General features: G+C 36.8%; 4 protein-coding genes, 1 long non-coding RNA gene and 1 other non-coding gene across 9 annotated transcripts; 4 read left to right on the plus strand and 2 right to left on the minus strand.

Annotated features, from left to right (window-relative positions):
* The first annotated feature begins 10854 nt into the window (after nucleotides 1-10854).
* LOC145069766 (protein IQ-DOMAIN 3-like) lies at nucleotides 10855-12276 on the plus strand. The gene is made up of 3 exons (XM_079016712.1): nucleotides 10855-11102; nucleotides 11222-11503; nucleotides 11630-12276. Exons 1-3 carry the CDS (start codon nucleotides 11028-11030, stop codon nucleotides 12227-12229), a joined length of 957 nt encoding a protein of 318 aa, XP_078872838.1. The 5' UTR covers nucleotides 10855-11027; the 3' UTR covers nucleotides 12230-12276.
* A 13867-nt stretch (nucleotides 12277-26143) lies between these two features.
* On the minus strand, nucleotides 26144-26755 carry LOC145067378 (uncharacterized). Its single transcript, XM_079014531.1, has one exon. The coding sequence runs from the start codon at nucleotides 26753-26755 to the stop codon at nucleotides 26144-26146; it is 612 nt and encodes a 203-aa protein (XP_078870657.1).
* Nucleotides 26756-35658: 8903 nt separating this feature from the next.
* Nucleotides 35659-35765, plus strand: LOC145071589 (small nucleolar RNA R71). Its single transcript, XR_013690595.1, has one exon. It is a non-coding gene; the product is annotated as a small nucleolar RNA R71 (small nucleolar RNA).
* A 9065-nt stretch (nucleotides 35766-44830) lies between these two features.
* LOC145068853 (uncharacterized) lies at nucleotides 44831-47347 on the plus strand. Of its 2 annotated transcripts, XR_013689156.1 has the most exons (5): nucleotides 44831-45669; nucleotides 45766-45905; nucleotides 45978-46071; nucleotides 46490-46572; nucleotides 46656-47347. It is a non-coding gene; the product is annotated as an uncharacterized LOC145068853 (long non-coding RNA). The 2 variants fall into 2 exon arrangements; XR_013689155.1 differs by having other exon boundaries at nucleotides 44831-45905.
* Nucleotides 47348-48461: 1114 nt separating this feature from the next.
* LOC145067379 (uncharacterized) lies at nucleotides 48462-49159 on the minus strand. The gene is made up of 2 exons (XM_079014532.1): nucleotides 48715-49159; nucleotides 48462-48649 (listed from the first exon to the last, which is right to left on the minus strand). The coding sequence occupies exons 1-2, from the start codon at nucleotides 49157-49159 to the stop codon at nucleotides 48462-48464; spliced, it is 633 nt and encodes a 210-aa protein (XP_078870658.1).
* An 8550-nt stretch (nucleotides 49160-57709) lies between these two features.
* LOC145066020 (uncharacterized) lies at nucleotides 57710-62432 on the plus strand. Of its 3 annotated transcripts, none has more exons than XM_079013166.1 (10): nucleotides 57710-58267; nucleotides 58331-59822; nucleotides 59926-60165; nucleotides 60243-60372; nucleotides 60450-60602; nucleotides 60678-60935; nucleotides 61021-61227; nucleotides 61317-61546; nucleotides 61644-61827; nucleotides 61916-62432. In XM_079013166.1, exons 1-10 carry the CDS (start codon nucleotides 57880-57882, stop codon nucleotides 62111-62113), a joined length of 3480 nt encoding a protein of 1159 aa, XP_078869292.1. In that variant the 5' UTR covers nucleotides 57710-57879; the 3' UTR covers nucleotides 62114-62432. The 3 variants fall into 3 exon arrangements, with proteins under 3 accessions (XP_078869292.1, XP_078869291.1, XP_078869293.1); XM_079013167.1 differs by having other exon boundaries at nucleotides 57711-57985; nucleotides 58061-59822; XM_079013165.1 differs by having other exon boundaries at nucleotides 57710-59822.
* The last annotated feature ends 9657 nt before the right edge of the window (nucleotides 62433-72089 follow it).

Raw genomic sequence — 72089 nt, forward strand, 5'->3', positions numbered from 1 at the left:
TTATGAGTGTTTAGTTACTTGGTATTTTCATTATACTTTTAATGAGAATTAATGTCCTATCCTACCCATTCAGCTAACGACCCTCCACCAGTCAAGGAAGCGGTGGGTGAGAGTGGACAGCCATCAAACCACCATTTTATAGGCAGTAACCTTATACCCCCCTTGTAGACCGGCTTCGTGAATGAGGCCTACTATTCAAGGTGTAATTGAACTATTCAAGGCAAAGGTTATTAAAAAATTCAAAATTAAAACTATTTAATTAATTTTTAAGTTATGAACCCAAGAGATGCATCTTTTGAAACCTTTCAATTATTTGAGTTAATGTTTTCATAATTTGAGACTTTTCAAATACCAAAACTCGAGGGCTAATTTTGTAACTCTTGAAAACCTTTTCATTTCCATAACTTATGAGTTTAACGTCATTTTAATGGATGAAACTTTTCATGTTCCATAACTTGAGGACAAGTTATGGAAGTCATTAAAAAACATTTAGATCAATTTTAACAAATAGAATTATCATATAATATAGGATTGATCTAATCTAACTCATAAGGCAAGATAATTCATACCAACAATTTACAAGTAACTTTGTTTATCATATAATCAACACTTATCTTAAAATTTTGACAATTATCTTTTCATTGGATGAGTGTAATCATTTCCATACCAACAGAATCAAATTTTATGAACTAAAACATTTTGTGGTAATGATCCTAATCCAAAACTGGCCAAAAATCCTGAAAATCTGCCATCATAAGCATTTACTCAACGAGTACTTGTCGAGTTGCCCTTTTACTGAGTGGACTCGTCGAGTCAGGCATTGGACTTAGTGAGTTCATCACTCAGAGGCCATAAAATCGATTTTTTCAGCTTTGAAAATTAACAAGCCTCAAATATAACAGAAAAAATCCTAGGCTCTGATACCACTGTTGGGTTTTGTGTACTATAACACTTCTATGGTGCACATACAACCCTAATAGCTTTGGATATAAGTTTTCTCTAGTTATACATGCAATAAAATTTCCTAAGCATGAGGCCTACAACTAGCATACAATTTTGGTACATGAATCCTAAAACTAGTTAGAATAATACCTCTTTATTGTAGCTTGCAGTTTTGGCCTTTCAAGAGCTTTGCACCTCAAGTGTGATGCCTCAAATGGTTCACAAATACCATGACCAAAGGAGGAATTTGAGAGAGAGGATAGACACACACAAATCGGTTGTGAATCTCTTAGAATGCATAGGTGTATCGATTTTGGCTAAGGGGTAACATTTATATAGTGTAGGATTCCAAGAGTCATGGGTAAACCCTAATCCATACACTTGAGTTATTATCCATATCTCATGTGGGCTAACTCTTCAGGGATACTTACATAAACTTAACCCATCATGTATCAATAGCCTAAACAATATATATCACTGATTTACATAATCAGTCCCCGTTAATTTAATTAGTCTCTTTTGATTACTAAATTAATTCCAAATTAATTTTTGCTCAATACTAATTAAATAATATGATTTCACAATTAATATATTATACTTTTAATATATTAATAAATCATAAATAACCTCTTTCTCAAATATCCATCATATCATATTGTTCCGGTGAAGGCAACCTAAATGGACCATGCTACTCTCGGGTCAAGTACATACCAATTATAGTTATGGGCTTAGACACCTAATCTAACATAAGTACGCAGCGCGTATTCAGTCAGTTTGACTTTTTGACTTGACTTTGACAAAGTTTGACTTAGGGGTATTTTGGGTATTTTTAGCAGAAGTTTGAGACTAGGTTATTGTTTGTTGTATATGTGACCTGTAGACTCAGCAGTTGAAGCTGTGATTTGATCATTTATCTTTTTTTAGACTGTGAGATGAGTTTCCTCACTATACTTGTGGGTCGAAGACACCAATATCGACCTATTCGGTTATGTATCCCGGTATATAGGATGTTGATCATTCTCTGATTTAGGGTTGTGGGCTGGAAGTCGATTGTGTAAAGGCTTTGGGTCTAAGGAGGCAATGTTTAGACCTTTTGGAAGGAGGGAATGATGGTTATTAGATCTAAACTCTTGAATTGTGTTTTGGAGTCAAAGGGTAAAACGGGAAAATTCATAGATCGGGTTCTTACATGAAATATGAATTTTTGTTTGAGAAGTTTTTAGTACAAGATATTTAGATTGTATTTTAGAGCTCTTCAATACCTTTCCGTGGATACAACAATCGTCGAAAACGGAGTTGGAACGAAGAAGTTATGACCGTTGGGATTTAGGGCAGTTTTGGGGTTGAGCCGCATACACTGGGCGTACTAGGGCATCCCTAGTACGCTAGGTGTAATTTAAGTACGTTGGGCGTTCACGATTAGTGCCCAAACCCTATTTTTGTGGTTTGATCTCTATTTAAGTTCCTTAACTCCCCCAAACCCATTCCATTCTCATCCTCCATCTCTCCAACATCCTCTTTTGCAACCCTAACCCTAGATTGAGCCTTGTGAGCAAAAAGAATGTGTTTTAAGTGCTTTGGAATGTTCTTGGTGTACCTTGGAGAAGAAGGAACTCATTGAAGAAGTGTTGGTTGCATTGGAGCTTATAGATACATACTTTGTTCACCTTGATCTTTCTTTTAGAGGGATAAAGTTTGAATCTTGATGATGAAATTGTTAAATCTAGCTAGTTTGGGTGTTATGAGCTTTTGGTCACTTTAAGTGCATAAAGTTTAGATCTTGAAAGTTTGTGAACTTATTATGGATAAAGTTGGAAACTTTATCCATCTAAACATCATTTTGATTCAAATCTGAAGGTTGGAGACTTGTACTTAATGGATTAAGTTGAAAAAGATGCACTTTTGGGTCCTTTTGAGACTTAAAGATTAGATATTGTTTGTTGGGACCATTCTAATGGATAAAGTTGGAAACTTTATCCATTATGAAGCTAGTATGAACCATAAAAATGTGATCTTGGACCTTCTATCCCTTTTATACAGGAGTTGTGGTGTCTTATTGAGTTAAGAACTTAGGGTTTTGAACATTAAGCACTTTATAGCCATGCAAAGTCATAAAGTTGGAAACTTTATGGCATAGGACATCATTTTGGGATTGGATCTGAGTTTTGGACATAAGAGCTTGATGGAATAAGCTCTTAATGGAGTTTTGTGACTGGGTTGCATACGCCAGGCGTACCTGGTGGTACGTTGTGTGTACACGGGTAGCGCCATACTTTTGGTCAAAATCAGAGTACATTGGGCGTACTCTCTTGGTACGCATGCCGTACTCCGTTAGGAATAAATATTGACTTTTGGAACTAGACCATTGACTTTGACTTTGACCAAGTTTGGCCTAAGGGAATTTTGGGTAATTTGATTTATATTTTGAGATTTGGGTTCCTATTAATTGTATAGGTGACCCGTAGAGATGGCTTTTAGAGCAATGATCGGTGTAGTTATTATTTCAGACTATGAGGTAAGTCTCCTCCCTGTATCCATGGGTCAAAGGCACCAATTGTGACATCCCCAATTTCACGGCCAGAAAAGACCGATTTGTTTATGCTTTGTTTTTAAAATCAGAGTAATCGTTTAAAGAAAACAGTTGCGGAATTTGTCCCAAAAACAAAATATGATAACCATTTATCAAAACATTTCTCAAAGAGAATATATTTTCATTTAATAATAAGATCTCGGGATGTCATGTTCCGATACAGACCAAAAGCATAAACAATATAAAAATAGATCCTACAACAGTCATCTATAATCCAAGATCTATCGTCAAGTCCACCATCTTATACTCTTGTGCCACAGTAATATAATTATTATATTCAATCATCAAACAATCAACCTATTTACCCATTCCCATTATCTTCTTTTAGTCTTCCCTAAAGATATTATCTCAAGGGTCATCTCCTATATCATATTTACTTCTCATCTCCTTACATCTTATTTCCTTATATGTTTGTTCCTAAGAACTTTTCCTAATGATCATCGCCTACATCGCATCGACAACACTAACTTGGGGATTACTCCCTCAATATGTGTCTAGCAGGGGTTAGGGTATCATCACATGATTATGCAGCCACAACATCGCCTGGACTTGTAAATCATAATAAGGGTTAGTCTATCATCGCATGAATACGTAGCCACAACATCGCCTGGACTCGTAATTCATAATAAGGGTTAGACTATCATCGCATGAATACGTAGCAACATCGCCTGGACTCGTAATTCATCACCTATCTATCATCGCCATTATATCCTCACCTATCTCTTATCACATTATTTCAACACACATCAACTATTTCATCTACCCATGTTCTACCCAACATATTTGTAGATATAAATTACATATACGGTTTAAATCATTTAACACCCGTATAAAAACATCAGTTCCAAGCCCATCTCAAATAGACAAATAATATATAACACATAGCACGTATTTCATAGCTAATACTCTATATTTGTGTGTTAGAAGAAAGTAACCACACACTCACACATATAAACAACAATATATATATACACATAGCACGTATTTTATAAAATACTTCATATATATATATATATATATATATATATATATATATATATATATATATATATATATATATATATATATATGTGAGATGAAAGTGACTATACACTCACTTGATTAGAAGTTGATCGGACAGCACTACGACTTGTAGAAGTAGTATTCTTCGGTAGATTTGGAAGTTATTCACAAAAACCGGGCTCCTCGCGGGCAGGGCTTCGGCTCGGGAATAACACTCCTCGGGATCCTCGGGACTTCAGAACTTTCTTCGGGGCTCTGGAATGATATCGGGGCTTCGGGATAGAATTGGCACGCAAAACGATGCAAAACTTAGAGAGAAAGGAAGAAAATTAGCAAGGGACATGGCTGATCTCGGGTTCTATTTATAGGTTGTTGGCTCTGGGATTACGCTGGGCGTAATTTCCAAGTACGCTGGGCGTACTTCGACGTCACTGCATGCATCATTTGGTGGCACTCGAGTATTGGTCAGACAACTTGCACTCCTCTGAGTACGCTGTGCGTACTCAAATTACGCCGAGCGTAATTTGACTCGTCAAACTTCTAAATTGCGTAACTTTCGCATACGAGCTCCGTTTTCGACATTCTTTATATCCACGCGTAGGTCAGCCCATACTCTACAACTTTCATTTAGACTCTGTCGGCTAGTTTTGACTTTATTTTTATTATTTATTTTTAGTAGGCCGGGACAGAAAAACTTTGTTAGAAATTCATAATTTCTTCATCTGACGTCCGTTTTCGCCTATCTTTTTATCGTTTCACTAAAATTGAAGAGATCTTCGATTCTCGTTTAGATTGTTTCGGCTAAAAACCGCTCGATCTCAAATCGAGTATTCGGGCTGCATACTGCTAAGCTGAAACTTAGAAAAATCATAACTTCCTCATACGAAGTCAGATTTGGACGTTCTTTTTATGCACGCTCATGGTTTAACGAACTCTAAAACTTTCGTTTAGATCACTAAGGCTAAATATCAATCTAACGTAAATTCACTTTTTACGTCATTCAGCATCATGCCGGTTCTCTCGCGAAACTTCGACAGGTCATAACTTCTTCGTTATAACTCGGATTTCGGCGTTGTTTATATGAACGGAATCCTTGTAACATATACTATAACTTAGTTAAGATTATTCATTCTAAATAATCTTCCATTAGAAACTCATTTTTGATGCTTATCGTCATTAAATTGACTAGCCCTGATCTACGGGCGTTACACCAATGTTGGCCCATTATTCGGTTATATAGAATGCTAGTTGTTGTGTTACATACATACATACATACATACATATATATATATATGTGTGTGTGTGTGTGTGTGTTTGTGCTTGTATGATCGGGTTGGAGTATACCATAGGGATAGGCCCACTTGTATGTTTAGTATGTGGTACTTTGGGGAACGCACTAAGCTTTGTGCTTACGGTTTCATATTTATGGTTTTAGGTACTTTCAGTTCGAAAGGGAAGGGCCCGACGTGACTACACAACATCCCCCCCAGAGTTTTTTGCATTTGCAGTTAATGATATTACTTTGATGCTTAAATGATATATTCAGTTGATCTGTTTTTGAACAATTCGTTTGTATGATTTATTGATTTAAAATGGAAAAAAAATACCTTGGATTTTCGGGACGTTACAAGTTGGTATTAGAGCCTTGGTTTGAGGGATTCTGATACACTCTTGGGTATGTCTGAACTCAAACCGAGGAATTGGTAATCTTTTGAAAGAAAATAAGTTTCTAAAAAGATTTTTGTAAAAAAAGTAATAATTTTATGACAGATTCTTTTAAAAGAAAAGGGGGTGTGATGCGTGCAATCAACCGAGCTCAAGTAAGTGATTCCCAGAATACCTATACATGTTGATATGATCTATGATATAAATGTTCACATGCTAGGATAAGGCTAGGGATACTTTCAGGAATTGCATGATAGATCGGCCTGATATGTAATGCCTTGTAGCCTAAGAAGCATGGGATGCTATGATTGGGAATATGTATTGGTAACAGTAATTGCTAAGTGTATGCTTTAAAAATTGTATACGGTTAGGATCATATAGCCCTAGAATGATTGATTTGGCTTTGTTTCCTGTTCCTTGTCTGGTTGTGGTCCTAGGGTAGAATCTTTTGTTCGATAGTCTATTTGATCATGGATTGTGTATAATTTGCATGCATAAGGCAACCGTAAGTAAGAGTAGAAGTTCCTAGTATGGTAGTAGCAAGTGAGTGTGGGATGCCTTTGTTTGTTTTATGGCTTGGAGTGTTATTGCACGAATGTTGCTTGCTTTGTGCTTTGTGGAACTCTTAGAGATGTGGGTTAAATATTAAGTGAATATGTTAAGCCACATGTTTCAAAGGTTAAATAATCTAAGAGTGATGTATTTGAATCTATTGTGCAACTCTTGTTTGAGTCCAACCGTTGTAGGGTTGGGTCTTTTACTCAAAGGGTTATCTAAGCTTTGTTGCATGATATTGTATTCATAAAGTGGTTAGCTGAAATTATTGGGAGTTTTTCAACAGCTAGTGGCAGAGTGAGGTAGGGAACCTAGGAGAGCCTAGGAAGTGCTTTAGCGGGTTAGGTTGTGTTGTTTAGCAGGTACTTGGAGTACCGATTTGAGGAGGTGACTTGGAGGATTCGAGATAACTCTTAAGGAAAGTATGGGTAGGTGTGGAAGGTAGTATTATGCCCGTACTACTGAAAGCACTAGATCCATACTCGAATCAAGGGGGGTCACGGAGAATCTAGGAAGCCTGTGGGAAGAAGATTCTTTGAGTATGTTCCGATTATTGTATGGTTGCTTTTTATTATGGTGATGAGCACTCGTGAAGGAGGTTTAGGCTCAGGTGTTGGCATTGAACCGATGGATGAGCAGTTGCGAGACTCATCTCATCGAAGATCACCCACAACATTTTGGAGTAGACTCGTGTGATCTTTGGTTCGATCAAGGAAGGGATTATGGAGATTTTGGATGAGTGTCTGGGCACGTTACACACATAAATTTTGGTTATTATGGGGGCTCACACTCTTTCCTTCCGTAAGTTTCGTGCTTGTGGAGCTCCCGAGTTCCTTGGGGAGAAGGACCTCATTGTTAGTAGGAGGTGGTTAAAAGACATGGTAAATGCTTTTCGGTCGAGCTTCTACCCCAGGGGGGTCAAAGGTCATATTACTTTTTGTCTTCTGATAGACGGAGCCCGATATTAGTGAGAGGATGTGAACTTCACTTTGGGAGGTGGTGTCATTGAGACGATGACTCAGGAGGAGCTTGTGAGTCACTTTAGGGTAGAGTTAGCATCTGTTATCGAGGTGCAGTAGTTGGTGATGGAGTTTCAAGACCTTCTCCAAACAATTGAGACTGTGATAGAGATCACTGCCAACTGTATATTAACCGTATATAGATACCAAAAAATGAGGTTAATTACTCTTTTATAATATTTTCATAGCAAAAAGTATATATATATATATATATATATATATATATATATATATATATATATATAGGCTTAGGTTATTCTATTCAAAGTAATTATTGTGTTATTGTATGCATAAATGTGAGACAATCAAATTTACTAATTTTAAGAAAGTGATTAATATATATTATTGAATTAAATATAATTGAAAAATATCATCTAAATTAATTACAAGGGTATTTTAGTCAATTAATACAAATTTAATAAAGGAAAATTGCATTTTTTTAAGGGATCATAGATTCTATTAATTTTACAAATCCGATTTTACGAATTATAATTCTTTTAATTTGGAAATTCTGACAGAATATGTTTATGATTATATTCAAAAATTAAAATATTCTTAAACCATAATTAATAAAAATATTCTTGAACCTATTTTTTGATCATGACTTTAAAAATTTCTTGTAGAATAACAAATTCTTGAACAATCAATTGAAAAATAAAAACAAAAAATACATTATTTCTTATAGAATACGATTAACAATTGTTAAGAATTACATTTATTGTTAAAGAATAAAACTAAAAAAAATTCAAAACGGGAAAGAAAACATCAAAATCTAACAACGACACTAATACATTCTAAAAAAATAATGTTGCTTAGAATCACTTTCAACTTTGTGGTTCATTCTTCAAGCATCAACTTTTGTGAAAACAAAACCAAATTGTAGTTTAGATTCCAATAATGCATTAATGAAAAATAAAAAACTAAATTCGTTTGGAAAAATATGTGGACTTTTGAATTGCACCAAAACCAATAACCAATAATTGTAGAACATGCATAAATTAGTGAGAAAATATCCATACTCCATTCCAACAGAATTAGTATTCATGATTCCATTCCAACAGAATTGGAATTCGTGATTCCATTCCAATAGAATGGAATCTCACCAATATCATCCATTGAATCACCTACACAAACAAAATGATTTTTATCATATAAAAAGAAGTAAATTTGATATGAAATGATACCATTTTTTTACCCCTCTTGCTCATTGGTAATTACTCTTTCCCCTTTTTACCCTTCCTTTTGTATGTGTAATGTAAATTTGATATATTGTTTGTATTTGTGTTTATATAGACAATACTGTCTTTCTTTTGATCTTGCCATACAATAGACTAAGGGATACTATTGTGGATTTTCTGCTCCACAATTTTTGAAAAGATAAGGGCTTATGTAAGTGGCTAGGTGTGGTAATGCACCGTTTAAGTTACTACACACATTTAAAAAAAAATCATGAGATGATCTTAAGGGTTGTCATCCCATTTGAGTTATTACACACTACAATTTGTTTTCGAATTGCACATACCTGCTTCTCCACATTACATCTAGATTTTTTAAGGTAATTGATGCTTGAAATTTCGATTAGAGATTTCAATTTGCACTGGATCGATGTCAAATAGAACAAGAATCAAGAGGGAAAAATCAGAAAGACCGCCATTTCCCTCTCTAGTGGTCAGCGCTGCCGCCATCGACAACTACCCCTCGCTCTCTCTTCTGTTCCTATCGAGCTAATATACCAGATCAGTGATTGAATAGAATCCAGAAGTAAAATAGGAAGTTTGATATGAAAATAACTCACCTGCACATCTTGAGCATTAAGATCTGAATCGGGAATGAGGAACCTGAATCAGGATGAATCGAGATTAGTACCAGATCCGATAACTCGATTTGACGGAGAACGTGGAGACTCATCGTTGGCGTTATGGTCAAGCATAAGCGTAGGAGGGGTGCCCATACTTAGCTTTTTAGAGAGGCAACAAATCGCATATGAGAAGCATACACTTGAGAAGATTCGTAGAGAAGTTTTAGTTTTATAAGGGGATAAATTTAGGGTTAGAAAAAGTCAATTAGATATAAACCTGTAGAAATTAAGTTAAAAGTCAATACCATGATTATAAGGATTTTATTTGGAAGTTATTAATCATATTACTAAATTACCCTTATTTATTTATTTAATTATTTAATCTTTTGTTTAATTTTGATTGGCCCATATTTATGCATACAATAACATAAGAATTAGTTTAAATAGATGAACCTATATATATATATATATATATATATATATATATATATATATATATATATATATATATATATACTAGTTTATAACCCGTGAGAACCACGGTTACAAAATTAATTAAACTTTTATAGTAAAAATTCAAAATTATTAATCAATTATTTTAAATAAATTACTAATTAAGAGATTTTTTAGTTATACAAAATTATAATCATTGATTTAAATAAATATGTGAAGTTATATCAATTTATATTTGTATTAATTTTATTTTAATTTTTATTAATGTTAAAAATTTAATGTAATTAAAGTGGGAAATTTAAAATTTGAAATGGAGAATCAATAAGTCGACAAGTGACATGCATTAATTACGAGGCATAATATGGTGACACATGACAAAAGAAGGATAAAATATGTATTAATTAGAAAGCCTAATAAGATAATACATGTCAAAAAGAGAACAAAATTATTTTTTTATTAGAATAGGGATATATATATATATATATATATATATATATATATATATATATATATATATATATATATATATATATATATATATATATATTCTTTTTATGTTATAAAACGTTGTTACTTGATTACACTCCAATTGCACATGATAATACATCAATGTGGTGGTCACACAAAGTGTATAAATAATTCTTTAAATAATTCTGTTTGACCAATTATGTAGTATAAAACTTAAAACTTAGAAGAGAAACTTATTTTTAAAAAAAAAAAAAAAAAGTATTTTTAAATTTACCTAAAATACAATAATAATTCCATATTCTCTCCTATAAAATCCCTTTACCTTTAAAACGATTAAACGAACCTGCGCACTGGCTCGAACCCTTCATTCCTAATTCAGAACAACCAGTTTCAGATAGTGAGTTACATCGTTCTAAATTATATGATCATGCCATTCACTTTGCTGTTTCATATGTTCAAATGAAACGCTTCAAAGGTATGTTCCATAGACATTAGTTAACCTTTCGGTTATATCATCAGTCATTTCCAGGTTCCGATGGGAAAGAAAAGGTCTTGGTTTGGTTTCTTGAAGAGATTATTGATTTGCAAGGCCCAATCGACCAAAGAGAAGGTGTGTTTATCGCTATACTACGTATCTGTTAAAAAACTAACATTGTACATATATGCTGTAAATAAGCCTGTAACAGTATCATAATCTTACGTTTTTTTGAGCTGGATTACAATTTACAGGGAGCAAAGAAAAGCAGATGGTGCTTTGGAATGTTAAAGACGAGTCGCCATTACCATGCACTCGAAACACCGGATCAGGCAAAAGTAAACGATCATAAGGAAGATCAGAAACAACACACATTGGCACTTACCGTTGCTATGACAGCTGCGGCGGAAGCAGCGGTGGCAGCTGCTAATGCAGCGGCGGAGCTTGCCAGGCTCGTCAGGTCTCCCCAAGACCTTGAATGGAGAACCCGCTATGAAGCAGCCATTAAAATTCAATCTTTTTATCGTTCACACCTGGTATATTATACATATACTAATTAAGTTACTTCAGATTCTATTGTCTTAAAAGTTATAATATCTTGTTAGTAGAAACGAATACGGATTTTGAAGTATAATATTTCGAATTCCATGGGGTTGACGCAGGCAAGGAAAGCTTTGATCGGATTAAGGGGAGTAGTGAAGCTTCAAGCTGTGATTCGCAGTCAAATCGTGAGACGAAAATTCTTAAACATTTTGAAAAACACGCAGCGATCTAAAGTTCATCAAATATGGGTTCCTACATTCGATAAAATCTGTAAGATCGGTATAGACAAACAAGATCTTTGTAGCCCACGAATGTCGATCAGGAGAAACGGTAATGAATATCCAATAAAGTCTAATCAAATGTATGAAACACAGAAGAAACTGAGATTTGGGGATAAAAATCATATAGAAGAACATCATTCATCACCATCTTTTAGATCCCGAATGTCGAATAATGGCAAGAGGCACTACCATTTATCGCCTGATCGGTCAGATGAGACGTCGTTGCCGAATTCACCTGTTTTTCCGGCTTACATGGCGACTACTGAGTCGTTCATGGCAAAGGCTCGATCACTGAGCACCCCAAGACGAAGGATATCGTTTCTTGATCATGGGTACTGCACTACTAATGGTTCCTCCTCCGGTATGCCCATGCTTTCTTCATCATCATCGTTTAATGGTGGCGTCAAAGGCAATTACAGGCACATGCATCTATTATGAGTTAAAAGGTCAATTGTTGGGGGTTTTCATTTGAGCTCCTTTTTGAAACGGATTATTTGATTGCTTGAATTCTATATTATAATATTAAAATTTGATATTTGGATAATTCTTTTAAGATAAAGTGTTATATATATATATATATATATATATATATATATATATATATATATATATATATATATATATATATATATATATATATATATATATATATATATATATATATATATTCATTACAATTATCAAATAAGTGTTTTAGGTCCATAAGGTTTTTATTTCTCGCATGATTAGTCCTTATGGTTTTATTTTACATTAAATTTATTCATAATCGATTTGAAATTATTATTTTACATTAGATTAGATTATTATTAATTTTTATTTCTTTTTAATTTTAATTTGATATTTAGAAATATAAAAATTTAAATTATAACCTATTACATCTAACTATCAACCCCATCATTTTTTTTCTCTTTCTTTTTCCATCGTCCATCACCACCACAAGTCACCGTACTCTACCATTATCACTGACCATCATCCACCATCATTAATTTAGTGCTAAAATTACTATCAAAACAAATCAATACGATTGCAAAATCACAAATTATGAAATTTCATTACATGATGCAAGAACTACAAATTAATTTTTGGTATCTATCGAGGAAGAGGAATATCATCAATTTTTGGATATGTTCTTTGTTTTTTTGTGAATCCAGATAAAATTAACTGACATTTGGGTCTGGTGGAGAAGATGAACACCAAGCATCAAAAAATAAAACATGCTTTTATTTATTTATGCGGTTACATGTTTGGATATGTGTTTTTTTAGATTTGATTGGATTTGAACATAGTCTAATAAAGTAAAAACATAAGAATCAAAAGAGAGAAGAAGAACCTTTACAACAACGATTTTCCCTCTTTTCAAGAATACCACCGCTGCCCATTCTCCAATGGAAGAGACACAAATATTAATAAACTATAGGAGAAGCCGACAGAATGAAGGGTGGGTTTGAAGGCTAATAAAGGTGGACGGGACGAGGTTTAACCTGCAACCTTTGTCTCAACCACTAGTTGTTGGTGAAGGTGATTTTGAAGCTTCATGACCACCATGAGCAACATAGTCGCCTACATAGGTAGTGGGAGGCATTTTAATTTGGCCTTCAAGGTTAAAGGATAAGGATAGGGAAGAGGGGCGGTGATGGTGTGGGGTTTCATCATGAACATCATGGAGTTTATTGTGGCTAGTTGTATATAGAGAAGTGAGTGTTAGGCTTCTCTAATGTGTTGCGAGAGTGAGAAAGAGGAGTAGGAAAAGAGTAGAGAGGGGAAGGGGAGATACAAAGTTTTTTTTTCTTATTTTTATCGAAAAATAAACAAAAGTGTAAAAATAATAAAAATGGACAGTAAAGTAATTTATATGCAATAAAGGACCAATCATGCAAAATAAAACCACAATGAACCAATGTATAGCGTGTTTGATATTGAATCGGTGTGTTTGGAAAACTAAAAAGACAAACCACGTAATATTTTGTAACGCCCAATTTTCACAACCAAAATTTTTCATTTTTATTAAGGTAAAACTTCCCAATTTATATATGTATTATTAAGAAAAGCGTTTATTCCAACTTACATTTATTAAAAATCGGAGTATCATAGAAAATGCGAAATCCTCAATGTTGCTGATGAGTGTGTACACTCCTGCCTTCGCCTTCCCATAGACACTGATGATACCTGAAACAATAAATATCTGGATAAGTATAAAACTTAGTGATTTTCCCCCAAAATACCACCACACAAATGGATAACATATACAATCAAACATGTCGGGTCCAATCAACCATCGGGTTGGAATACCCTAGACCCAGTCAACCTCCAAGTCCAATCATCCTCGGGATGGAATACCCCAGGTTGGAATGCCAATATACAACGGGTCCAATTAGTCATCGGCCTGGAATACCCCGGGTTTGTTGGCCTACCACCTTAACCCTACTGTTCTTCTCGAGCCTCCGTGCCTACGACTTACAATCGGCCCGCACCGGGTATCTTGGCCTACAGCACAAAGCAGGATTGCCTCAACCCAAACCAAACACAACATGTCACATGTGAACAATCAAGGATCAAGTAGGCACATAATATAGACAACATCAATCATACATGTCACTATTGTCTACTAGTACTCTCACAACATACAGTCCTGGTACTAACTAACCTCCATAAAATGTGTAACCATAAGTAACCAGAGGTGAGATAGTCATCCGTACAGATGATCCTACTCTAGAGTCACAACCAAACAAGGAACATGCAAGAGAGCCTAGACCAATATATCTTAGGCTATCCTACATGACCACAGACAGTCCCTAAAGGCACTCCATAGATGACAACCAACAAGCACATATAACATATAATTCTACAGATTATTACAACAACACAACATACTCAATATCAGGAGGCATATCTAACATATCACTACATCATAGCAACATACTCGATACCAGAACACAGATCTAACAGATCACTACAACATAGAAGTATACTAAACATCAACAATCTAAGGAATGCATGGTCGTATATACTCAGAGGTGGGATAGTCACCCGGACATGTGATCCTACTCTAGAACCACAACTAAACAATGAGTCGGTAAGAGAGTTTAGATAAAGTGTCCCCAGTCTTGTTGGATTAGTGTCTAAGTCCATAACTATTTTGGTATGTACTTGACCCGATGGTGCATGGTCCTTTTGGGTTGCCTTCACCAAAGCAACTTGATAGGATGAATTATGGAGAGAAAGTATTAAATATGATTTATTAATATATTATGGGAATAATATATTAAAGGAGAAATCATATTGTTTAATTAATATTAGTCAATAATTAATTGGTAATTAGTTTTGTGACTAAAAGAGATTAATTAAACTTAAGGGACTGGAATTGTAATTATAAGATAATTGCAATTTGGGCCATGGATTGCCTTTTATTATAAGGTGGACGAATTCTAATGGGGAAGCCCATATGAAGTCGTCCAAGGCTTTAAGAAAAAGGGCCCCATGGGTTGCTTAGGGCTTAAGCAACCAAATTAGGGTTTCCTTGTTAGATAACCCTAATAGCCTTACTATATAAAGACCCCTTATGCCTCAGAAACGTGGACAAGCAACCTTCTAGGGTTTCACACGTTTTTTGGCAGCCTCTAACCTCTCTCCTCTTCATCCTCTTGCTTATGGTGTTTGTGAGCCATTAGAGGAGTGACACTTGTGACTCTAAGCCTTCCAAAGTCAATTCAAAGGAGGAATTGGGATTGTTATTGCTACATAACAATCAAGGTAATATCTTAAACCTAATTATATGTTAATATTGATTTCCATATGCTAGAATTAGGGTTTATAGTCTTGGATTCAAAGCATGTACAATAGAGAAACCTAGATCCAAGCATTAGGGTTTGTATGAGCACATAGGATGTCTTATGACCAAAACCCATCAGTGGTATCAAAGCCTTGATTGGTTTCTATTGTATTAATGCTTGTTGTAACTGAAAAATTCGATTTTTTGCATTCTGGAGGCTGGACTCGCCGAGTCCATGGCTGAACTCGCCGAGTCCAAGGTGACTCGACGAGTCAACTCGTCAGAAGGAGGGTACTTCGGGATTTCTTGCTGTTTTTGCTTATGGATAGTTACCTTATCATGTTAGATCAATATTAATCTGATTATATGATATATTTGACTATAATTTTGATCTAATTGAAGATATTTATCAATTAATAAGATAATTGTTTCCTTATAAGATAATTGATTAATTATTTTGAGTAAATTGATAAATTGTTTTGCAAGAAATCATTAAATAATTCAAATATGGATAATTATGTGATTAAATGTTAATTTGAATTATTTGTTATTTGATCCTTGTTGTTATGAAAAGTTTCATATTTTGCCCTTTAGGTTTTATAGTTTAAATTTGAACCCAAAAGTTTTGTTGTTTTGAAATTTAAATAGTTAAAACCCTAATGTTTTGAAAAAGGTTTCAAAATTTGCCCTCAAGTTTTGGAATTTAAATTTTGATTAATTGTTTAATTTTGATGTATATTTAAATTCTACACCCTAATGTGTTGAAATGTTTCAAAACTTGCCCTCAAGTTTTGGAATTTAAAAGTTGATTAAAAGTTTAATTAGGAATGTTAAATTCTAAAACTAGTATAGTTTTGAAAAAGTTCAAATCACACCCTTATGGTTTATTAATTAATTAAGGTGTATAATTAATAGAGATTTAATAAATCCATAAAAGTTTAGGTTTACAATTTAATTGAATTAAAAGTATAATTGTTAAATTAGACCACCTAATATTTTAAAAGTATAAAATACACCCTATACTATATATATAACATTAAAAGTCTAACATTATATATATGTATGAGTAAAAGTCAGTCTTACCGTTAGTAGGCCTCATTCACGAAGCTAGTCTATAAGGGGTGTTTAAGGAAATTGCCTATAAAATGGCGATTGAATGGGTATCCACTCTTACCCACCGCACTCTTGACTAGTGGAGGGTCGTTAGCCGAACGGGTAGGATAGGACGAAACCTTCCATTATAAGTATAATGAATTACTAAAGTAACTAAATGTTTTTGAAATTCCCAATCTTAGTTACTTAGGCAAAAGTGAATTGATGCAATTCCATGAAATTACACTTTGTGCCCATGCGAAGACGTTAGTGGAGCATGTGTGGTTAACCGGCACACTAAATGGGTCTAAGCAAAGGTAGCAAAGGGTGACTCAATGTTTGTCATAGTTCGGTGGAGCGTGTGTGGTTTACCGGCACATCGAATAGGTGACTGTAACATGTGAGGGCACCATGTAGTTTGCATGGTTATTCACACCCGCTTTGTGATCCTCGGCATCCCAGTCACAAACAAGAGGGGCATATCAAGATATAAACATGCCATTGAAAGTTCAATGTATCTCAAAGGATCTAGGAGTTTTCATAGATTTAAAACTTAAATTTCTTTTTCGTTTTTCATGGTGGAAATTAGTGAATCGTCATTCACTTACCTTCAAATATTCTGCAACTAGATTACGACATCCCTTTTCTAGGTTGTAGCGTATTGTGTTGGGTCCTAGCCTTGGAATTTCATTTGGGTGATCTACCAAGGACTCAATCTATCAACTAACTTGAATTCATTTTTCTCCCGTTTTGTAGATGTCAAAGTTCGACAACTATGGTCTTCGCAAATCCCGTGGAACAAGCATTCCACATGAAGATGATATTCCACGATTCGATCGAGGAACAAGAGATCACGCTTCACTTCCTCCTCCTCCTCCAATTATTCTCCCTAACCCACAAGTTCAAAGGCTTGAAAAGTTCAAGATCACTCAAGCCCTTTTGGCAAGTAAACATAAAGAAGGAAAGTCCGTGTGTGCACACGTCCTAGGGATGAAGTCACACATTGATAAGTTAAGAATGTTGGGATCCGTTGTCTGTGAGGAAATGGCTGTTGATTGGGTTCTTCAGTCACTTCCCAACTCATATAGTGAGTTCGTAAGAGAGTATTATATGATGAACTACGACGTGACCCTTATAGATCTCACCTATATGCTCATTGCTGCCAAATCAGCAATGATTTGGCGCAATAGAAAAGCAAAGTTGATTGGTGAATCTGCCTTCAAGACCTCTATGGATATAGACAATGGCAATAAAAGACATGCAATGATCGAAAAGCTTGATCATAAGAGAAAGGCGATGTCTGAAGTAGTTCCATGTCCTGTTCCAAAAGAGTCGATTTGCTTTTATTGCCAAGAGAAGGGGCATTGGAGACGAAGCTGCCCCATTTACCTAAGATATCTAAGAGATGGGAGAGTCGAAACGTATGGCTCTAATATAGGTAAAATCCATTTACTAACTCTTTTAAGCTTCTATTCTAGATTCTTAATACATAATGTAATAAGATTACAATTGATGTTTTGTAGGATCGAAGAAAAGAAAGGGAGCTTAAGGGAAGAAGTGAGCAAAATCTAACCGTAAAGGAATGGATTTCGATTGCATTTCTCGAAGATTAGATTCTTGAGCTACTACTTAGAGTTAGAATTAGATTGCTAAGAAAGATGTATTAGCATAAGTTTTTCAATGAGTTGCATTGTGAGGACAAAATTTTTCCGCAATAAAATAAACTTTGATTTTAAATTTTATTTATTTATCCTTACAATGGCGTGTATGAAAAATTGATGTTAAAATGTTTCTATTATTAGCAATAATGGATTTGGTTCTTATTATGTTATTTATGGAAAGTCGAGAATTTACCAAATAGGGAGAGTTTCTCATCGCCCAAGTTTCAATTGGACAGAAACTTGGAATCATGCAACGTGGATGCACGATGTATGAGAAATTTCATATTTGGAAATTTAGGCTAATTCATTGACAAAGAGTCAAGTGAAGGACTAGGAGATCGAATACACAAAGTTGTGTGTTGATCAAAGTCCACCATAAGAGTAACGAGACATTCGTCATGATTTACTAAAGGTTTAGTAAATATGATTATACTTATAAGATTAAGTGTAATTCTGAATTGATTGAAAAAGTTTAAATCAATAGTAGAACAAATAACAAGAATCAAGTAGGCAGAGAGATAAAAGTTTCTCCATTCTAAGAAGAAGGGAGAGAGTACTTTTTATGCTTTATGATAGGTCTTAATGATTAAGAACCATATCTCAATTGATCCTCTAAGCGAGTCTTGGTACAATTGTATGTCCAAGAAGAGGAATCAAGAATTGAAGAAATGGTTAAATCAATAAGTCAATCATACTTCGTTCCAATAACAAGTCTTAGAGTTAAGATTGTGACAATGAGTGAAAAGTATTAAGAAGGTTTAAAACATTCATTAAATGTGGTAAGTTGTGATGTCTTAGATAAGACAAAGATCAACTAGGACCAATTTATGAGGAGTTTTGATAAAAACTACACTACCTCTTGAATATTTGTTTGTCAAGAAATGGTTATTGACAAAAGAATCTTATATGTCAAGGAGTCAGTGGGAGCCTTAATGGTCTTGAAAGGTTTCAAGAACAAATCAAATAAACCTTAACGATCATCACTAGCACACGAGTTGAGGTTTACAACCTATCGTGATGACATTATTTTGATTCTGTGCCAATCCAATCGAGTTAATTATGCATGAGAGTTCTATGAGTTCTCATTTTGAACGCATAAAAGGCAAAGCACCTTAATCAATGAAAGGTACATTGATAAGAAAAGGTGAGCTGCTTAACTACTTGGAAGACATGGTGGGCAGTTGTGCTACCATAAGGCAAGAAATCAAGATTAAGAAAGCTCGGTCCATATGAGTTTGAATTTGTCGTAAGCTTTAGTTTTAACAAATTCACATGGATAAGAACACATACACCGCTCAAATCTAAGTGTCATAAGATTTCCTCCTTCATGAAAATGATTGTGAAGAAATGCTTTCACTAAGAGAGATTTTAAGAAGATAGTGATTGTAAAATTGCATTCTCAAATTCAATCATGGTTACGGCATCCCTTTCCATAATTTGAATTGTGAGGTTTGGCAATTAGTCTTAATTGTTTAGACACACATATGAACTATCGAAGGCAAAGGTGTATAAGTTCAAGAAGCATTGATAAAGGATTATCAAAGCACTAAGTATTAGAAACATGAACTTAAGAAATTCAATAAGTATTGTTTTCTGAAAGTTAAGATGTTTATGAATACATGTCGAAGCTAGTGGGAGCATAAGTGTTATGTTTTATAATAATCATCATGATAGTGGGAGCATAAATGTTATGATTGTATGATTATTAAGGAAAGTATTGCAAGGTTAGCAATATTAATTATAGAAAACAAGAGTCATACTTTGCAAAGTTGTAAGAGTTGAAAGGTTGTTTTGCTATAATTAACGGAGAGAATATTATGCTTCATTTCAAATCTAAAGGATTAGGTTGAGAAATGTTAATAAACTTAGTCAAGGGTACATAATGTGTTCTTAAAATTTCGATTATGATTACGGCATTCCTCTTCACAATTCGAATTTTGAGAACATAGCAAATAAAACATTATGCGTCGTGTCCCATACGCTTCGGGTATAGGATCGATTGTGAATGCTTTAATGTTTGACCATTCTAAAATTTTCCAAATGTCTAGTGCATTGAGAGGGAAAAGGGACTAGAATTGGTTTTGACTAAAATAATTAAACAACTATCAAAGGACAATCCAAAGGTCGACGAGGATTGGTCGCTTGTGAGTAGTTGGAAGTATAGTATTGGAAGATATGAAAATGTTCTCATATTGGATGGACCATATCGACATCATTACGAATAGATAAGATTCTATTAAGAATGAGTTGTCATATGGAAAATATGGAAGCGTGTCCATATTGGGAATTGAATATTAAAAAAATCTATGACTAGATTAGAAACTTTTATGCAAAAGGATGTTCAAAGGAATGTACTTTGAGTGAGAGACATCATATCTAAGGAATTGTCTTGTAACAATCTCCGATAGAGGACTTTGTAATATCATTGGCAATAGTCTTTGTAACTTTGGTGCAGTGACATTACGAAAGGATCGTTGCATAAAGTGTTAGAATCTAGCATATTCTATAAGTAGCAAGAATTTGATATTCTTTGACTTATGAAAAATGGATTTGGAGTTGTGAAATGAGAAGGATTGGAAATGTATTCAATGAGATCTATTTCACAAAGTAAGAACCATAGGTAAACATTGTGTTCATGCTAGGAGCATGGGACAAGTGTTGGAATTCAAGTAAGAAGTTGATTACCCGAAACCACAAATAATGAGTAATCAATATGGTGATAAATAAAAGGCGTTTTATTTATACTCAAAGGTTTGAGGCCATATGGGATTAGTATTATTCTTGTGTTTCACTTTGCATGTTTTGACTTCCAGAATAATTGAGTTTATTAAGAATAATCGAATTATTCAAACGGGCCACAGTCGTTCATATGTTGGAAGTAGATATGAATGAAGACTGTCGTGAATTGGTGTGTGGATTGTCTAAAGAGCATTAGACATAAGCAAATGTTTGCTGCAACGTTCATGAGTGCTTATGAATATGATTTGAGCATTGGATTAAACTCACGCTCACTTGGATCACTCCATGAAATTGTATCACGAGTGATTGGTGAGACGATAACATCTTATATTCTTGAAACCGAGATGTGTAAGTTGTATCTTGCGAATCGGTTGCACATTGATAATATGTAAACGCACTAGTAACTTGGTGTTATAAAACATATTGTTGTGTGTGATTTGGTGCGTGAGTGCAAGCGAGCATTGTATCAAAGTTTATCCATTCCTTTTATTCAAAGTAGGATAAAAGCGATATCTTTGGGCCCCTCGATGGTTTAGTGATGACAAACGTAAATGCTCGGCCGGGCTAGGGCTAATTTGATTTGTTCAATTAGTCAGTCGTCATAAATCGGAAATCGAGATATAGTACAAAGAGAATGATTTGAAATCATATCTCATATGATATCTAGAATGGAGGAATATATGATCCCTTATCTAAGGACACGCGTATCTGATATGATCAGAGTTGACAGCGGCTTTGGAAAGCTACGATTGCAGATCAGGATCTGAAGTCATACGCTGAATAGTTATTAGACTTATCCAAGTGGGAGACTGTTGGATTAGTGTCTAAGTCCATTACTATTTTGGTATGTACTTGACCCGATGGTGCATGGTCCTTTTGGGTTGCCTTTACCAAAGCAACTTGATAGGATGAAATGTGGAGAGAAAGTATTAAATATGATTTATTAATATATTATGGGAATAATATATTAAAGGAGAAATCATATTGTTTAATTAATATTAGTCAATAATTAATTGGTAATTATTTTTGTGACTAAAAGAGATTAATTAAACTTAAGGGACTGGAATTGTAATTATAAGATAATTGCAATTTGGGCCATGGATTGCCTTTTATTATAAGGTGGACGAATTTTAATGGGGAAGCCCATATGAAGTCGTCCAAGGCTTTAAGAAAAAGGGCTCCATGGGTTGCTTAGGGCTTAAGCAACCAAATTAGGGTTTCCTTGTTAGATAACCCTAATAGCCTTACTATATAAAGACCCCTTATGCCTCAAAAACGTGGACAAGCAACCTTCTAGGGTTTCACACATTTTTTGGCAGCCTCTAACCTCTCTCCTCTTCATCCTCTTGCTTATGGTATTTGTGAGCCATTAGAGGAGTGACACTTGTGACTCTAAGCCTTCCAAAGTCAATTCAAATGAGGAATTGGGATTGTTATTGCTACATAACAATCAAGGTAATATCTTAAACCTAATTATATGTTAATATTGATTTCCATATGCTAGAATTAGGGTTTATAGTCTTGGATTCAAAGCATGTACAATAGAGAAACCTAGATCCAAGCATTAGGGTTTGTATGAGCACATAGGATGTCTTATGACCAAAACCCATCAAGTCTATCCTACATGACTATATACAACCCCCAAGGCACCTCTCTACTAACAGATAACCAAAAGTAGTGGGCCGACATTGGTGCCTTCGACCACAAGTATAGTAAGGTGAAACTCACATCGATATGCATGTAGGAAACCACCGTAGAAACGAAGAACTCTACCAGCTTCAACTCACTTCCAATCACCTACATGAAGATACTAGAGTCAATCTCCAATCACAAGTCATAGTCACTTGCAACAATGACTATTTCACATGAAATGGCAATTAAGGTTCCAAATAAAATGACGATTAAAGTTAAGTAAGGACACTTAACCCATTAAGGACTTAATCACCTAAGGGTAGGACTGATTAAGGATTGACTTAGTCATTCTCGGGTATAATAATAATCCAAGCAATACCCCAAATACGCGTCCGATCATTATCCAAAATAGAGCTCCCCGATTCTAGGGTTTTCCACATAAAATCATAACTAGGGTTAGTGTTATACACTTAACCCATTAAGGACTTAATTCATTAGGTCCAATGCTGCATTAAGTTAATTGTAGGGAATTACCGAGTATAATTTAATGTTCAATTGATAGTTTTAACGCGGCTCCCGACAAAACTCCAAAACTAGGGTTTTCTTGGCATTAGGGTTTTCTAAACCCTAATTAGGATTTCCAACCCAAACACGCGCCACTCGGACTAAAGTTAGATGTTTAGGTAATTTAATGTTTAATAAGTCGGGCATCACCCACTACCACCTTGGGCAGTGGTGATTGGCGGCGGTCCGTGGCGGCAACCACCCATACACACCGGCAGTGGCGGTTTCGAGTGATATATCCAACAACCAAGCACACATAAAAGTTCTTACATCATACATACACGCACTAGCACCAAAAAGAATACAAAAATGCCCAATACAACCATCGAGATAGTGGCAGACGGTGGCAACTACCACATCACGGTGGTGGTGGTGGGTTTTCTTTAGTTTTCCGGCCAAGCAATATTCATACGACATCATACCATTAAAACACACACATACATATGCAAAATTACACATAAACACAGCCACCCACGTGGTGGCAGGCGGTGGTTGAAGAGCGATAGGGCGAAAACTGCATGGCGACGATGATAGAGATCGGACGACTGCGACGTTTTAGAAGGAATGGAAAAGAGAGGGGGTTGCAACAGCTACACATACACACACACGTGAAACATAATGTAACATCCTATTCGTTAGATAAATAAATAGATAAAATTGATGAATGAATAGTAACCCTAAAATCCATAATATTCAGTGATGCGTTGGTTACGGGGGTTAAAATGTAATTTTCGGATTTAATTGTAAAGAATTTTGAAGGTTGAAGACTGTTTAGTAAATTGTGGGTTTAAATTGAAAGGATTTTTGAAGACAGGGGCTGCTTGGTAATTATTAGGACTTATTATGAAAGGAATTATGGAAGCAAGGGCTAAAGAGTAAATTCTGGACCTAAATTGAAAAGGTTTTGGTAGATGAGGGGCCATTTGGTAACATAAGGACTTCATCAAAAATAATTTGTAGAGTGGGGGTTGTTTGGTAATATATGGACTTAAGTTGAAAATATTTGGTATGGGAGGGGCTATTTGGTTAAATTTGGATTTAATTTGAAAGAAAAAGGAGAAGAAGAGGCTAGAAGTGTCAATATGGACTAATGTTTGGAATTGGACAGGACTTATAACTCGTCACCCATGTGTCCCCAAACCCTAACCCTACTCTTCATTCAGTCGCCACCTTCTTTCTCTACCCCCAACCGCCGCTATCAGCTCTAGCCACTTAGCACCATTAAACAACCACCGGTGCCTATTGTTGTCGACATTACCTAAGACCGATGGGAATCAGGAAGACGTTACATCAGTTGGAGATCGGAGGAGCGAACTCGATTCCCTGGTTTCTGCCACCGTTGTGGACCGTCGAGCCGATAGTGCCACTGTTTCCACTGCCACTGATGACGATGACAACCTGCAAGCTGATGCCAATGAGTTAAGGCGGCCAGAGAAACGAATCTGTGGTGGATCCGCCGTTTTTCTTGGTCGATTACACACCACTTTTCACCACCGAACAACCATCGTTGCACTGTCCCTGTTGAAGATGAAGGTCGTCGATGGAAGCGGTGACAACGAGCGATCGAAAGAAGCAAGCTATTGGCTGTCGTGTTGTGTTTCACATGAGTACGAGTGTTCCTGCTTGTGTTTGTGTGGGTGTGTGTCAAGTGTACAAACTGTATTTTGCATTCATGGGGTTGTATGCGCGACTTTTGGTCGGAAAACCCACCGCCATCACTGTTAGGTGGTGGCTGCCACCATGTACCACCGCCGACTACCATAAGGGTGGTTGTGTGTGTGTTTACCTTATTGTGTGTGTGTGTTTATTTTGGGTTTAAGCATTGTAAAATTGTAATTAGTGGCTAGTATAATAAAGAAAACTCATAACCACCACTGTGAGGTGGTGGTTGCTGCCTCTTGCCGCCATCAGCCGTCGTGTTAGGTGGCAGTGTGTTTTGTTTGTGTTTATAATTCATTTGGGATGCTTAGACAAAAATAAACTAGAACCATAACCACCACTGTGAGGTGGTGGCCGCTGCTGTGAGCTATCATTAACCACCACTACCCGAGGTGGTAGTGGGTGGTGCCCGACTTATGAAACCCTAGTGGGCCTTATGAAACCCTAGTGTGCCTAATGAAATCGTAACGGATCTAAAGACCTAGCTTTTGGGCCTAATGAGTTGTGATTGGGTTGGAAACCCTAATTTTGGATATATGGGTTATGGATTGTCGGGACCGCATTTTGGATGACCGGATTGGGATTAGGAACCAAGCGGACCACACTACATGATTGACCTAATAGATTGATGGACTTAATGGATTAAGTCCTTAATGGGTTAAGTAAGAAACACTTAACCCTAATTGTCATTTCATGTGAAAAACCTATTTGTGTTGGGTTTGAGTTGGGCCTAGATGTTTGGACTATTGATGGGCCATCCAAGAACAAGTATATGGACTGGAATATTTGGATTGGGCTTCAGGATAAGGCTCATTGGACAGGCTTGGGCCCAATTGGAAAAATTAGGCCATATATGAGCCATAACTGGGCCTTGATGATTATGAGATATTGGACCATTGGATTGCCAAGTCTTTGGATCAAAATAAATGGTTGGGCCTTAAGGTAAGACCATGTAGGGGTTTGGGCTCAATTTGGAAAATTGGGCCATATGTTGGGCTTTGGTTCATTATTAGACTTCTGGGCCTTTGTATTGGGCCTTAGGTTTATTAATTGGGTGTTATTTTCATGTTGACAGATTTGGGAATCTATCATCCAACAAGGGTTTTGTCCATGGGACTTCAGCAGTGCGAGGTGAGTTTCCTCCAGTAGGAACGGGTCTAAGGCACTAAGGTCAGCTCGTTTAGTTAGTAGTAGTTTTAGACTACGATCCGATGTTGGTCGGGGCCAAATGTAGGTTTATATACTTTTCTGGGTTTCTATTCCAAAATTAGCTTCTTTATCTCCAACTCTCAAAGTAAGTTTGGACTCACGAATGTCAACAAAGGCTCGAGCAGTATTGAGTAAAGGGTGACCAAGAATAATCGGGACATTGGCATCTTCTTTCATGTCCATAACCACAAAATCTATTGAAAAAACGAATTTCCTAAATTTTACCAAGATGTCTTCTACAATGCCTTTAGGATGTGTCACTGAACGGTTAGCCATGTGAATTGTCATTTTTGTAGCCTTCGACTTCGAAATATTAAGCTTTTGATAAAATGAGAAAGACATTAAATTTATGCTAGCTCCAGAATCAGCTAAAGCATAAGTCTTCAAATTATTCTCAAATTCACAAGGAAGAATGAGGCGTCCTGAATCTCCCATCTTTTTTGGTAACTCTCCCAATACCACCTTAGAACTCTGCTCACTAAGGATCAACTTAGAATTATTCTTTAACTGTTGGTGAGTATCTATCAGGTCTTGTAAGAACTTCGCATATTCAGGAACCTTAGATAACGACTCAATAAAAGGAGAATTTATTGAAATACCCTTTACTTGCTTCATAAATTCCAAATGCTCCTGTTCCATTGGATGAATATTAGCTCGGGACGGAAATGGTAAAGGAGGACGATAATCCGGAACATTTACTGAATTATTCTGTTCAGACTCAGCCCATGTCGTGGGCTTTGAAGGCTCACGTCGTGAGTTTGGTTGTTCAGCATAATTTTTTTCATGGATTTTTGACTTTATCGGCTTTGGTTCGGGCTAATCTGGCTCCACTTCTAGTGCTTCTAAGAACTCAGAAATAGCCTCTTCTTCAGTTTCAATTACCATTACATGTGATTGAGTCTTCTTTTCGGGAAATTGTGGAGATAGTTTTTCGTTTACCAAAGTTGTTAGTTGACCAAGTTGGGATTCAAGATTGTGGATCGATGCTTGATGATTTCATAATAAAGCTTGCTGGTAAATCATCATAGCTTGTTTATCTTTCATCATGGCTTATTGATCCTTCATCATCAATCTTTGATCTTTTATAGTTGCATCTATCTCATCATGTCTTTTTTCTGAAGCCTCCATGAAACGAGTAAGCATGGTCTCTAAGTCAACTTTCTTTTCATCTGGTGGTTGCTCTTTTTGGTAGAAGCCTCACCATTTTTCCTATATTTCTCTTCTTTTTGCTTCTTGTATTCTTCATATGGCAACCACTCCTTCTTTGATTTTCTCCAATCTTCATCATATTTATCCCCGCTCGAATAGCAAACTTGAGCATGCTTGTTTCCATTATCGTCCAAGTGACATTCCTTGGTCAAGTGTGGACCACTGCATCTTTCACATCCAACTCTAATAGCATGAATTTGATGGGTTTTAGCCATAAGAACTTTCCTATGTGCGCATGCAAAACCCTAATGCTTGGATCTAGGCTTTCTAATTAAACATGCTTTGAATCCAAGACTTCTAATGACTAATTAGGTATAAGAACAATACAAAATCAGATCTAGAAGTTTACCTTTGAATCTCTTGTTTGATCTTGTTGTCTTGGAGCTTTAGAGTCACAATTGTCACTCCTCTAATGGCTTACAAACACCAACTAGCAAGGAGGATGATTTGAGAGAGAGAGAGGAGAGGGAAGATTCGGCCAGGGTTTCTTTTCCTTTTGAAGAGATGCCGATTCCCCTTGCTCTAGGGGTCTATTTATACTTGTAGACTCCTTAGGGCTTCACCTTTAAACCCCAGTTGGATAATCTTTCCTTAAAGCAATCCATATCCTTACCATAAATAAGCCTTGGACGATTTGAGGCTATCCCAAGCCCTAGAATCCGTCCATCCTCTATCCAATAAGGATTTACAGTCTAAAGTGTAACTATCAAACAATTGACAATTTATACCCTCTTATTTAATTAATCTCTTTAAGTCACCAAATTAATTTTAATTAATTCTATGACTTATATTAATCAAATAACAATATTATTATTCCTTATATTATTCTCATAATATATTAATAATATTTATTCTCTCATAATAAATCATCCTATCAAGTTGCTATGGTGAAGGCAACCCAAAAGGACCATGCACAATCGGGTCAGATACTTGCCTAATATAGTTGCAGCCTTAGACACTATTCCAACAGTCTCCCACTTAGATAAGTCTAGTAACTATATGCACAAGTACAATTCGGTTTGCAATCGTAGCTCTCAAAGACGCTGTCAAACTCTGATCTAATCAATCTTGTCCTTTAGATAAGGGATCATACAGTCCTCTGTTAGATATCATGCTGACAATCCTATGGAATGGTTAGTCAAGCATTTAGGTTTCTCGATCTCTAATTTATTTGACATAGAACTTAATCGAACACATCAATTCAGTTCTGACCGGGCCCGGCACATAAGTCAAATCAAATCATCGAGCGGTCGAGATATCGCTTTTACCTTCTTAGATAAAAGTTACAGATAAACTTCGACTTATACGCATTTACTTATTCATTAATCAACTATACACAACAATGCGTTTTATAACACCGAGGTACTGATGTGTTTTCGCATTATCAATGTATAATCAATTAACAAATAACAAACCATATATCTAGGTTTTAAGACTATATGATATTATCGTCTTGCGATCACCCTTTTATATCATATTCCATAAGGTGATTCCAGCAAGCGCGGTTTTGTTCCAATGCTCAAAACCAGTTCATAAGCACTCATGAACGTCGCAACAATCTTTTGCTATGTCTAATACCATTTAAACAATCTTCGCACCAATTCATGTCAATCTTCATTCATATCTACTTCCAACATATGAACGATTGTGGATAATTTGAATAATTCGATTATTCTTAATAAACTCAATTATTCTGGAAGTCAAAACATGCAAAATGAAACAATAGTTAAACAATTAACATAAGATAGTAACATTACTCATAAATAATACTCCTTTATTTAATCATCAAATGTTAATTACATTTATCTATTACACGTTTCTAATACTATCTAATCTATACTAATATCATCCTTCAGCCCAATACTCCTAGCATACTGCAAGTGCTTAACCCGACTCAGTCCCTTCGTAAGCGGATCTGCTGGGTTATCTTCTGATGATATCCTCTTCACTACGAGTTGACCTTCTTCTACACGATGTCTTATAAAATGATATTTTCTGTCGATATGTCGTGATCTACCATGATCTCTCGGTTCCTTGGTCAAGGCAACCGCTCCTTCATTATCACAGAAAAATCTCCATGGGCTCCTTTATGGCAGGTACAACTCCAAGATCACCAATGAAGTTCTTCATCCATATTGCCTCCTTCGACGCTTCGCTCGCTGCAATGTACTTTGATTCACATGTTGAATCAGCTACGGTTTCCTGCTTGGAACTTTTCCAGGTCACTGCTCCTCCATTCAGGGTAAAGACCCAGCCCGACTGCGAACGGTAGTTGTCCCTGTCGGTCTGAAAGCTGGCGTCACTATACCCTTGCACCTTCAAGTCACCACTCCCTTCGAGGACTAAAAACCATTCCTTCGTCCTTCGAAGGTACTTAAGGATATTCTTCACCGCAATCCAATGGGCTCTGCCAGGATTCCCTTGATATCTGTTAACCATGCTCAAAGTAAAGGCTACATCAGGGCGAGTACAAGTCATAGCGTACATGATTGAGCCAACTGCGGAAGCGTATGGTACTCGACTCATTTATGCTATTTCAGCTTCTGTACTCGGACTTTGAGTCTTACTCAACTTGGCATTACTTTGTATCGGTAATTCTCCCTTCTTCGAGTTTTCCATACTAAAACGTTTTAGTACCTTCTCTAAGTAAGTGTTCTGACTAAGTCCTATTAGTCTCTTACTTCTTTCTCTCACTATCCTTATTCCCAAAATATAGGAAGCCTCTCCGAGGTCCTTCATAGCGAAGCACTTCCCGAGCCAGGACTTAACCTCCTGCAGAGTCGGGATGTCGTTTCCTATGAGTAATATGTCGTCGACATATAGAACGAGGAAGCTTACTATACTCCCACTGGCTTTGACATATACACATGATTCATATTCGCTTCGTACAAATCCAAACTCTTTGACTTTCTCATCGAAGCAAAGATTCCATCTGCGAGACGCTTGCTTAAGTCCATAAATGGACTTCTCAAGCTTACACACTCTATTCGGATGCTTTGGATTGACAAACCCCTCTGGCTGAGCCATGTAAACATCCTCAGCTAACTTCCCATTAAGGAAAGCGGTCTTGACATCCATTTGCCAAATCTCATAATCATGAAATGCGGCAATCGCTAGCATCACTCTAATAGATTGTATCTTCGCAACTGGCGAGAAGGTCTCATCATAGTCAACTCCCGGAGTTTGAGTAAAGCCCTTCGCGACCAATCGCACCTTATACGTGTGTATGTTTCCATCCACATCGGTCTTCTTCTTGAAGATCCATTTGCACCCAATGGTCTTACGTCCGGGCACATTATCAACCAAATTCCAGACTTGGTTATCATACATGGATTGGATCTCGCTATCCATTGCCTCTTTCCATTTCGCAGACTCTGGGCCTGCCACGACTTCCTTATAGCTATTAGGTTCATCAAGATTTATTAGTGTACCATCACTAATATACGTGTCCCCTTCGGTAGTAATATGAAAACCATAAAACTGGGGTTGAACTCTAACTCTTTCGGAACATCTAAGAGGTAAGGACTCGTCAATTGGTTCAACCGGAGTTTCCTCCTCGGGTTGAATGCCAGCGGTAGAGGTTCCTTCATCTATCGACTCTTGAATCTCTTCAAGCTCGATTTGCCTCCCACTGTCTCCTTGGCCTATGAGTTCTCGCTCTCGGAAAACTCCCCTTCTCGCAACGAAGACAACATTGTCCTTCGGTCTATAGAAGAGATATCCAAAGGATTTCTGCGGGTAGCCGATGAAAATACATCGCTCACTACAAGGTTCAAGCTTGTCGTGAGTATCTCGTCTTACGAAAGCCTCGCAACCCCAAACCTTGATATGTGCTAACGAGGGAGCTTTCCCTGTCCACATCTCGTGAGGTGTTTTGGCAACCTTCTTAGTAGGGACTCGGTTAAGGATATGGGCGGCAGTCTCTAAGGCATACCCCCAAAAAGAGATTGATAGTGAAGCACGACTCATCATAGAGCGAACCATATCCAATAAGGTTCGATTACGACTTTCTGCCACACCATTCAATTGTGGTGTCCTAGGTGGCGTCAATTGTGAAACTATTCCACACTCCTTGAGATAATCGTGGAATTCAAGACTTAGGTACTCTCCCCCTCGATCGGATCGAAGCATCTTGATTTTCCTGCCCAATTGATTCTCCACTTCATTCTTGAACTCTTTGAACTTTTCAAAAGTTTCTGACTTTTGCTTGATTAAGTAGATATACCCATATCTACTATAGTCATCGGTAAAAGTCACATAGAAGCGGTTCCCATCCTTCGTGGTTGATCTAAACGGTCCACATACATCGGTATGTATTAGGTCCAATAGACCCTCACCCCTTTCGCAAGAACCGGCGAAGGGTGACTTAGTCATCTTTCCAAGCAAACAAGACTCGCATGTGTCATCTTCCCTCAGGTCGAATGACTCCAACACTCCATCCTTTTGGAGTTGGGCTATGCGTTTCTTGTTGACATTTCCAAGACGACAATGACACAAGGATGCTTTATCCATACTATTGGAAGAGTCTATGTTCAAAACATCATTTCCTAAGTTATCTACAATCATAACAGTTTCATAAATTCCATTACACGGTATAGCTTCAAAATAAAAAATACCATTTAGATAAGCTAAAATAGAACCATTCTCATTATTAAAAGAAAATCTAAAACCTTGTCTAAACAAACCATGAAATGAAATGATGTTTCTAGCCATTTTTGGCGAATAGCAACAATTGTTCAAATCTAAACATAAACCATTCCTAAGCACTAAATAATACACTCCAATCTTGGTCACAGGCGACGATCTTCTGTTCCCCATGATTAGATTTATTCTTCCAGCCTCCACATCCCTATTTCTTCTTAGTCCCTACACATTAGAACAAATGTGGTAACCACAACCGGTATCAAGAACCCAAGAAATAGCATGAGATGAATCGTTAGATTTAATTGTGTATATACCTGCGAAAGACGGCTTGATCTTTCCTTCCTTGATGGCTTGCAGGTACTCTGGGCAGCTTCTCTTCCAATGTCCTATCTTGTGATAGTGGTGGCACTCTGCCTCCTTTGGGTTAGGGCAGGGCTTAGCAGGATCAACTTTGGTCCCACTAGAAGAGGCGCCATCTCGGGCTTTAACCTTACGATAGTTCTTAGATGAAGCCTTCCTCTTCTTTCCCTTTCCTTATCCAATAGCCAAGACAAGAGCAGCGGGTGGATTGGGAGTTGGTGCAGCAGACTTGTCCTTGAAGTTGCTCTCAGCGACCCTCAAGAGACCTTGGAGTTTGCTTAGGGTGACCTCTTCTTTGTTCATCTGGTAGGTCATCCTAAATTGATCATAGCTTGGAGGCAAAGAGTGAAGCACCATGTCGATCGCCAAGTCTTCCCCAAAGTCAACATTCAACTTGCGAAGGCGGTCGACATACCTTTGCATCTTTTGCAGGTGCATGGTAAGAGACTCTCCATGACCCATCTTAGCGGAAATCATGTTAGTGAAAATCTCATAACGCTCTTGTCTCGCGTTTTGGTGGTATCTCTCCAATAAGTCTTGATGCATCTCGTACGGGTACATGTCCTCATAGGACTTTTGGAATTCGGAGTTCATAGTGGCTATCATGATGCAATGTACCTTCGTTGCATCGCGCTCATGAGTTTCAAAAGCGGTCATTTCAGCCGAAGTAGCGATTTCAGGGTTAATCTTCTCGAGCTTCTCATCAAGGACATACTCCTTATCCTCATAGCAAGCAATGGTGCGAATGTATCTTATCCATTCACTAAAGTTCGTCCCATCGAAAGTGACCTTTTGACAAAGGCTCATCAATGTGAAAGAACTAGCAGCAGCGTTGTTTGCGTTCGACATCTACAAATAGAAAGGACAAAGATAGATTAGAATATGAATCCCTAATTATCACCTAATAAGAAAAATTAGGGCTAGGATCCAACAACAATATTTACATATTAGAAAAGGGATGCCGTAATCCAACATGCAAATAATATGAAGGTAAGTGAATGACGATTCACTAATTCTCCACCATAAAAACATAACTTTAAGTCCTAAATGTATTGAGAATTCCTAGGTTCGGATGAGATTCATTGAAACTATTCAATGACATGTTTAAATCTTGATATGCCCCTCTTGTTTGTGACTGGGATACCGAGGATCACAAAGCGGGTGTGAATTACAATGCAAATTCACATGGTGCCTTCATTGTAACGATCACCTATTCGATGCGCCGGTAAACCACACACGCTCCATCGAACTATGATAAACAATGAATCACCCTTTGCCACCTTTGCTTAGAACCAATTAGTGTGCCGGTAAACCACACACGCTCCACTAACTTCTTAGCAAGGGTGCAAAGTGTAATTTCATGGGATTGCATCAATTCACTTTTCCTAAACTAACTAAGATTGGGAAATTTTAAAAATATTTAGTTACTTTATATTTCTTATTATACTTTTAATGAGAGGATGAGGTTGCCCTATCCTACCCGTTCGGCTAACGACCCTCCACCGATCAAGCAAGCGGTGGGTGTGAGTGTACACCCATTAATAGCCATTTTATAGGCCGCAACCTTATACCCACCTTATAGATCGGCTTCGTGAATGAGGCCTACTAACGGTAAGACTAGCATTTTAGTTATACATACATATACATATATACATATATATATATATATATATATATATATATATATATATATATATATATATATATTAATCTTGTAATATTATATTAGTATAGGGTTGTATTTTAAACTTTTAAAAAATCTAGGGTTTGAAATTTAAATTGTCTAAATTAAAACTTTTAATCACAAAACATAAATTTCAAAACTTGAGGACAAGTTTTAAACATTTAAAACAGGGAGGATCAAATAACAAATAATTTTAATTAACAATTAATTCCATAATTATCCATATTTGATTTATTCAAGATTTCTTGCAAGATAATTACCAATTTAATCAAAATAATTAATTAATTATCATATAAGGAAATTAAATATTTTATTAGTTGATAAATATCTTTAATTAGATCAAGATTATAGTCATATATATCAAAAAATCGGATTAGGGTTGATCTAATATGATTAAGGCAAGTTTCCATAAGATAATCATCAAAAATCCCGAATCTGGCCTTTCCTGACACTTGGACTCGCCGAGTGCACCAAGGGACTCGCCGAGTCCACAATGGGACTCGCCAAGTCCATGACTCAGAAACATAAAAATCGAATTTTTCAAGCAAGATTCAAACAAACAAGCAACAATTTAATAGAAACCAATCTAGGCTCTGATACCACTAATGGGTTTTAGCCATAAGAACTTTCCTATGTACGCATGCAAAACCCTAATGCTTGGATCTAGGCTTTCTAATTAAACATGTTTTGAATCCAAGACTTCTAATGACTAATTAGGTATAAGAACAATACAAAATCAGATCTAGAAGTTTACCTTTGAATCTTTTGTTTGATCTTGTTGTCTTGGAGCTCTAGAGTCACAATTGTCACTCCTCTAATGGCTTACAAACACCAACTAGCAAGGAGGATGATTTGAGAGAGAGAGAGAGGAGAAGGAAGATTCAGCCAGGGTTTCTTTTCCTTTTGAAGAGATGTCGATTCCCCTTGCACTAGGGGTCTATTTATACTTGTAGACTCCTTAGGGCTTCACCTTTAAACCCCAGTTGGATAATCTTTCCTTAAAGCAAACCATATCCTTACCATAGATAAGCCTTGGACGATTTGACGCTATCCCAATCCCTAGAATCCGTCCATCCTCTATCCAATAAGGATTTACAGTCTAAAGTGTAACTATCAAACAATTGACAGTTTATACCCTCTTATTTAATTAATCTCTTTAAGTCACCAAATTAATTCTAATTAATTCTATGACTTATATTAATCAGATAACAATATTATTATTCCTTATATTGTTCTCATAATATATTAATAATATTTATTCTCTCATAATAAATCATCCTATCAAGTTTCTATGGTGAAGGCAACCCAAAAGGACCATGCACAATCGGGTCAAATACTTGCCTAATATAGTTGCAGCCTTAGACACTATTCCAACAGAATTGACTGGTCCAGTTTTGTGATTATTCTGTCCATAGTATTAAGCATGGCTAGCACAGCAGCCATGTCTTTAGAATTTCCTCCCCCAATGCCTTTAACTCCATAATTCCTTGGATTGTGGTACTCACGAGAATGCTTTGCAAACTATTAAATTAAGTATTTTATTTCACTCGGATTTTTCTTTGTAAGCGGTCCTTGAGAATCAAGGAGTTGCCTCTTCATGACATTTACCTCGTCATAGAATATAAACACTTCTTGTTGTATGTTAAGGTCATTTTGAGGGCAGTTTCTGAGTAACCCTTTATATCGTTCCCATGCCTCATAAATCGACTCTCCTGATTATTGCTTAAAGTTGGCTATTGCCTTCTTGAGTTTAACTATCTTGGATGGTGTGCAGAATTGTTCTAAAACTTTCTTGCGCATCTGTGCCCAAGTAGTGATTGCACCACGCGCTAGTGCCTTCAACCAATCATTTGCAGCTCCTTTAAAAGTGGTCGACAGCATCCTTAGTAAGACTGTCTCTCTAGGAACATTTGGGACATTGAAATACTCTGGAATGTCATTGACCTCATCTAAATGCTTATAAGCATCCTTATGATCCTTTCCATAAAATGGTACATCCTTAAGTGCAGTAAGGGTGTGTCCTTTCAGCTCAAATGTGGTAGTTGCAGGAACTGTAGGTTGTACTAAACCAGGACCATCATCGTCTCTTATCCGGTTTTTGTATGCTCCCATGGACATATTCGTAATGTTCGCCATCTCGTTTTCTGGTTCGTCTTCGGGTTCACTCTTTTCTAATTTGAATTCAATCTCATATTCGTATTTGGATTCTTGTAGGTTAGATATTTGATCACAGCTTTCAACCTTTCTTTTGTCCTTTGATGATGTACTTGACTCTCCCACTTTATTTCCTGTCTTCCTTCCAGAGACTGATTTGAGATCCTTGAAAGGTGACTTCTTTGGTGTTTCATTCACTCCTGCATTCTTATCCGTCTTTTTGTGAAGGGTCGACTCTGGATCTTCAAGTGGTGGCACCAAGGGCGTGTTAGAACCTCTGGTCATGAACTACTGCAATAAAACAAAAATAAAAACACAAAACTTAACAAAAACTAACTAGAAATAGTCTACTGACTGGTCACCACGACGTGGTAAAAGTCACCACCTCGTGTTGTCGCAGAAAGTTCAAACAGACAAGAAAAACGAAGAAAAATGAAAAACTATTGAACCTACGTCGTGAGTTGAGTAGCGAAAAAAACTAAGCTGAAAAATTAACTTTTTGCATGTTTTACTCCGCAAAAAGGATCGATTAACCTACAACAAATAAATTAACAACTAAAATAGTCGTTCCCCGACAACAGTGCCAAAAGCTTTGATGTGCACAAAAGTACCTACTAGGTTTAAATTTATATCCTAACTAACTTAACTTAACTTAACTAACTAATATGCACCTAGGCAGTGTACCTAGTTGGATTGTAGTTTAGTTTAAGTAAGTTGGAGTCGAACATAGGGAACAAATTTAATTAGCTAAAATAATTACTCTAAATTAATCTAAAATCAAACAATAATTAAAAAGGTTTTTATCTAATTTGGCAAGTCTAGATAAACTTAATTACTAAACAAAGGTTCAATCAATTACTAAAAAGACTCTCGTTTAGTTCGAATCCACTTCTTCTTTATGGTTAGCTAACAATTATGGACTATCAAAGTTGGTAATCTAATATTATATTATTAGTAATTTAAGTCCAAATTTACTAATATTTAACTAATTCATGTAAAACTATGCATTGTCAGACACAATCAAACACATAATGAGTTATGTATTATGAATAAGCTATGTAAGATTTATTATGCAAGCATAATTATGGTCATAATTTATGTTCTCCAGCACAACTAAATTCAGTTACTTCAGTCACTTATCTAAGATTGGGTCGATCCTAACTCTAGCAATTCAATATTCACTAAATCACTAGGTCAAGTTCATGTAATTTAATAATCACTAAGCTACAAAGAACATGAATTCAAGCAACTAAACAACCAAATGTTAGCATGCCAGGTATTAACAATCAAGCACAAGCACAATACCAACAAGTCAAATCCACAATTAATTAAACTAATCCATAAGTTGAAGCTTCATCTAGCTAAATAGGAGTAGCTAAATTCAGCTACTCATGGTAGAAATCAAACACGAAAACTCAATAGAGATAAATCTAAACATGATCAAACCTAATAAATTGATGTTTTCATCTAGATCTCTTCAAATCTTGAGCTCTAATCGTTTCCTCTTCTTCTAAGGGTTTTCTAGAGGTTATTTTTCGTAATGCTTCTCCAGAAAGTCACCTCCAAGTCTCTCAATTCGTCATAATGTTCGGATATATATATTTGCCTAAAATCTGGCCACCACGACATGGTAATGGCACCACATTTTGGTCCTCGTGTTTATCCCGTACTCTCCAAGACAGTGTCAAAAATCGTGAAGATTTCATTCACCACGTCATGGTGGTTGGAAATCCGACTTTTCTCAAAACACGAAAGTCGTCTGAAATTGTGTCTAGTTTTCAGATCATTTTGAATCACCTTAATCGGAGTTACGAGTCATGAGATATGATTAAAATATTGAAGAGGGGTCAAGCTGTCCAACAACATATTTATTGTGTCTTCTTCTTGCCTAAGCTCACATTTTCTTGCTTCCAGCTTCCATGTTGCTCCCGAGCATGTCTTATATGCTACATAATAGATATTAAACATAATAAGTACCTTTTGTTCTATAATAAGCATAATTATAGCTAAAAGCATTAAGATATGATGTAATATATATATATATATATATATATATATATACAGAGAGAGAGAGAGAGAGAAAAGTTAGGTTCAAATGTTTTCACTATCTATTGTGTGTATGTATGATTGATTCTGGACCAATCATTTTAGTTATTTTAAGAAAGTAATTAATGCATATTAAATGTTGAAGATGTAATTAATACCCATTATATCTTCAACATGATATATGCATTAATTACCTTCTTATATTAACTAAAATGATTGGTCCAGAATCAATCATACATGCACACAATAAATAGTGAAAACAAAATAACCTAACCATATATATATATATATATATATATATATATATATGCACATATCAACCATGTAGGGGTTTAGGCCCAATTTGGAAAATTGGGCCATATGTTGGACTTTGGTTCATTATTAGACTTTTGGGCCGTGGGCTTAAATCAAGCCAAGTTAGGGGTAAATAAGTCTTTTACCCCAAGCATGGACTTATAGATATGGGTTGGGACCCAATTATTAATTGGGTGTTATTTTCATGTTGACAAATTTGAGAATCTATCATCCAGCAGCAAGGGTTTTGTCCGCGGGACTTCAACAATTCAAGGCGAGTTTCCTCCAGTAGGAACGAGTCTAAGGCACCAAGGCCGGCCCGTTTAGTTAGTAGTAGTTTTGGACTACGATTCGATGTCGGGTGGGGCCCGATGTAGTTTTATATGCTTTTCCAGGTTTCGATCCGATGTCGGGGCGGTCCCGAGGAATGCTTGTATCCTTGATGTCTTTGTGATTCTTGCATGTGTTTGTATTGGTATGTTTCCGGACTTCTGTCCAATGTCGGGGAGGTTCCCGAGGAATGATAGTATGTTTCCGGATTTCGGTCCGATTCTGGGCGGGGCCCGAGGAATGTTTATATGTATATGCTATGTATTTATGTTTATATGTATATGTTGATATGCTTATGTATACCGAACTTTTTTCGATGCCGGACTGGGCCCGATGTAGTGGGCTAGGCCCAAGTTATGTTTATGTTATGTGTATGTTATATGCTTGATGATATGTTATATGTATACCAGACTTTTGTTCGATGTCAGGCGGGCCCCGATGCGGCCGGATGTCGGGCGGGGCCCGATGTAGCGGGCAAGGCCCAAATTTATGTATATATGTTTATGTTTATGTGACTGATTATGCGTATGTAATAGTTGATATGATCATGTGTATGTCGAGCTTTGCTCGATGCCGGGCAGGGTCTGATGTAACAGGGCAGGGCCCACGATTATGTGTATGTGACATGTGTGTGGTATGTGGTAGTTTGGGGAGACTCACTAAGCTTCGTGCTTATAGTTTTCAGTGTTGGTTTCAGGTACTTCGGTTTTCAAAAGAGGAGCTTGGGAGGATTGTAGTGCACACACCATTTGTTCAGCCTGGGATGTTTTCACTCTGATATTTTGACACATGATTTTGATACAGTATTTTGTTATGATGATTTGAGATACATGACTTATGATCTTTATTGTGATGTTTGATGAATTATGATTTTCTTAAATGATTTTAACACAAATTTTTTGGACTGTATTTTTGGGGTGTTTCACATAAACACCACACAACCACCCACTCATGGTGGCATGCGACGTTCAGAAAATGATGGCAATTGGGATAGACGCTCGGAGTGGCAACAGCGAAACCCGATGAAACAACAAATGAAGCGAAGAGGGTGGAAGAGGAACGAGTTGCGCCATTATTGGGGAGAGGCAATAACGGCCACACGTCTCGATCTTCCGACTGCCTACTGATACGGCATCTAAGCGTCGATCTTCATCGTTGTCGGCAGTGGGAGCAACGGTGGTGGTGCTCGGTGGTTCACAACGATGACATAGGTGATAGCGACGTCTGTAGATGAGGAGTGATAAGGGTGGCGGTTGGAGAACACTTCTAGGGTTAGGGTTTATGTGTGTAACCGTGTAACGCCCCGATTCTCGAATACCAATTTATGGTTATAAATTCTCATGAATTCAAGATCTACTTGACGGGTTGGTTTCCTGACTCGTCGAGTAGCAGCAGGTTTAGGCCACGTGTTTAAGTGACCAACTCGCCAAGTCGGAAGAGTGACTCGACGAGTTGGAGCCGGAGGGTGAAACCCTAATTTTCGGGGTTTGGCACCCTATTTAAGGGATCATTAGCCTCCCTCAGTTCCTTTGCAGCTCCTTGAGAGTCCAAAAACCCTAATTCGTGTGTGTGCTCCATATTAGTGTAAATTTCAAGCTTGGAAAGAAGACCTTGATGCAAGAAGCTTGAAGATCAAGAAGTTGGAGGCAAGAACGTTTGTGGGTCTGAATTTTATCTCAGCTAACTTCATTTGAGGTATCAATTCATGATTTTGGCCTCATTCCTTTCTAGATCTCTTTGGATGAAGTTTAGGGCTTCTTGGCTTGGTTATGAAGCTATTCTTGGGTATGAGCTCAGATCTGAAGTTGTAACTTCAGAACTGAACTCTCTTTGATTTGTAAGTCCATAAAGCTATCAACATTAGCAAGCATGAACCCCTCCTTAAGTGTAAAACCCCATTTGAAGCTAGGTATTGGCATTTTGAGTCATTAGAGCCTTGCATGCACGTAAAGTTTGCAACTTTACGTGATAAGCATACCTTGGGAACTTGGATCTGTAGTATGGAGCCTTAGCATGGCTTAAAAAGCATCTGTATGGATGAAGGACTGAAGGGACTCAGCGAGTCGCATGGTAGACTCGGCGAGTCATATGAAGATGGTCATGAACTCGACGAGTTGGATGAACAACTCGGCGAGTCCGATGAAGATTGCCTTAGGCTCAGCGAGTGGCATGGTGACTCGGCGAGTTGACAAGTTATGCAAGGAACTCGATGAGTAGCTGAGGGTACTCGACGAGTTGAGGTCGACATGGACTGTTGACCTTGATAGTTGACTTTGACTTTGACCAAGGGTTGACCGTTTTGACATTTGAGTATAATTGGTACGTGGATATTTATGAATTGGATTATTGATGGTTATAGATGTTGGAGTTTGGGGCAGTGTTTCGGGAGCGTGATTTCGTGGTTCCGTCCGACATTGCAAGGTGAGTTATCCTCACTATACTAAGGGGTCTAAGGCACCAAGGCCGACCCATTGGATTTGATATCCTAGTATGTATGCCGGTTGATATGCTAGTCGGGTAGATCTGTAAAATTACCTGTGATACTGTATGATTATATGTATGTGCATTAGTTATGTTATATGTCGACATGTTATGTGGGATGGGTTGAGGTTGTACTGTTTCGTGCGGTAGCCAACAAACCCTAAAGTATTCCATATATGAGCTGAGGGTCGGGCAAGGCATGCCATACTCATACTAAGGACTCAGGAGCATTCTAGATACGAGCTGAGGGCAGGGTAGGGCATGCCAGACTCGTACTGTGGGCTCGATGGCGATCCATATGTGAGTTATGGGCCCGGAAGGCAATCCATACTCACACTGTCGGCCCAGGGATAATCCACTCTGTAAAGCTGTGGACCCATCGCATGTTGTTCAGTTTGTTATGTTATGATATTGTTGATATTGTTGCGGACTGTATGTGTATCGGTATTTTGGGGGTAACTCACTAAGCTTTCGGGCTTACAGTTTCTGTTTATTGTTTCAGGTTCAACGGATGGATGCGGGTAGGCGAATGCGTGACCGTACACTTCCTCGATTGACGATCATGATTTCTGGGAACTCTGATGTATAAACTATTTTGAAAACAAATCGTAATAATTGAATGGTTTCAAATGATTTAAATGGTTTAAATTTGCTCGAATTTTATGGGTGTTACAAACCAAGTAGCAAGAGGGTGGATGGGAACATGTTTAAGTCCCGTCTCCAACTTCAAACTCAAGCCCCTTTCTTACACTTTCAGTCCCTCCTTCACAATTCATTTTCAAATCAAATCCACTAATTACCAAACAACCCTTGCTCCATGAAATTCTTTACATTTCAAGTCCAATCGTTACAAAATAGACCCCAAATTCCAGAAATTATAACATTTAACTCCTTATGGCTAACACTCTGAATTTAGGGCTAAAATAAAATAAAAATATAAAATACATCTCAGGGTTTTAAGGTTTATTTATTTATTTAATTTTATTTATTTTAAACGGGATGTTACATTTTTTTAAATTCATATAATAATTTAAACGGTCTCTTAACTACTAAGTGGTTAATTGCATATTAATGGGAATGATATATCACATGACTTGTTTGATAACAAAGCAATTGTGAAACCCTCGCAAGGATTACTAGCAAAACAAGTTGATTACTTTTCATTATGAGCGTGATAACGAGATTTGGGTTTCTTGGAGCTATAATTAACTTATCATGTGAACTAACCATTTTTTCTTAAGAGTACTTTGTTCCATTCAAGTGTGTAATAGTAAACTTGAATCTTATTAACCTAATTGATATATAATTATATACCTTACAAGAGGCTTCTTACATACATGGAGTATAAGTAACATGTGCCATACACCGTCATGGTGGAAAACAAAACAAAATTGTTTTAAATACTAATCTACAAAATGTTGGAAATCAAATGAGATTAAATGTTAATCAACAAGTTTCCTATTATATCACATTAGTGGAAGGAGGAAGAAACTTTTATGGCTTTATAAGACTTAATTCGCCTTAAATCTTCAGAGGCTTTAGTGAGGATTAATGAATGTGCCAAATCCATACGTGAGCCTAGCCGAACTGAAGGCGTAAGGTTTGCAATTTAATCATACGCTGCATGGTAGGCTGAGGAGCTTTTATGCATGGATAACCTCTAGGAAGTCTCAAGGGATCAGATAACCTCAATGTTTAAATTTAAATTCAAATAACTTTTAGGGTTTTTTTTTTAATTTGAACTAAGACATGCGTCCACTACAATATGACCCTTTATATCCCATATAGTAAAAACATTTAAGGACATGACTAATTCAATGTAATTAGCACACATGATCTCCAATTTCAGGTTGTGATTGTTTTCTCTATCTCGTTTTTTAATTCGCCTGATCGAACTGATTTTCAGTCGAAGGTTGGTAAACAAGTAATAATATTTGAACATATTATTTAATACACATATAATTCTTAATATTATTTGTTGATTTGTTTGCTTTAATCTTACTAACAATTCATAATTAGTTCGCAATACTTATCATCAAATTGTTTGTCAACTTTTTGGATGTATGTTTTCAAAATTATTAATAATATTTGACAATGAATTAAAAATGTATATAGTGTTTATGTTTTGTATACGTTTAGTCATTTTTGTATTTTTTTTTTCCACATTACACCAGTGAATTTGTTTGAATTTTCCACATTACGTCCTTATGACATGTTGGTGTAGGTTTCCAGCCACAAAAAGAATTTTCTGGTGTCCTTGGCAACTCCCAAGAAACTCCGATCAATCTGACAAAACATGATTTTTTCAGCAATAGGATTCTTAATCTTCATCTTCATTATGTTCAGAAAAACACATTTATTATTTTCAAACCTAGTAATCTAAACAAATCTCAAGAAACTCAAACCCATGAATCCATGATAAGTTAGAAGTTAGAAAACCTACATCAAACTGAGAGCTCGAAGTTAGAAAACCCATAGATTCAAGCTTCCAGAAATCGAAGTAAGAAAAAAACATAGAGATTTGAGTTTACAATTTTTCAATTTAAGGTGTTCATGTATGTTCAACGGGAGAGAAAAAAACATACATTTTCACATCCACCCGCCCATATGTCTCATTTAAGGTGTTTATCTGTAAAGTTTTCCGTAAATCAAACTAATAAAAAAACACACAAATATTAATTTGTCGAGTTCCATATGAAGATGAACTCCGGTTTGCTAACCTCTTTCTCTCTCTCTCTGAGTCTTCTTTTCTTTTTTTTTTTTTTTTTTTAACACATCCATGGTAGATATCGAAAAAAACACTAGAAAGCGTTTCAAATATTCGTTCAAACACATGAACACATGAATGATTTCATTTTAGATCTTTGTTTCTTGGGTTTATGATTTTCGTTCGTAACTTTTAGAAGAGTTTGTTCGTTCATAGCTTTCGGACGAAGAACTAAACTTGAGAACCCGAGAACTCGATCTGATTTTGTTCGTGCGTTTTCATCAGATATGGAGTTCATAAATTTATTTTGGAATGTGTTCATCCGAAAACCAATCAACATATTTGATTTTTTTGTGTGTGTATTCATCAAATATGGGGTTCATGAATGCGTGTGTGCAGGGGTGGAACACGGGCATTAGACTAGGAGGGGTTGGATGATATATAATGCATCTAGAAATAAATTAATTTGTATGACAAATTATAATATAAATAAAATTTATTAATGATAAGATAATTAAAATATAGGTTTTTGATAATAATATGAGAAAAAATATATTTTATAATTGTTTTTTGAAAGTCTTTATATTATGATTTTTTATTCTAACAAAACCTATTAATTATATATACATACTAATTTTGAAAGACCACTTGAACAGTTCTTATTTTCTATTGGACCAAACTTTATTTTTTATTCTTATTTTTTTTTAATAATTTATACTCGATGTATACGTGGTGATATATCCAACCTTCGTTCCGGTGATTCTGACACCGATATACACACGTTTGATTTTCCAGTTTTCTTAAAGATATTGCCACCGCCTCGCCTCCTTTCATCTTCTTCCTTCTCACCTTTTTTTCTCACTTTGCTTATCGTACTCAACGGCTTCTCTTTGGAGTCGATCATCACCGCTCCTCCTTACATCACCATGGCTCCATCGGCACCCGTCATCTCCAATGTCACCCCACTTGCTACCAAGAGAACCCTCCGACGAGGCCTCTCAAAACCCTAGCCTCAGCTTCGTCATGAGCATCGCCATCTTCAAAGGGAAAATCATCTATTGCAGAGGAAGCTATCGGCCCTCATAGCACACTTCCTCTGATTTCTTCACTCCGTTTACCATCTTCCTCTTTTCATCTGCTTCAGCAACAAATCGTAACCCAAAATAATCCCAATAACCTTCCGAAACATCAGTATTTATCTCTGCGTCTACAAATTCCCTTTTGTCGTCTATTGCAAGAAAGCTGGTCGGAGGGAGTTATCACCCGACAAAGGAGATGTGGTGCAAACTGGCTGATACCCACCACCTCTAATTGATTGGGGCTTTCTTTGGTTCAATACTTCAATTCATCGTTGTTTACATGAGGAGGCCTACATCAGTTGAAGCCTTACCTCCGATTAGAAGTCGTCCCCGGATCCGGTTCAGATGGTCGCCGATTTCATAGATGGTCATTACATCGCTACTGCTATGCTTTCTCTTGCATCAGGTTTGTTTTTTCTTTCTCTAAACCCCCATTGATATTTAAAACCTCTTCTACTTCATCTTTGGAGGTGTTGTTGGTTTTCTTCGCTTCGTTTCGATCCTTCTTTCACAACTATAGGTTCAATCAAAACATAAACCCTTTTACGTCCAGGGTAAAATGAAGGTACTCTTCATTCGTCCTTTTTAGGTTCTGTAATCATAATTTTACGCAAAAAAAAATTATAATCTAAAATTAGCATGTTTTGTGACATAATTCCAGTTTAAAAAAATGGCGGTATAACAGGGATGGGTGTGGAGACGTCAATTGGTCATACCCCAGATGAATTTTACAACAATCTGTTAGAAGGTGTGAGTGGTATTAGTGAAATCAAAGTGTTTGATTGATCCAATTATCCAACTGTATGTCACTATTCGTGTTCTTTCTCTTTATTTTTTAAGTTATTATTAGACAATTAAGAGTTGGAATTACAGAGAATTGCTGGAGAAACCAAAACTTTCTCTATTGGTGGATGGGTGGCACCCAAAAGAGGGTATTTGGTTAAAGCACATCCAGAGATTCACGGAGGTAAGTATCATGGCTTTTCAACTTTCATAGATATGATCCTATATGCTTTCTTTCGTATCCAGTGGGTTGAGACTTTTGGGTATTGATCTGTTATGTGATCATGAATTGCCAATAAGTTATCAAAATTATTGTAATTGATTTAAAAGTTATCAAGGCAGTCCCCTGTTTAGGGTTAGGAAGCTATTAATGTTACCCACAGGTTGTAATGTGTTAATGCATACATCTGTTTGATTAATCATATTACTGAATTTCTGTTTACAAAGAAGCATATATGGGAATTGGATAGTCATTATTTAATGTCTGCAGCATTGTGGATTTGGGGTTATAATTTTCCACCCGGAAAACAAATTAAATTGGTTTTCATGGGATATTCAGTTATTAATGCTTATATATATATTTTTTAAAATTATTGTTATAGAGCAAAAAGAAAAACCATCTGAAGTAGAACATCAACTTAAAAAGGTCGATGCTGCCCAACATTCGAAAATACACGCTGCAAAGGTAGCACTTTTTTTAATTTTTTTTATTATATTTGCCGATTGTTTCTCATCATATTTTGTTTCTCTTTGATTCTTTTATAATAGGCTGAGGCCATTAGGAAAGCGTTGCCTCAGTTTTATAGCAGTAACAAGAGAGAAACAAAACAATAGCTTGGGCAAGTAGAAAACACGTTATTTCCTGGTATTTGCTAAAAAATTTAATGACATTTTTTAACACTTCTTGGAACTCCTTAGGAAGATGGAAAAAGACCTTTATGGTGTTTATATGCAGGTAACCATGATCTTCTTCTAATTTATTCCAGTAAATTGTGTATTGGGTAGAAAAATATAAAAGTCAACAGTCACTGATAAAACCGATTATTTGTGATAAAGATTCAGAATGCTTCCTTTGATTCAAGGGACACATAGTATTATAGAAACACTTACAACAGCAACTGGTGTTGTTGTCCCTTTTCACCATTTGGTTTATGGTATGTAAGAAGGGTAAAATGGTAATTTAGCAAAGTATATTTGTTATTATGACCATTTTGTTGTTGTGAGTTGTGTGATAGGTTGGATCAAAATGAGAGGCAAATGGTATAGCAAAGGCAGAAGCAAAGATGGTGATGGATGTTTCCTGTGCAAAGGTTCATATTTTTATATATATTTCAAAAATGCCCTTTGGATTTTTCTACTTAGTTGTAAGTAAAATTTTGAATTTCTTGGAAGTGCTGTAGACAGTTTAAGAGAATGAATAAATTAACCCACTAAATTTGGTGTATTTAGAATGTAAGCTTATACCCTTTTTTTAAAATAATGGATTTAAATCCCATAATGATGATTTGCTTTGTATGTTACCTGCTAAATTTTTTATCAACATTATGATAGTTGAATCTTAAAATGGGTGAAATGTGGCATTAGTTTTCTTTGGCGCATCCTTTTCTTTCGCGCATCCAATCCCGCAAAGCGGGATTCTTCCCTAGTTTGCTTCTATTTTTGTTTATCTCCAAACAATTTAATAATCGAAAAGATGAGTACATCAAAATTAAAAAGCATGAATTATTTATTAAATCACATGTCATAATCCTAATGAACACAGACGATTACAACCTAAAAATAAACAAACTTAATAATCTCATAGTTTATTTATTTCCAAACAAATTTATAATCTAGAAGGCAGTCCAATAAAATCAAAAGTTTATATCAGCTAACGAGTATATATATATATATATATATATATATATATATATATATATATATATATATATATATATATATATATATATATATATATATATGTTTGGTGAAGGTACTAGGCCAATAATCTAAGGTGCTGTTTGTTTTTCCGAAGTGAAACTGTCTGAAGTCTGCGGACCACCTTTGCAGCCCTCTGCAGCAGAAGAGGTGGACCAAAGTGCTGCAGACTATAATGAGAAGCATGTTTGTTTTTTTAACGGCTGCAGACTGCTGCAGATATTAAAAAAATTAAAATAAAATAATTTAATAAACCGATAATAGTTTTTTAATACCAAAAATTTAATAATTGTAATCTTAAAACATTGAAATTCAAACAACCAAATTAGTCTTACAATAACATTTTTAAATAAAATTCATACAACTAAACTTTAATAATTTTCATTCCATATTTTGCATCAATTGTTCGGCAATTTCATCTCTTAACCGAGTCATATATTCACGATCCGCTGCAGTACCATGTGTTGGAATCTCATCTTCATCATTATCAACGCCTGCATTGTTATTCCGAACCGAGACATTTGGTTCGTCATATGGTGCAAAAAACTCATCACGTAGTCCCTCTCTTCTTATAAAATTATGAAGCGCAAAGCATGCTAGGGTAATGTTTCGTTGTGTAACCAATGAGAATGGTGTCATCCTCTTCAATATAGGGAATCATGCTTTCAAGACACCAAAAGCACGCTCAATGACATTCCGAAGTTTTGCGTGTGCATGGTTAAATTTTTCTTTATTCGTTAATGCACGTCTTCGACGGAAATCTCCAAGCCAATACCTCACATTACGGTACGGTGCCATAAAACCTCGAATGTTTGCATAAGCGGCATCACAAAGATAATATTTATCTGTAAAAAAAAGTCATTTATTTTCTCAAGCTAAGATAAAACTATTTCAATAACCATAAATTTACCTGGTGGTGGAAGCGGGAATGGTGCATGTGGATTTGCTAATGCTTCTGATAAAATTCTAGAATCGTGTGTTATCCCTTCCCAACCGGCCACAACAAACGTAAACATCATGTTGAAGTCACATATTGGCAATACGTTTTGGTAACAATCACCTTTTCCCCTACTTCTATATAAATCCCGTTTGTTTGTAGGGACAACAGCATGTATCAAGGTGCCATCAAGTGCACCAAATGCTCCCTTAAACACCCGTCGTAGCCTCCTATTATGTCCTGGAATGTTTGGATTCAGATTAAAAGAAGTTGGCACTATAATGTCATGTGCGAAAAGCAGCATTTTGTCCAACACTTCATGAAAAAACTTATGAACTGTTTGCTTTGAGTGTTGAAATCTTCGCTTGATAATCACATAACGTTGGTTATGACCGATCATCATCAAAAACATAGTCATCTTCTCTCAACCGACACATGTTTGCTATCATTTAACGCGTAGTTTACTCTAAAATGAGCACATAGTCGGACAAATGATTCACGGGACATGCATAGCACTTCAACACATTGTAGAGGATTACGGTGAAGTAACAATAATGTAAATTCATGTCCCGTCATTTCCGAATCGTTGTCCCGCACTCGTTTTACACCCCTTTTCCAAAAGTAGCGGACGTACAAGTACATTAGAATTATAAGTAGTATCTTTTTGTCGTGATCCATTAGGAACCTATTAATCAACACAAGTACCAAATATAAAACTCAAGTACCAAAAAACCAAAATATATAATCACATAGTTCAAGTTCCAAATAAAAAAAATATAAAACTCAAGTACCAAATAAAAAAAATATAAAACTCAAGTACCAAATAACCAAGATACATAATCACATAGTTCAAATTCCAAATACTACAAATAACATTCAAGTACCAAATAACCACATACTACAAATAACATCCAAGTACCAAATAACCAAAAAATATAACCACGTAGTTCAAATCCAAGTATGTAAACTTAATGGACAATCTTTTCATCCTTCAATACTCCTAAACTTGTAGCTGTCATCTCGATCCACCCTCTTAATATTTGTGGATCATTAGGCAAATTTACCCACATCTCTCTCATATTCATGGTCCCTCCAAAAATATGATAAGCAGCAAATCGTAGAGGGTCAACCGGGCCTAACTTGAGTAACTCTAGCTTCTCTAAACATTGGGGAATTGTTGGCCCTCGAGTCAAATGTCGTAGAGCTTGCTGCATCTCCAATGCTAAATCATCAGCAGTAATAGAAACTTTAGGGGAGGCACTAGAAGGTGGCTCAGGTGAGGCACTAGCTCGAGGTCTAGGAGTTGAGGGTTTAGCTCTTTTGTTGGGGTTACCAGAAGGTGAAGCAGCAGAAGGTGGTGGCTGAGTGGTATGATTGGAAAAGAAATCATCCTCATCTATGTTAACAGAAGGGGTGTCCATAAGTTGCAGTGGTGTGACATGGAAAGAAGATGATCCATGTCCTGATGGTGTCTGGGATGTGGCATAGCTTAGATTACCAGAGACACTATTTCCATCAAAGAGTTCTGCACAAAGCTCTAGAAACAACAATGGGACAGTTTTCAAAGAAGCGGCTTTCGGATGTCCCTAAACCCAATCAATGTAACAAAAGTAGTATAAGAATAAATGACAACTGTATAAACAGAATACATATTAATATGTGTGTGTGTGTGTGTGTGTATATATATATATATATATATATATATATATATATATATACCTTTTTAAAGTCCTCCCACTCCTCATTTGTTAGGTTAAAAGTGTTTGTTTGAGGATTGTAAAGGTTGCCAGTTTTGTTTTTCAAGTATAACCATCCCGTGTATTTGGCTTTAAGGTTGTCATAGGCGTTTTTCAATTGTCTTTGAGTCAAATCCACACCAAACTTTTCCTTAATAGCTGTTCCTAACTTGTTCCATGAATTTTTGTGCAAACTCAAACATTTTCTACCCACATTTTGTACTTCTTCAATGCAAGTGTTCAATAAGAATTTTGTTTGGTCATTGGTCAATGTATGTTTATCTGCCATTGCTAATAAAAAAAAACCATATGGAATACATACTTTAGCACACATAACCTTATACCAACAACTTTCAGCATAATTACAACTTGTAATGATGAACATAATCAATTTCAACAAAGATTATTCATATTTTAGCAACAATTATGACACTTCAGCAACATTTTTTGACATTTGAACAACATATCATGACATTTCAGCAACAATTTGTGACATTTCAGCAACAATTTGTGACAATTCAGCAACAATTTGTGACATTTCAGCAATAATTAGTGACAATTCAACAATAATTCAGCAATATTTCATTACAATTAAGCAACAACATATGACATTTTAAGCACAAATTGAAGAAATTGGGGCAAGAACAAAGATTCAAGAACAACTATTTGATATAAGGCATGAATTATTTGATAAGATTAGCACCAACAAGCAAAATCAAAGATTCAACAACAAAAATCAAACAATTAAGTTGAAGCATGAACAATGAAGTAAAACACCAATGAAGTTGCACAACAAAAATCGTTCATTGATTCAGGAGCCAAAAATCGTTCATTGATTAGGAGCCAAAAACGGAGCCAAAAATCATTCAAGACAATCGCTGCTTTCAGCAGCCAAAAACGGAAAAAAAAAGAACGAGAAACTAACTTGGAAGGACGACCGACGAAAGGGGAGAGGCCGGTGGGGGTTGCGCCGGTGGGTGGTGGCTGCGTCGGTGGTCGCTACGCCGGTGATCACTGGTCTGAGAAGACGCGATGTCGAGAGAAGGTAGCTCACGATCGACTTGCTGGAAGATCGACTTGCTGGAAGAATGGAGGTGGCCGCTTTTTTTTTTAGGGTTTAGTTTTGAAGAGGTTAGAAGCAATTTTCAAGTGTTTTCCCAAGTAGAGGACAGGAAGAGGTTTTTAATTTCGAAGGCTGCGAAAAAACAAACAACTGCGGGAAAGAAAGTGTTGCGCGTGTGCTGCGCCGCGCAGCACGAAGAGGTTTGAAGAGGTTTTTAATAAAAAACAAACAAAACCTAAGTCTTTCTTCTATTCCCAAAGCTTTTTGCATATAGAAAGAGAAAAATGGTAGCTTTAAAACAGAAACAAGAAATATCAATTTCATATAAAAAACACACTCTAAAAGAAAGAAATAGAGATATGGCTAGAGTGAGTAAATATGCAAGAATTAGTTGATAGTAGGACATACATCGATCCACAAGGCCGACTGGCAAAACCTTAGTGACTTCGACTTCAACCGGTGATGGGAGGGACAATTTCCGTCAAACAATATTGTCGCCGTCGAACGAGTGACAACAAGAACCCTAGGCGGTGACTAGAGACAGAGTCCATCTGTTAGGTTTTCTGAGTTTACAGAGGTTTGAGATTTGGTTTTAAAATTTTTCTGGATTATATAGAAATTTTGGTAGATTCCAAAATTTGTTAGGATTTTTATTTTTGACAAAATTGCAAAAATGGTCCCTGTGGTATGCGTTTTTTTGGGGTTTTAGTCCAAATCATGACTTTTTTGGATTGGTGGTCCTTTTGAGCTAGTTTCATTGCGTTTTTGGTGCCTCCGAATAATGAAATGACTATACTACCCTTGGGATATTTATTTTCCATTTTTCTTTCATTTCTTTTTAAATCTAATATTAACTTATTTATTTTAATAATTAAAAAAGTAAGAATGGCCCTCTCTCTCTCTCTCTCGGAAACACACACATACACCCATATTTGTCTTTCTCCCTCACCTGTTAAAATTATAACACGAAAATACTTAGTAACCCATCAACATTCATGTATAAAAGATAAAATAATAAACACCAAACACATCAAACATAAAAAACAGGGTAAAAATCGTTCTATTTTAGTATCCCCCTGAAATCAGTCAACACCCATATCAAAAGAACACTAACAGAGCTATCTATTTCAACTTACGAAGATCACCACCATGAAGACGAAGAACAAGGTTCAAATTGGATTCCTTCTGGATGTTATTATCAGCCACAGTTCGCCCATCTTCCAATAGCTTCCCTGCAAAAATCAACCTCTATTTGATCAGGTGGAATCCCCTCCTTATCTTAAATTTTGGTTTTAACGTTATCAATGGTGTCGGGTGTAACATCCCAAAAATACAGTCTGAAAATTTCGTTTTAAAATAGTAATAAAACCTTGTTCATCAATCGTCATATAAGAATCATAAAGAATGTATCTCAAAATATCTTAACAATTGTCAAATATATCAGAGTATAAACATCCCAGGCTGAACAAATGGTGTGTGCACTGCAATCTTCCCGAGCTCCTCTTTTAAAAACTGAATACCTGAAACCAAAACTGAAAACCGTAAGCACGAAGCTTAGTGAGCTCCCCCAAACTACCACATACCATACAATAACATATAAAGCATCTACTGGGCCTTGCCCACTGCATCGGACCGAAGTCCGGAAACTAACCAGGGCCTTGCCCTCTGCATCGAACCGAAGTCCGGAAACTAACCAGGGCCTTGCCCTCTGCATCGGACCAAAGTCCGGAAACTACATCGGACCGGAGTCCGGAACTAACCAGGGCCTTGCCCTCTGCATCGGACCGAAGTCCGGAACTAACTGCATCGGACCGAAGTCCGGAACTGATTGGGACCTTGTCCCCTGCATCGGACCGAAGTCCGGAACTGACTGAACATAACATAACATAAACATATCAACTAGCATGAATACATATACTGCATACTGCATCGAAACAGAGTCCGGAACACATAACACAAAACATGCTTGAATCACAAAGACATCAAGCACTCTAACTACTGCATCGGACCGAGGTCCAAAACTAACTGAACATAGCATAACATAATCATAGCATATAATCTAAACACATATACCGCATACTGCATCGGACCATAGTCCGGAACACATAACTCATACCCTGTCTGTATCACAAAGACACCAAGCATACTGAACTACTGCATCGAACTGAAGTCCGGAACTACTGCTAACTAAACGGGTCGGCATTGTGGCCGTAGACCCGTTCCTACTGGAAGGAAACTCACCTTACACTGCTGAAGTCCCGTAGACACAATCCCACACTGCTGAAGTCCCGCAGACTCCACCCCAGCTGCTGGTTGACAGATTCCCGAACTGTCAACACCAAATAACACCCAATTAATAATTGGGTTCTAACGCATAACTATAAATACATGCTTTGGATAATTACTACATTACCCCTAGCTTGGCTTACCCAAGCCCAAGGCCCAATCCATAGGCCCAAAGTCAACTAGGGATCAAAGCCCAACATATGGCCCAATTTTCCAAATTGGGCCCAAACCTCTACATGGACTTCCCTTAAGGCCCAAATGTCCAGTCTAGTCCAACATGTCCCATTCTAAGGGCCCAATATCATACAATCCTCTCGGCCCCAACTATGGCCCATCTATGGCCCAATTTTCCAAATTGGGCCCAATCCTTCATATGGGCCTTACCTTAAAGCCCAACTAATTACTCTAGTCCATTTGATTATTCTTGGATGGCCCAACACAAAGCCCAAGTGAAATTAGGGTTTCACATCAAATGATAACTAGGGTTAAGTGTTGCTTACTTAACCCACTAAGGACTTAACACACTAGGGACTTAATCCATTAAGTCCATTATTGCTTAGATTAATTTATGCCAATGATTATTATTTAATATTCACTTATTAAATAATTCTCGTGTGCGTGCTGATAATCTCTCGATTATTAGTATTTCTCAATTAGCCCATTAAGGACTTAGTCCATTAAGTCCTTTACTCTACTATATAAATGAGATGGAATAGTTTGGGCTTAATTCACAATTCAATCCCAATGGCCCAACAGTGGGTCCAATAGGTCTAAGGCCCAATACCCATAATTAGGGCTTTCTAAACCCTAATTAGGGTTCCTCATCCAAACGTGGCCCAATAGGCCCAAAATAACTCTCTAAGCCCATTAGGGTTTTGCTTGTGGGACACCACCCACTACCACCTCGGGTAGTGGTGGTCCATGGCGGCTCACGGCGGCGGCCACCACCCTAAGGTAGTGGTTTTCCATTTCTTTTTATTATTCAATTTGGAAATTACAATTACAATGCTTTATACACACACATTAACTAACTAACACACACACAACCACCCTAGTGGCGGCCGACGGTGGTACAAGGCGGCAGCCACCACCTCACGGTGGCGGCGGTGGCTATTCCCGGCTTTCCGATCAAACAATCCCAATCATACATCACTAAAATAACACACATACACCCTTATGCTTGGAAAAGTCACACAACCACCACCTGGTGGCGATTGGCGGCAATAGAATCATGGAAAGGCGGCAGTGGTGGTGGTTTCGCGATGACAGCCGACGACAACCCAAAACGGCAACCATATGGTTGCTGGCGACAACATCCAACGTACACAACGTCGATTCATCGAGAACAACGAAATAGGGGAGAGGGAGAGGTGGCAGGTAGGCTAACTAGCGATTCCGATCACTCACGAATCTCGCAACAACATTACAGCTTAGTCGTCGATCTTGGCAGCTAGCTCGATTGTACGAATTGGTTCCGATAACAGAGCTACAACGATGGAAATCCCCAGCGAAGCAGCGACGGAGAAGGATAGTAAGTTGGACAACAACGCCGCTAAGGTGCTTATTCGACCAGTCACAGTGGTTCTTCCCCCTCTACACGCTACGCCCGACGCTTTGGCTTCATCGGTTCAGTCTTCACGGCGGCTGGGGGATTGCTAAGGGGAGGCGAGGATAACTGCTGAAGGATCTCCGATGATGGCGACTGCCTTCAAGAGCTAGGGTTTGAGTCACCGGGTGAAGGGTCTTATATACCCCGATCCCTTAAATAAGTTCCCATATTGACAGATTCGATCCCTCCTTCCCCATTTCATTCAAAATAAATCCATACTTTACACTTTTAACCCTGCCTTCAGAAATCTTTACAAACTGAATCCAAAACTTACATTTTAAGCCTTGATTCTATGATTTCCTTTCATAATAAATCCCTAACTTACCAATAAACCCTTGGCTTTTAAAACTCTTCACCAATTTGCCCGGTACTTACCTTTATTAATTCATTTAAATAAATAGGGCGTTACATCGGGGCTCTCAACCTCCAAGGTGATTGTCTTCCCTTTAAAGGTCTTAATGAAGATCTGCATACCTCCATGAAGACAGAGGACGAGATGAAGCGTGGACTCCTTCTGGAGGACACGAGATCGGGTGGGGAACTCACCGAATCTGCAACACGAACGACATCGGTAGGTGGAGCTGTTGTAGGGCTTGTCATCGGAGCTGTCAAGGCGGCGACGATAGACAAAGGTGAGCGGCATTCCAAATCTATGAGAAAGTAGCGGAGAGCTGATGGTGAGCTTTGATATGTATTCGATTTCGGAATCAGTAAGGGTGATTGCACAAACCTAGATTTCTGATCGTGGTGTTGGTGGTTGATTTTTGGTGGCTGGAAGGAGAGATGGTGGTGAGGAGTTGGGGTTTGAAGAAGATGAGGGTCGTGAAGAAGATGATGGTGGATTGTATCTTTTGGGTATTGAAACTGGAGAGAGAGAGAGAGAGAGAGAGAGAGAGAGAGAGAGAGAGAGAGAGAGAGAGAGAGAGAGAGAGAGAGAGAGAGAGAGAGGGAGGGAGGGAGGGTGAGCCACTTCTTATTATTTTTTTTTAATTATTAAAATAAATAAATTAATATTAGATTTAAAAAGAAATGAAAGAAAAATAAAAAAATAAATATTCCAAGGGCATTACAGTCATTTCACTATTCAGAGGGACAAAAAACGCAACGAAACTAGCTCAAAAGGACCACCAATCCAAAAAAATCATGGTTTGAACTAAAACCCCAAAAAAATACATACCACAGGAACCATTTTTGCAATTTTGTCTTTATTTTTTTTATAAGAATTCGATGTTACAGAAATTCCGATAATACCTCAACTGTTGTTATGATTTGCTAAAACTTTGTTTTTATAGTTCGGATTGGTTTTCATTTTATGATTTTGGCTTTGAAATTATGAAAATTTAGTTTATATTCCTCTTATGATATTAAATGATATGCCAAAAAACTGGGGGGCCATGGCTTCCCCTGACCCCTTAAAGGATTCGCCACTGCGCGTGTGTTCATGAGTATTTGAGTGTTTGACTAGAGATTTGATCGAAAAATTCATCTTTAGCCGAAAAACTCATTTTTAAACTGGAAAACCTACACCAACAAATAATAATGACGTAACGTGGACAGTTCAAACAAATTCCAGGGTGTAAGTGTGTAATGTAAAAAAAAAAGTGACACATAAAACTATCCTAAACGTAGTAAATAGTTTTACATTTACTATAATACAATTTAAGTATAAACAAATCTGATTCGTTTGTCCAAATCTAATTGATTTCAACCCTAAAATTGCAAAATACAAATCAAAGTAAATTTATTGAACACTGGGAAATGGATTGTAACAATTCTTCTTTGAATTATAATTATGAATCAAAATAATGAGATGATTAAAATGAGTATGTTAAAAACTTGATAATTGTTTTGTGTATATTTACGATGTTTTAATTAGTAAATATTTACAATTAGTAAATATTTACGATGTTTTAATTGTTTTGTGTATATTTACGATGTTTTAGTTAGTAATTGTTTTGTATATATTTACAATTTAAGTATAAACAAATCTGATTCAGTTGTCCAAATCTAATTGATTGCAACCCTAAAATTGCAAAATACAAATCAAAGTAAATTTATTGAACACTGGGAAATGGATTGGAACAATTCTTCTTTGAATTATAATTATGAATCAAAATAATCAGATGATTAAAATGAGTATGTTAAAAACTTGATAATTGTTTTGTGTATATTTACGATGTTTTAATTAGTAAATATCGAAAATGGTTATAGAAGTAATTCGAAAACATTTGTAAATTATAATGCCTCTCGATAACCCTCGAATTCCCTCCTTTTACTTTCTTTAAAACAGAGCGAGTATTGGCTATTCAATTGTTCAGGTGGGGAAAAGAAGAAAAGCTAAACTCAGATTAACTCACCGCCCATCGCTTCAACCTCGCCACCGGCGGCGGCGCACCGATTGAATTTTTTTTTTCGTTTACTTTCGAGATCGTAGCATTATTTCCATGTCACCGGCAGTCGAAGATTTTTTATCCCCATCATCGTCCTCCACACAGCGTTCGTATTTCCAGAACCCTAACCCTAGCGCCCAGGGACATTTTACTGATTCAGGTATATTCGATAATAGTTTCAATCTCATGAATTCTAGTAAACTTGACTTTGATTGTTCAAATGACGCGGCGGCAGCGGAAGCGGCCACTGTTCGTTCTTCGAGGAGGAAACACGTAAAAGTGAAGAAACAATCAAGCTGTAACGGTCCAGTGAGTAAAAAATCTGATAATAGTACACGTGATACTACTGGTTTCGTGTTCAATGCGACTACTAGTGGTTCAGTGTTAAGCTCGAGTTTAGGGAAAACGGGATGTGATGGGAATGATGAACGACAGCGTGATGGTGAGGTTTTGGATTTTAATCTAATGCGGTTTACCATGGGAGTTACTAATAATAATCAATTAGGAAACAAGATGGGTGCAGAAAAGGTACAGAAGAGTGGAAATAATTTTCAGCCTGGTGATTTAAATTTTGTTTTTGGAGCTGATGATGAAAAGGGGGACAATAGAAAAGCTAGTGAAAGAGGCTCTAATAAGTTTGGAAAACTTAATGGTGTGGATATTGTGTTTGGTGCGAATATGAATAATGGTGTACTGAACTCGAATTCAAGCAATATTGGGCATGAACATGGGCGTGAAGGTGTAGGATTGCATGTAGATGATAGTGAATCTAGTGGAACAGTTAGAAGCTCAGGTATTGATGGGTTTATGAAGGTCAATAACTTCAAAACTATGCCTGATTTTCATCTGGTTAATTCAATGTCATTCTTAAATTTGGGATCAAAAGGATCAGGTGAAGCTGCACCCTCAATGAATAACAACCTAAAGACAGAGGAGAACAATACATCAGATAGCAAAAAATTTGAAAATCTGGGATTTGTGTTTTCTGCCAATCATAGAGATTTTCAGACAGATTCAAATGTTGGAAAACAAAAATCCGAAGAGAAGGTTGACAAGTTAGCACCTGAAAGTGCTAACAGGAATGTAGATAGTGGAGTAATTTTTGGAAACAGCCAAGTCAATGGAATCTTTCATATTGGAATTCATAATGAAAAAAAATCCAGCTTCAAGGGAAACATGAAAGTTGATGATGAAATGAACATTATGAAGAGTCAAGGAGCAGGAAGCTCTGATCACATAAAGAAGCAAGAGAATAATATAGATTCTGTTCTTGATGGTAATTCCACTTTTGTTTTTGGAAGTATTTTAGGCAATGCTTTCGGTGACAACCCTCAATGTAAAGTCCCCCATGACACAAAGACTTCAAATATCCATGACCCCACAAAAGTTAGTACTACTAAGAATAAGATCAATGAAGCTGAAACAACCAACAACTTCAGCTTTTCAAGCAAAGTTGGTGGATACGGGGCTTCATTTACAGGATTCAATACACCAGATGTAAACATTCCGGTTTCTTTCACATCAGATATGTTTCCTGGTTTAGGTAAGAAGTTAGAATTCAGTAAAAACAATTCTGTAAGCCAAAGAAAGTTAAAAAAGACCAAGGCAAAAGTGAGACAACAATCTAGCAATCGTCCACAAGTTATCCTGACTCATTTATCTGAAGGAGTCACACAGTCTTGTGAGGAGTCTCCTGGATCTTGTTCACCTATGGATGTTTCTCCTTATTGGGGTGCTGCTGACTGTGCACCAACTTCTACCAACCCTGCAACCTCTCAGGTTCAAAATGAAGATGCTGTTGATACTACAGAGAAGCTTGGGGCCCAAAACTTTTCACCTTCTGTTACATCATTTGCTAGTGCTGACATGGCAGTGAGACAACGGCCACATCAGAAGAAGTATAAGCTGAGAACTGGTCGTGTTAATGTGTCCCATTCTCATAAACCTGAGCACACAAAGGCTACAGATCAAGAAACATGTGACAGTTGGCGAAAAAGGTGTTATTTTTAGCCCCCCACTCTTTTTTTTTTGTTATATATATTTTACATTTGTATAAACCTTATATGGTTTTGATTTCTGAAATAAATTGATTTGTGTCAGGGGAAACGAGGCTTATAAGAGTGGAGATTTATCAGAAGCTGAAGTATGTTATTCAAAGGGTATTAGTTCAATACAACATACAGAGACACCTGGTGTTTGTATACAGCCTCTTCTTTTGTGTTATAGCAATCGTGCAGCTACACGCATGGCTCTTGGAAGAATGAGGGAAGGTCTAAACGACTGTAGAATGGCTGCTGCATTAGATCCCAATTTCATGAAGGTCAACTTAAGATCTGCAAAGTAAGATTTCTATCTGTCAGTTACTTATCAGATAAGAAAAATCATAATCTAATTTTCTTTTTACATCCTATTTCCAGCTGTCATTTACTTCTAGGGGAGGTAGATGATGCATCATACTATTATAACAAATGCTTGGAGTCTGAGGAAATCGTTTGCTTGGATAGGAGAATCACAATTGAAGCTGCAGAAGGCCTGCAAAAGGCACAGGTAACTAACTGCACGCTTCATGTAGCTTTGATGCATGTTTTGCCTTTGAAACTAAATTCCCAAATTACCCTTGGCAGAAAGTCTCGGATTATCTGAAGCTGGCTGCAGAGATTCTTGAACAGAAAACATATGAGTCAGCAACCAATGCATTGGGAACTATCACTGATGCTTTGTCAATAAGCTCCTATTCAGAGAAACTACTTAATATGAAAGGAGAGGCTCTTCTCATGGTATGTGAATGTGATTCATAATCTTTGTTAGTTTAATAATTGAAACTGACTGATTTGCCCTTACGTATTACACAGCTGGGGAAGCATAAAGAAGTGGTTCAACTGTGTGAGCAAACCCTAGATACAGCCGAAAAGAATTTTTCATCAGTATGCAAGATCTCATTAAGACTTTGGAGGTGGAACCTGATGTCAAAATCCTACTTTCATTTGGGTAGGCTTGAAATAGCTCTCGACTTAATGGAGAAACATGAGCAACTAAGAAGCAAGATTGTGGGTCCCGATGAGTCATTAGCTCATTTGGCTGTTACCATTCGTGAACTTTTACACTGCAAGGTACAGAATATGGATAGCTAATAATCTTGTTTGTTTCATATTAAATGTAATTCTAATTTTTTGTTGTTGTTGTTGAGGGAATCAGAATGCAGGAAATGAAGCCTTTCAGAATGGTAAGCATACAGAAGCAGTAGAGCATTACAGTGCTGCAATATCAAAGAGTATAGAATCACACTCATTTGCAGCTGTTTGTTTCTGCAATCGTGCTGCTGCAAACCAATCTTTGGGAGAAATCATTGATGCAATTGGAGATTGCAGTATAGCTATAGCTCTTGACACAAGCTACCCAAAAGTATGCGTTTTTCATTAATTTAATCCGCCTATATTTAAATAATGATGTAACAAGTTCATAAAGTTGATTCCTATTTTCATATGGTGTAGGCACTTTCGAGAAGGGCCACTTTACTGGAAATGATTCGAGACTACAAACACGCATCTGATGATCTTCAAAGACTTATCTCCATTCTTGAAACACAGTCACAGAATTCACAAAACTCTCACAAGTCTGCTAGTAATGGCAGTGTGAAAGATTTAAGAAGAGCTCGACGTCGTCTTTCTATTCTAGAAGAAAAAGCAAAAAAAGAAAGATCCTTAGACCTTTATCTCATTCTGTAAGTTTGTTTATTTAAAAAAAAAAATTAAATTAAATTAAATCAATATTTCTGTTATCTTTTACGTCTTATTATTATTATTGTGTATGATTGCTAGGGGATTAAAACCTACAGATGGAGCAGCGGATGTTAAAAAGGCATATCGAAAAGCAGCTCTGAGACATCATCCAGACAAAGTCAACCAACAATGGAAAGCGATTGCTGAATCGATTCAGATGGATGCTGACAGACTCTTCAAGATGATTGGAGAGGCGTATGCTGTGCTTTCAGATCCCGCCAAGGTCTTTCTTCTACACTCTTCGCCCTTTTCTTTTTTTTGAACTTTTGAATCAAATTTCCGATTTTAACCTTGGTTTTGACTTTCTATAGAGGTCAAAGTATGATCTTGAAGAGGAAATGTGGGATGACATGGAGATAAACGTAGGCAGCAGTAACAGAAGAGGATCCGATTTTTTCGGTTCACAAGAATCAAGAAAGTCATACGGATACAGTAACGGTAACTCCCATTATTACTATTGGCAGCAGGAACCGAGAAAAAGTTACCATACCTCATATCCACGTTGGTAAATTCATAACAAACACCGAAAGAAAATTTAATCAAGCATACATGACATCCAAACATCAAGAAAGGATCATATTTTTATTACATGATGATGAATAAGGTGGAGGGATGCCGTGGAGTTGCATACATGGTCTACAGATGTATACATGGTGAATTGGTAAAATCCGATTGATTATTTTTGTTCATTTATTATTGTGTTTATGCTTATCATTGTGACAAATACAATTGCTATTTGTCATTTTTAATGCTACTAAGTTGATTATCAGAGACTGGAAAATAACTCGCACTATATATATATATTATATTATAGTATATACATATACATCTCTTGATAGTCAAAATAACTCGCTTTTCTACTTGAATCTTATATTGATATGCTCTTTAAGCTTAGATATGTCTAATTGACCTGATTTTTTATTCTCATGAACATGATAATCGAAGTCACGCTCAAACTATTTAGTTCATATATCGTATGCATATCATACTAAAATTATGCATTTTACACAATTTTGTTTAAGGGCTGAGCAAAGGTTCAGACCGGTCCCGAACTGGACTGGGAACCGGGAGCTGCTGATTTTTGTATCCAAAACCGGGTTCTTTCTTAGTTTCAGACTTCAGATGAGAAATAAAGTATACTCTTACAACTTTCAAACCACACCGACTTCATGTTCACTGGATTTTTACTATTACTTTATACGGTTTTTACAATGCAATAACTATTGGATTTCAACAACAATAACATTTTCCATGCCTCTGTTCAAGCAGTTTTTTAAATATTTTACACTCAAAATCAGTTTCTTACATGTACAAATAAGAAGTAAAGTAGACTCTTATATCTTTGGGATGATACTCACCTCATGTTTACTGGCTTTTTCTATGATTTCGTATGATTATTTTACAGCACAACATATTACACAGTTCATGTCCAATTCCAAAACCTGGTATTGTTTAGTATTTTAAGCGAAAACGGGAATGGAAAACCTAAAAATCTAACAACCAGGAACCGTCTTATTTGTTGAAAAACTGGTAAGGTCTCACGGTCTAGTATATGTTCTAGGCCAGTCCGATTTGGTCCAAATGCTGATGCCTAATTTTGTCTATAACATGACTTTAGAAAATAAAATAAAATAAAACTTACTCAAAAGACAAAAAGACTAATTACAATCTTGTATATAACATAACTTTCAGAAAATAAAATAAAATAAAACTTGAGTAAAATATGAAAGACTAATTACAATTTTGTCTATAACGTAACGTTCTGAAAATAAAATAAAATAAAAGCAAAATATGAAAGACTAATTACAATTTTGTCTATAACATAACTTTCAGAAAATAAATGAAATAAAACTTAGCAAAATATGAAAGACTAATTACATAAAAGTACTTCGCCGTTTTATTTTTTACTTTTCTTGATTTAAAGCTCTATTTTACTTATTTTTTTTATTAAAGACACCATATTTAAAAAAAACCCATTTCCAACGTAACCACCATGATCCTCTAGGCCTTGTTTAGCAGACCACCACGATGAGGTGCAATATATATATATATATATATATATATATATATATATATATATATATATATATATATATATATATATATAGAGAGAGAGAGAGAGAGAGAGAGAGAGAGAGAGAGAGAGAGGTTCAAATGTTTCTCACATATATATATATATATATATATATAGAGAGAGAGAGAGAGAGAGAGAGAGAGAGAGGTTCAAATGTTTCTCACTTGTTTTTGTAAAGGAATGGTTGAATGACAATATTTTTCGGACTTTAAATTGTTTTTTTCTTTCTTTTTTGCTTTTCTGGGTTGAGGTTGAATTTGCATAAATCCAACCTGAAGAGCTAACATTTAAAAAGGAATGCATTGATTATGTCCCATAAATTGTTATTAATAGTATATGAGACCGAGGGGAGTGAGCTGCGACCACTATTGCACTTGGGTGCCACGTCTGTAGGAACACCTCAACCCCCCCCCCCCCCCCCCCCCCCCGGCACGCACACCGCGTTAAGGGTGCAGTAGGAGGTGCACTGGGGCCGTACAAGGTTGCACTTGAGGGAGGAATGTGATTGGTTGAGTTTGTGACAGTTGCAAACAGTCATAAATTTGAAATTTTTTTTTTTTTTTCCTTTTAACCTTTAGCTTCTATATAAACCTCTCAAACCTTCACATTTTTTAAAAATTATTTTACTACATTTCCTCTCAAAAAATCAAAAAAATGTCGTCATCCGATTCTTCGGAAGAATTTGATGTTATGTTTGATGTTTTTGTCGTTGCTTCTAAATCTGCAGAACAAACATATGAAGAGGCATGCAGTAGTGCAACCGCCAGTGCTGAACGGAGAACCCAAAGATTTATTTATAGGAATCGTGAAGATGCAAAACCAACGTTTGATACAAGACTATTTTCAAGAAAATGCCACTTTTCAAGGATACTGTTTAAAAAGACACTTCAGAATGTTCAAACATTTGTACGAACGTATAGTCGAAGATCTAACGAGGGAATGTGATTTTTTCCAACAACGGCCCAATGCTAGAGGTACACCCGGTTTCACCCCTTTACAAAAATAAGCAGTTGCACTTCGTTAAATAGCATATGGCATCCCTCCTGATGCGTTGGACGAGAGTTTTAGGATGTCTGCTAGGACTGCATGAGATAATCTACACTATTTTTGCAAAACTATTATTCAATTTTATGGTCCAAAATATTTACGTAAGCCTACACGCAATGACATCATGAACTTGCAACCTCATCATGCTAGCGTACATGACTTTCCTGGAATGTTAGGAAGTTTAGATTGTCTACATTGGGCATGAGAAATCCCCCCCCCCCCTCTCTCACCATGGTCAATTTATCTGAGGTGATCATGGGCATCCAATGGTCATACTTGAAGTGGTGACATCACAAAATCAATGGATTTGACATGTTTTTTTTGGTTCTCCTGGATCCCTTAATGACATTAATGTTCTTAATCGTTCACATATATTTAACAAAATATAGTGTATCGAATTCTTCTTTCCAATTGCGTGGAACACCATATAAATATGATTATTATCTAGTTGATGAGATCTATCTTGAGTATGTAGTTTTTGTTAATTTTTTTACGTGTCGAATGATACTCGTTAGAAAAAATTCAAGAAATCTCAATAAAGAGCTATGAAGGATGTCGAGCAGGCTTTTGGAGCTCTCTAGAAACGTTGATTTATATTGAAAAAACCAGCAATTTTTTTCTATGAAGTCGTGTATACATGTATAATACTGCATAATATGATTAACGAACACGAAGGAAGAGCGATATGTGAGTATGATGAGGAGGAAACCATTCCCACAACACAAGCAATAGAATTTGGGGGCGACGAGTACATTGAAAAGAGAGCACAGGTTCGTTGCAATGAAACATTTCACAATCTTTGTATGGACTTGGTGGAACACATTTACAGGATTCAACACATTAACCTCAATTTGGATCCCGATGATGACCCAGAAGACGAGTTCTCAGAGGACGACTTCATGTAGTATGTTTTATTTTTAATCGCTTGATGTATGTTTTTTTTAAGTTTGTAGGTTTAAAAATTCTAGTGTTTTTTTTTTCAAATTATTTAGGATTTTTTTAAGCAATAGAATGTAATGTTATTTTTATTTTGAAGTAATGAAATGTATGTTTTTTTTATTAAAAGTATAGTTTTTATTTAATTAAAATGAAAATGTAAAGCCCCGTTTATTTATTAAACAAATAAATAAAATAATGAGCGAATAGAAGCCCTAAAATAAATAATTATATACCAAATGATGGTCTTGTAGAGCTAATTGTCACACTTTAAGAGATTAGGGATTAAAAGTGTAATTTTCAGACTCAGCTTATAATTATTTATGAAGATGTAAAGCCCCGTTTATTTATTAAATAAATAAATAAAATAATGAGCGAATAGAAGCCCTAAAATAAATAATTATATACCAAATGATGGTCTCGTAGAGCTAATTGTCACACTTTAAGAGATTAGGGATTAAAAGTGTAATTTTCAGACTCAACTTATAATTATTTATGAAGACAGGGGCTGATGGGTAACAATTAGGACTCAATATGAAAGGAACTATGGAACTAAGGGATAAAATGTAAATTTTGGGTTATACTGTGAAGATTTATGGAATCGGGGGTTAAAAAGGTAAATCCTGGATTAGTTTTGAAAATATTTCCAAGGCGGAGGGCTGTTAAGTAAATATTGTACTTAAATTGTATGGGATTATGATTATGAGGGTTTATATGGTAAATATCGACCCTAATTTGAAAGAAATGAGGAAAGGAGGGATTAATGTCGCTAATATGGATGGAAGTTTGTTAGGAGCGGGAGTATAAAACCCATCACATGTTAACCCAAACCCTAGCATGAAGACAACCGCCATCATCGGAAGACCTCCAGCAGCCACCCTCACCTCTTCAACTTCCAGCCGTCGGAGCCAATTCCCCTACGCCGGAAAGTAAACAAGGCCGTCGGAGGCTGCTGCTGTGGATCGTCGCTGCCGTTTGTCGGGATGTTGCGAACGCTACTCTCGTCTCTTTAGTTTTGGGCGCTGAACCACCCTCTTGTTCCATTGTTCGTACGCCGCTGCATCCCGTGTCGCCTTGCTGCTGTCGCTGTTGGCTTTCCGACGAGAAGAAGAAGCCGGGAATCGGAGCACCACTGTCGCCGTCACTAGTTCGTTTCGCCGGTCTTTTCATTGCCGCCATCATCCTCCTCCATGTTCGAAGTATATATATATATGTGAGGTGGGTGTTCTGTCCGTGGGTTTGTGCGCGTTTCAATACGTTTGGTGTGTGCTGGTTGGCCGGAAAAACCGAGGAAACCACCATGGCTGCCAACCATGGTGGTTGCCGCCGCTAGTTCCTTTTCTGCCATCCTTAACCACCGTAAAAGGTGGTTGTGGGTGTGTTTATGGGTGTATGTTCGTGTGAAATTGATGTTACCGGTGTCGTTGGGGTGTATGGGTATTTGTGTGGCCGCAGAGTCCACCACCACCATCGTGAGGTGGTGGCTGCCACCATGTGCCGCCATATGTGTGTGTTTATCTTAGTGTGTGGGCGTGTGTTTATTTGAGTTTTTAGCATTGTAATTTGTATCAAAAATAGAATAATGGAAAGAAACTCGAAACCACCACCGTAGGGTGGTGGCTGGCGCCTCCCGCCGCCACCGACCGCCGTGTCGGGTGGCGGTGTGCCTTGTCTCGATTGTGTTGATTCGTTCGGAGGGTTTGAAACCCTAATGGGCCCAATAAGACTTAATGGGCTTAATAAAACCTTAATGGACCCTAATAAAACCCTAATGGGCTTAATGATATTCTAGTGGGCTTAATAGGCCCAATAAAGCCTTAATTGATCTAAAAGCCCAACAAATTAATTAATGGACTAGTATTGGGTTGGAAACCCTAATTAGGGTTTGGAAAACCCTAATGCCATGAAACCCTAATTTGGGGGAATTAATCGGGACACACGGAAATTATTTAATAACTTGAGATATTAAATAATAATCATTGGTAAAGATTAATCTAAGCAATATTGGACTTAATGGATTAAGTCCTTAATGGATTAAGTCCTTAATGGGTTAAGTAGGAAACTTAACCCTAATCATCATTTTATGTGAAACCCTAATTTCACTTGGGTTTATTGTTGGGCCTTTCTATTGGGCGTAAATGATTGAGAAAATAATGGACCATCCAAGAGCAAGAAATTGAACTAGAATAATTTAATGGGCTTAGGGTAAGGTCCATGTAAGGGGTTTAGGCCCAATTTGGAAAATTAGGCCATAGTTTGGGCCTTAATAATTACATGGTGTTGGGCCTCAGAATAAGACCATGTATAGGCCTAGGCCCAATTTGGAAAATTGGGCCATGTGTTGGGCTTTGGTTCCTCGTTGACTTTGGGCCTACGGATTGGGCCTTAGGCTTGAATAAGCTAAGCTTGGGGTAATGTAATTATCCAAAGTAAGTGTTTATGGTTATGTAGTGGGACCCAATTATTAATTGGGTGATGTTTTGATATTGACAGATCGGGAATCTGTCATCCAGCAGTTGGGGTTAAGTCTGCAGGACTTCAGCAAGTGAGGGATGGTGTCTTCGGGACTTCAGCAGTGTGAGGTGAGTTACCTTCCAGTAGCGGTGGGTCTACGACCACAATACCGGCCCACCAGTAGGAGTTGTAGGATAGATGATTGTCTCTGTGATATTCATCTAAGGTTGCTACTACCTGTGATATGTTTATGTGCTAGTATGATATGCTGCTATGTGCTAGTGACAATAGGGGGAGATAGTCCCCAGATTACCGGTCGATAGGGCCGAAGGGGCGGTCATGCCCAGCCATGCTAGATAGATTATGAGATATATGCGTTATGTGGTAGTAGTAGGGGGGTGAAATAGTCCCCAGTACCCAGTCGAGAGGACCGAAGGGGAGACCAGCACCCAGATATGCTAGTCAGTATCCGGTCGAGAGGACCGAAGGGGAGGCAAGCTCCCAGTTATACTGGTCAGTATCCGTTCGAGAGGACCGAAGGGGAGGCCAGCTCCCAGATATACTAGACAGTATCCGGTCGAGAGGACCGAAGGGGTAGGTCGGGCACCCAGATATGCCTGACAATATATGTATGTTATATGATTGTATGGTATGCGGTATGATGGGGGAACTCACTAAGCTTCGTGCTTACGGTTTTCAGTTTTGTTTTCAGGTACTTCGTGTTTAAAGGAAAGGAGCCGGCTTGATCGCAACGCATCACACTATGGTTTTCCGCACATGAGATCTTTGGGATTACACTCTGATATTATTTTATGATAACACGTTTGATTATTTGTACTTTGGTTTGACATGACATGATATTATAGATGTTTTATTACACTGTTGGTTTTTATAATGACGTATTTAAAAATGAAATTTTTGGTCTGTATTTTTGGGCTGTTACAGAAAATAAAAAAATAATTTCAAGTGTGGTACCACTCCTTGGGTGTGGCATGAAACCACACTTTTGTGGTAAAAAATAGCGTGTCGCCTACGTGGCAGTGAAGGGAGTGCAACTTTTGTGGCAACACTCCTTCTAGTCTGAGTAGTTTGCAAGGAATGCAAAAGGTTTTTTGAAGCATATCATGTGAAAAATGATGATTTTAGAGAAGTTCAAAAATCATTATCACCTAAGATAACCGGTAACAATGATAATATATACAAACATTTAACAAGTTAATTTTTTAAATGTATATAAACGAAAAAACTGGTGAACAAAATGAAAAGCATTTTCCCCTTTAAAAGATAGTCGGGAAAGGATACATGTTCTATTTTTTGAGATTCGTTAACAAATTTAATGGTCGTAGAAATATAGAAAACACAAAAGACCAGGAAAGGAGGCAACTTTCAAATAAAAAAACCATTTGCATTTCAAGCTTACTCCAACTGATGGAGTGAAAGTCGACGCCTTTTTTATAGAATTATAGTCGATTTGAATTTCTAATTCCTTCGGAGTTCAAGCTTACTTCAAATCCCCGTCAACCCTAAATGTTAGGTTACCAGAATCGCAATGGCTAGAGTGCATCTGGGGAATCTGAATTCAAGAGTGGCCTATCATGGAGCAAATCCTCGTGGCGGTGACGGTGGCAGAGGTCGTGGTGGTGGACGGAGTGAGCAGTGTTGTTATGGTTGCGGCTTCCTTGGTCACTTTGTCAATAAGTTGCTATTTAGAGAAACTATTTGAATTGAAAGGAAAGACTCTCTTTATGGTAGTAAAGTGAATCAGCTTGTGTTGCTTTAAGATATAATTGCTAGATTAGGTGTCTAAGCCATAACTATATTTGGTATCTACGTGATCCGGTTGTAGCATGGTCCTTTTGGGTTGCCTTCACCAGAGCAACTTGACTGGATGAATAATGGAGAAAGAGGTTATTATGGTTTATTAATATATTATATGAATAATATATTAAAGGAGAAATCATATTGTTTAATTAACATTGGTCAAGAATTAATTCATAATTAATTTTGTGGTCAAAAGAGGTTAATTAAATTAAGGGGACTGAAGTTGTAATTATAAGATAATTGCATAATGTTCTGAAGAACCCTTTGGAAAGGGTTGGATGAAATCTTATGGGAGCCCATAAGGATTTCATCCAAGGGCTAGGGTTCTGGAAGATTCTTGTGGGCAACTTAGAGCCTAAGCAACCAGATGAGGTCTTTGATTGAAACCCTAATTCTTCAGCTATATAAAGACCCCTTTGGCATCCAAAAACCGGCCACTTGAACCCTAAGGATCATAGAGCAATTTTTTAGCCTCTCCACCTTCTCTCTAAGATCATCCAATTGCTTTGGTGTTTGTGATTCATTAGAGGCATTGCATTTGAGGTGCTAGGTTCTCAAAAGCTCAAAGATCTTCAAGCTACAATCAAAGGTAATATCTTAACTCTTCATTAGATGTAGATTTCGATTTTTGTTGTATGCTAGATCAGGGTTTGAGACTTTGGATGATTATTGCATGTACAAATAGAAAAACCTAGATCCAGAGCTTTAGGGCTTGCATGTGCACCATAGGATTGATGTTTTGCTCATAACCCAACAATAATTATTCTTACCATTAATACTATCATATGTGAGATGTAACAACTACAAAAGTATGGTGAGGTGGTTGAAATGTGTGAGAAAACAATTCCTTTTGCTAAAAGGAATTTTTCCACCATGGGTGCTAACAATTACACCTCAAATAAGGAGCAAAAGCGACCTTTTAAGCTTTGGAGATGGTGCCTTATGGCTAAATCTTACTGTTGTATGGGTAGCTTTGATATGGCCTTTGTCTTCCTCAATAAATATGAAACCAAGTAATAAACTTACCTATACATGTATATAGCTATACCAAATTTGCAGTTCTGTTGCTCTATGGAAGAATGAAATTGTTCATTAAACTTTGTATATTTTTGATTCTCTTTTTGTAGGACTGAGGATACATTCTTTTTTCAGCTGTTGCCATTGTCTCTGAACTTCTTTGTTGCAAGGTACGATGCATATTATGTTGTTGCGTTAATTTTTTTTATTGTTTGTAAAATAATCATCTTATTTACCACTTTGCCAATTTTAGAATGCTGGAAATGAAGCTTATAAAGGTGGGAGACATGGAGAAGTAGTGGAGCATTATAGTAAAGTTGTACAAATGAGCAGTAAATCGAGAACTTTTGTTGCTGTCTGCTTGTGTAATCGTGCTGCATCACACCAAACTTTGGGTAAAGTTGTTGATGCCATTGCTGATTGCAATATTGCTATAGCTCTTGATGGGAATCACCTCAAGGTGTTGCTTTTTTATTTTGTGTTTACTATCGTTTATGATTAAAAAATCTTAAGATTTTTTTGTATTTCCAAGCAATTTATAGGAGGGCTAATCAGCATGAGAAGATAAGAGATTATGAGCATGCAACCCTTGATCTTCTGAAACTCATCACTCTTCTTGAAAAAAAAAGTGAAGAAAAGTATGTGAAAGACTTAATAGTAGCCCGCAAGCATCTTTCTTCTATGAAAGAACACTTGAAGAAAGGAATGATGTTGGATCTTTACCTAGTTTTGTAAGTTTGCATTTTTACTTATTATTGTGTAAATTAATATTACTCACATTATTAATACACATGATCGACCATCAGATGCTTATTAACAATGGTGTAATAGAGGACTAAAAGGGTTAGAATCTGGTTCAAAAATTAAAAAAAAAATACCATAAAGCTGCATTTAGTCATCCTGACAAGGTTATTTTTATTTTTATTTTTATAAAATATTATTGTTGTTGCTGTCCCACATCTGTTAGACACGGTTTCTTTTGCCTCTCTCTACTAAGGGCAATTTTGGAGAGAAAATCCATGACTTTACATATCTGGCATTTACAGTTGTCCTTAGATATGGTACTTGTAACTTTATTATTTCTCAATACAGGCGGGTAAATTTCTAACAAGATGTAAGAGTGAAGCAGATGGTAA

The sequence above is a fragment of the Lactuca serriola genome, chromosome 8 (genome assembly GCF_051521515.1).
Source record: "Lactuca serriola cultivar US96UC23 chromosome 8, Lser_US96UC23_V15, whole genome shotgun sequence".
NCBI lineage: Eukaryota > Viridiplantae > Streptophyta > Magnoliopsida > Asterales > Asteraceae > Lactuca > Lactuca serriola.

Coding starts and splice junctions, on each gene's coding strand:
- LOC145067379 (XM_079014532.1), bottom strand. CDS start 49,159: ATGACTATGTTTTTGATGATGATCGGTCATAACCAACGTTATGTGATT. Junction 48,650..48,714: donor ATTCCCGCTTCCACCACCAG/GTAAATTTATGG, acceptor TTTTTTTTACAG/ATAAATATTATCTTTGTGAT.
- LOC145067378 (XM_079014531.1), bottom strand. CDS start 26,755: ATGGAACAGGAGCATTTGGAATTTATGAAGCAAGTAAAGGGTATTTCA.
- LOC145069766 (XM_079016712.1), top strand. CDS start 11,028: ATGGGAAAGAAAAGGTCTTGGTTTGGTTTCTTGAAGAGATTATTGATT. Junction 11,103..11,221: donor CCCAATCGACCAAAGAGAAG/GTGTGTTTATCG, acceptor TACAATTTACAG/GGAGCAAAGAAAAGCAGATG. Junction 11,504..11,629: donor CTTTTTATCGTTCACACCTG/GTATATTATACA, acceptor GGGTTGACGCAG/GCAAGGAAAGCTTTGATCGG.
- LOC145066020 (XM_079013165.1), top strand. CDS start 57,880: ATGTCACCGGCAGTCGAAGATTTTTTATCCCCATCATCGTCCTCCACA. Junction 60,166..60,242: donor GTCAACTTAAGATCTGCAAA/GTAAGATTTCTA, acceptor TCCTATTTCCAG/CTGTCATTTACTTCTAGGGG. Junction 60,936..61,020: donor GTGAACTTTTACACTGCAAG/GTACAGAATATG, acceptor TGAGGGAATCAG/AATGCAGGAAATGAAGCCTT.